This window comes from Argentina silus (genome assembly GCF_951799395.1).
Source record: "Argentina silus genome assembly, chromosome: 16".
NCBI lineage: Eukaryota > Metazoa > Chordata > Actinopteri > Argentiniformes > Argentinidae > Argentina > Argentina silus.
This window is the reverse complement of record NC_139670.1, coordinates 19,648,785-19,719,893: the sequence shown is the minus strand read 5'-3', so window position 1 is coordinate 19,719,893 and position 71,109 is coordinate 19,648,785.

Genomic DNA, 71,109 nt, shown 5'->3' with positions numbered 1-71,109 from the left:
GGATTTGTCTCTCCTGCCGCGCACACACTTCCGATAGCTTGCAAAGGCCTAAAAAACACAAGCAGCCCGTGAGTTATTATGGGAGAGACTGTTTTCATCAAGTTTGAAGCCATAGTTTTGGCGCGGCAGCCGTTTCTTTCATTTTGGGGCCTATGTGTTTTTCGACCTTGAAATCGCAAAAAAGGCGCGAAAACATGGATTTGTCTCTCCTGCCGCGCACACACTTCCGATAGCTTGCAAAGGCCTAAAAAACACAAGCAGCCCATGAGTTATTATGGGAGAGACTGTTTTCATCAAGTTTCAAGCCATAGTTTTGGCGCCCCAGCCGTTTCTTTCATTTTGGGGCCTATGTGTTTTTCGACCTTGAAATCGCAAAAAAGGCGCGAAAACATGGATTTGTCTCTCCTGCCGCGCACACACTTCCGATAGCTTGCAAAGGCCTAAAAAACACAAGCAGCCCATGAGTTATTATGGGAGAGACTGTTTTCATCAAGATTGAAGCCATAGTTTTGGCGCGGCAGCCGTTTCTTTCATTTTGGGGCCTATGTGTTTTTCGACCTTGAAATCGCAAAAAAGGCGCGAAAACATGGATTTGTCTCTCCTGCCGCGCACACACTTCCAATAGCTTGCAAAGGCCTAAAAAACACAAGCAGCCCGTGAGTTATTATGGGAGAGACTGTTTTCATCAAGTTTGAAGCCATAGTTTTGGCGCGGCAGCCGTTTCTTTCATTTTGGGGCCTATGTGTTTTTCGACCTTGAAATCGCAAAAAAGGCGCGAAAACATGGATTTGTCTCTCCTGCCGCGCACACACTTCCGATAGCTTGCGAAGGCCTAAAAAACACAAGCGGCCCTTGAGTTATTGTGGGAGAGACTGTTTTCATCAAGTTTGAAGCCTCAGTTTTGGCTGGACAGCCGTTTCTTTATTTTTGGGTTCTGTGTGTTTTTCGACCTGGAAATGGCAAAACAGGCGCGAAAACATAGATTTGTCTCTCCTGCTGCGCACACACTTCCGATAGCTTGCGAAGGCCTAAAAAACACAATCAGCCCGTGAGTTAATATGGGAGAGACTGTTTTCATCAAGTTTGAAGCCATAGTTTTGGCGCGGCAGCCGTTTCTTTCATTTTGGGGCCTATGTGTTTTTCGACCTTGAAATCGCAAAAAATGCGCGAAAACATGGATTTGTCTCTCCTGCCGCGCACACACTTCCGATAGCTTGCGAAGGCCTAAAAAACACAAGCAGCCCGTGAGTTATTATGGGAGAGACTGTTTTCATCAAGTTTGAAGCCATAGTTTTGGCGCGGCAGCCGTTTCTTTCATTTTGGGGCCTATGTGTTTTTCGACCTTGAAATCGCAAAAAAGGCGCGAAAACATGGATTTGTCTCTCCTGCCGCGCACACACTTCCGATAGCTTGCAAAGGCCTAAAAAACACAAGCAGCCCGTGAGTTATTATGGGAGAGACTGTTTTCATCAAGTTTGAAGCCATAGTTTTGGCGCGGCAGCCGTTTCTTTCATTTTGGGGCCTATGTGTTTTTCGACCTTGAAATCGCAAAAAATGCGCGAAAACATGGATTTGTCTCTCCTGCCGCGCACACACTTCCGATAGCTTGCGAAGGCCTAAAAAACACAAGCAGCCCGTGAGTTATTATGGGAGAGACTGTTTTCATCAAGTTTGAAGCCATAGTTTTGGCGCGGCAGCCGTTTCTTTCATTTTGGGGCCTATGTGTTTTTCGACCTTGAAATCGCAAAAAAGGCGCGAAAACATGGATTTGTCTCTCCTGCCGCGCACAACTTCCGATAGCTTGCAAAGGCCTAAAAAACACAAGCAGCCCTTGAGTTATTATGGGAGAGACTGTTTTCATCAAGTTTCAAGCCATAGTTTTGGCGCCCCAGCCGTTTCTTTCATTTTGGGGCCTATGTGTTTTTCGACCTTGAAATCGCAAAAAAGGCGCGAAAACATGGATTTGTCTCTCCTGCCGCGCACACACTTCCGATAGCTTGCAAAGGCCTAAAAAACACAAGCAGCCCATGAGTTATTATGGGAGAGACTGTTTTCATCAAGATTGAAGCCATAGTTTTGGCGCGGCAGCCGTTTCTTTCATTTTGGGGCCTATGTGTTTTTCGACCTTGAAATCGCAAAAAAGGCGCGAAAACATGGATTTGTCTCTCCTGCCGCGCACACACTTCCAATAGCTTGCAAAGGCCTAAAAAACACAAGCAGCCCGTGAGTTATTATGGGAGAGACTGTTTTCATCAAGTTTGAAGCCATAGTTTTGGCGCGGCAGCCGTTTCTTTCATTTTGGGGCCTATGTGTTTTTCGACCTTGAAATCGCAAAAAAGGCGCGAAAACATGGATTTGTCTCTCCTGCCGCGCACACACTTCCGATAGCTTGCAAAGGCCTAAAAAACACAAGCAGCCCGTGAGTTATTATGAGAGAGACTGTTTTCATCAAGTTTGAAGCCATAGTTTTGGCGCGGCAGCCGTTTCTTTCATTTTGGGGCCTATGTGTTTTTCGACCTTGAAATCGCAAAAAAGGCGCGAAAACATGGATTTGTCTCTCCTGCCGCGCACACACTTCCGATAGCTTGCAAAGGCCTAAAAAACACAAGCAGCCCATGAGTTATTATGGGAGAGACTGTTTTCATCAAGATTGAAGCCATAGTTTTGGCGCGGCAGCCGTTTCTTTCATTTTGGGGCCTATGTGTTTTTCGACCTTGAAATCGCAAAAAAGGCGCGAAAACATGGATTTGTCTCTCCTGCCGCGCACACACTTCCAATAGCTTGCAAAGGCCTAAAAAACACAAGCAGCCCGTGAGTTATTATGGGAGAGACTGTTTTCATCAAGTTTGAAGCCATAGTTTTGGCGCGGCAGCCGTTTCTTTCATTTTGGGGCCTATGTGTTTTTCGACCTTGAAATCGCAAAAAAGGCGCGAAAACATGGATTTGTCTCTCCTGCCGCGCACACACTTCCGATAGCTTGCGAAGGCCTAAAAAACACAAGCGGCCCTTGAGTTATTGTGGGAGAGACTGTTTTCATCAAGTTTGAAGCCTCAGTTTTGGCTGGACAGCCGTTTCTTTATTTTTGGGTTCTGTGTGTTTTTCGACCTGGAAATGGCAAAACAGGCGCGAAAACATAGATTTGTCTCTCCTGCTGCGCACACACTTCCGATAGCTTGCGAAGGCCTAAAAAACACAATCAGCCCGTGAGTTAATATGGGAGAGACTGTTTTCATCAAGTTTGAAGCCATAGTTTTGGCGCGCCAGCCGTTTCTTTCATTTTGGGGCCTATGTGTTTTTCGACCTTGAAATCGCAAAAAAGGCGCGAAAACATGGATTTGTCTCTCCTGCCGCGCACACACTTCCGATAGCTTGCAAAGGCCTAAAAAACACAAGCAGCCCGTGAGTTATTATGGGAGAGACTGTTTTCATCAAGTTTGAAGCCATAGTTTTGGCGCGGCAGCCGTTTCTTTCATTTTGGGGCCTATGTGTTTTTCGACCTTGAAATCGCAAAAAAGGCGCGAAAACATGGATTTGTCTCTCCTGCCGCGCACACACTTCCGATAGCTTGCGAAGGCCTAAAAAACACAAGCAGCCCGTGAGTTATTATGGGAGAGACTGTTTTCATCAAGTTTGAAGCCATAGTTTTGGCGCGGCAGCCGTTTCTTTCATTTTGGGGCCTATGTGTTTTTCGACCTTGAAATCGCAAAAAATGCGCGAAAACATGGATTTGTCTCTCCTGCCGCGCACACACTTCCGATAGCTTGCAAAGGCCTAAAAAACACAAGCAGCCCGTGAGTTATTATGGGAGAGACTGTTTTCATCAAGTTTGAAGCCATAGTTTTGGCGCGGCAGCCGTTTCTTTCATTTTGGGGCCTATGTGTTTTTCGACCTTGAAATCGCAAAAAATGCGCGAAAACATGGATTTGTCTCTCCTGCCGTGCACACACTTCCGATAGCTTGCGAAGGCCTAAAAAACACAAGCGGCCCTTGAGTTATTGTGGGAGAGACTGTTTTCATCAAGTTTGAAGCCTCAGTTTTGGCTGGACAGCCGTTTCTTTATTTTTGGGTTCTGTGTGTTTTTCGACCTGGAAATGGCAAAACAGGCGCGAAAACATAGATTTGTCTCTCCTGCTGCGCACACACTTCCGATAGCTTGCGAAGGCCTAAAAAACACAATCAGCCCGTGAGTTAATATGGGAGAGACTGTTTTCATCAAGTTTGAAGCCATAGTTTTGGCGCGCCAGCCGTTTCTTTCATTTTGGGGCCTATGTGTTTTTCGACCTTGAAATCGCAAAAAAGGCGCGAAAACATGGATTTGTCTCTCCTGCCGCGCACACACTTCCGATAGCTTGCAAAGGCCTAAAAAACACAAGCAGCCCGTGAGTTATTATGGGAGAGACTGTTTTCATCAAGTTTGAAGCCATAGTTTTGGCGCGCCAGCCGTTTCTTTCATTTTGGGGCCTATGTGTTTTTCGACCTTGAAATCGCAAAAAAGGCGCGACAACATGGATTTGTCTCTCCTGCCGCGCACACACTTCCGATAGCTTGCAAAGGCCTAAAAAACACAAGCAGCCCGTGAGTTATTATGGGAAAGACTGTTTTCATCAAGTTTGAAGCCATAGTTTTGGAGCGCCAGCCGTTTCTTTCATTTTGGGGCCTATGTGTTTTTCGACCTTGAAATCGCAAAAAAGGCGCGAAAACATGGATTTGTCTCTCCTGCCGCGCACAACTTCCGATAGCTTGCAAAGGCCTAAAAAACACAAGCAGCCCGTGAGTTATTATGGGAGAGACTGTTTTCATCAAGATTGAAGCCATAGTTTTGGCGCGGCAGCCGTTTCTTTCATTTTGGGGCCTATGTGTTTTTCGACCTTGAAATCGCAAAAAAGGCGCGAAAACATGGATTTGTCTCTCCTGCCGCGCACACACTTCCTATAGCTTGCAAAGGCCTAAAAAACACAAGCAGCCCGTGAGTTATTATGGGAGAGACTGTTTTCATCAAGTTTGAAGCCATAGTTTTGGCGCGGCAGCCGTTTCTTTCATTTTGGGGCCTATGTGTTTTTCGACCTTGAAATCGCAAAAAAGACGCGAAAACATGGATTTGTCTCTCCTGCCGCGCACACACTTCCAATAGCTTGCAAAGGCCTAAAAAACACAAGCAGCCCGTGAGTTATTATGGGAGAGACTGTTTTCATCAAGTTTGAAGCCATAGTTTTGGCGCGGCAGCCGTTTCTTTCATTTTGGGGCCTATGTGTTTTTCGACCTTGAAATCGCAAAAAAGGCGCGAAAACATGGATTTGTCTCTCCTGCCGCGCACACACTTCCGATAGCTTGCGAAGGCCTAAAAAACACAAGCGGCCCTTGAGTTATTGTGGGAGAGACTGTTTTCATCAAGTTTGAAGCCTCAGTTTTGGCTGGACAGCCGTTTCTTTATTTTTGGGTTCTGTGTGTTTTTCGACCTGGAAATGGCAAAACAGGCGCGAAAACATAGATTTGTCTCTCCTGCTGCGCACACACTTCCGATAGCTTGCGAAGGCCTAAAAAACACAATCAGCCCGTGAGTTAATATGGGAGAGACTGTTTTCATCAAGTTTGAAGCCATAGTTTTGGCGCGCCAGCCGTTTCTTTCATTTTGGGGCCTATGTGTTTTTCGACCTTGAAATCGCAAAAAAGGCGCGAAAACATGGATTTGTCTCTCCTGCCGCGCACACACTTCCGATAGCTTGCAAAGGCCTAAAAAACACAAGCAGCCCGTGAGTTATTATGGGAGAGACTGTTTTCATCAAGTTTGAAGCCATAGTTTTGGCGCGCCAGCCGTTTCTTTCATTTTGGGGCCTATGTGTTTTTCGACCTTGAAATCGCAAAAAAGGCGCGAAAACATGGATTTGTCTCTCCTGCCGCGCACACACTTCCGATAGCTTGCAAAGGCCTAAAAAACACAAGCAGCCCGTGAGTTATTATGGGAAAGACTGTTTTCATCAAGTTTGAAGCCATAGTTTTGGAGCGCCAGCCGTTTCTTTCATTTTGGGGCCTATGTGTTTTTCGACCTTGAAATCGCAAAAAAGGCGCGAAAACATGGATTTGTCTCTCCTGCCGCGCACAACTTCCGATAGCTTGCAAAGGCCTAAAAAACACAAGCAGCCCGTGAGTTATTATGGGAGAGACTGTTTTCATCAAGATTGAAGCCATAGTTTTGGCGCGGCAGCCGTTTCTTTCATTTTGGGGCCTATGTGTTTTTCGACCTTGAAATCGCAAAAAAGGCGCGAAAACATGGATTTGTCTCTCCTGCCGCGCACACACTTCCTATAGCTTGCAAAGGCCTAAAAAACACAAGCAGCCCGTGAGTTATTATGGGAGAGACTGTTTTCATCAAGTTTGAAGCCATAGTTTTGGCGCGGCAGCCGTTTCTTTCATTTTGGGGCCTATGTGTTTTTCGACCTTGAAATCGCAAAAAAGGCGCGAAAACATGGATTTGTCTCTCCTGCCGCGCACACACTTCCAATAGCTTGCAAAGGCCTAAAAAACACAAGCAGCCCGTGAGTTATTATGGGAGAGACTGTTTTCATCAAGTTTGAAGCCATAGTTTTGGCGCGGCAGCCGTTTCTTTCATTTTGGGGCCTATGTGTTTTTCGACCTTGAAATCGCAAAAAAGGCGCGAAAACATGGATTTGTCTCTCCTGCCGCGCACACACTTCCGATAGCTTGCGAAGGCCTAAAAAACACAAGCGGCCCTTGAGTTATTGTGGGAGAGACTGTTTTCATCAAGTTTGAAGCCTCAGTTTTGGCTGGACAGCCGTGTCTTTATTTTTGGGTTCTGTGTGTTTTTCGACCTGGAAATGGCAAAACAGGCGCGAAAACATAGATTTGTCTCTCCTGCTGAGCACACACTTCCGATAGCTTGCGAAGGCCTAAAAAACACAATCAGCCCGTGAGTTAATATGGGAGAGACTGTTTTCATCAAGTTTGAAGCCATAGTTTTGGCGCGCCAGCCGTTTCTTTCATTTTGGGGCCTATGTGTTTTTCGACCTTGAAATCGCAAAAAAGGCGCGAAAACATGGATTTGTCTCTCCTGCCGCGCACACACTTCCGATAGCTTGCGAAGGCCTAAAAAACACAAGCAGCCCGTGAGTTATTATGGGAGAGACTGTTTTCATCAAGTTTGAAGCCATAGTTTTGGCGCGCCAGCCGTTTCTTTCATTTTGGGGCCTATGTGTTTTTCGACCTTGAAATCGCAAAAAAGGCGCGAAAACATGGATTTGTCTCTCCTGCCGCGCACACACTTCCGATAGCTTGCAAAGGCCTAAAAAACACAAGCAGCCCATGAGTTATTATGGGAGAGACTGTTTTCATCAAGATTGAAGCCATAGTTTTGGCGCGGCAGCCGTTTCTTTCATTTTGGGGCCTATGTGTTTTTCGACCTTGAAATCGCAAAAAAGGCGCGAAAACATGGATTTGTCTCTCCTGCCGCGCACACACTTCCAATAGCTTGCAAAGGCCTAAAAAACACAAGCAGCCCGTGAGTTATTATGGGAGAGACTGTTTTCATCAAGTTTGAAGCCATAGTTTTGGCGCGGCAGCCGTTTCTTTCATTTTGGGGCCTATGTGTTTTTCGACCTTGAAATCGCAAAAAATGCGCGAAAACATGGATTTGTCTCTCCTGCCGCGCACACACTTCCGATAGCTTGCAAAGGCCTAAAAAACACAAGCAGCCCGTGAGTTATTATGGGAGAGACTGTTTTCATCAAGTTTGAAGCCATAGTTTTGGCGCGGCAGCCGTTTCTTTCATTTTGGGGCCTATGTGTTTTTCGACCTTGAAATCGCAAAAAATGCGCGAAAACATGGATTTGTCTCTCCTGCCGTGCACACACTTCCGATAGCTTGCGAAGGCCTAAAAAACACAAGCGGCCCTTGAGTTATTGTGGGAGAGACTGTTTTCATCAAGTTTGAAGCCTCAGTTTTGGCTGGACAGCCGTTTCTTTATTTTTGGGTTCTGTGTGTTTTTCGACCTGGAAATGGCAAAACAGGCGCGAAAACATAGATTTGTCTCTCCTGCTGCGCACACACTTCCGATAGCTTGCGAAGGCCTAAAAAACACAATCAGCCCGTGAGTTAATATGGGAGAGACTGTTTTCATCAAGTGTGAAGCCATAGTTTTGGCGCGCCAGCCGTTTCTTTCATTTTGGGGCCTATGTGTTTTTCGACCTTGAAATCGCAAAAAAGGCGCGAAAACATGGATTTGTCTCTCCTGCCGCGCACACACTTCCGATAGCTTGCAAAGGCCTAAAAAACACAAGCAGCCCGTGAGTTATTGTGGGAGAGACTGTTTTCATCAAGTTTGAAGCCATAGTTTTGGCGCGGCAGCCGTTTCTTTCATTTTGGGGCCTATGTGTTTTTCGACCTTGAAATCGCAAAAAAGGCGCGAAAACATGGATTTGTCTCTCCTGCCGCGCACAACTTCCGATAGCTTGCAAAGGCCTAAAAAACACAAGCAGCCCGTGAGTTATTATGGGAGAGACTGTTTTCATCAAGATTGAAGCCATAGTTTTGGCGCGGCAGCCGTTTCTTTCATTTTGGGGCCTATGTGTTTTTCGACCTTGAAATCGCAAAAAAGGCGCGAAAACATGGGTTTGTCTCTCCTGCCGCGCACACACTTCCTATAGCTTGCAAAGGCCTAAAAAACACAAGCAGCCCGTGAGTTATTATGGGAGAGACTGTTTTCATCAAGTTTGAAGCCATAGTTTTGGCGCGGCAGCCGTTTCTTTCATTTTGGGGCCTATGTGTTTTTCGACCTTGAAATCGCAAAAAAGGCGCGAAAACATGGATTTGTCTCTCCTGCCGCGCACACACTTCCGATAGCTTGCAAAGGCCTAAAAAACACAAGCAGCCCTTGAGTTATTATGGGAGAGACTGTTTTCATCAAGTTTCAAGCCATAGTTTTGGCGCCCCAGCCGTTTCTTTCATTTTGGGGCCTATGTGTTTTTCGACCTTGAAATCGCAAAAAATGCGCGAAAACATGGATTTGTCTCTCCTGCCGCGCACACACTTCCGATAGCTTGCGAAGGCCTAAAAAACACAAGCGGCCCTTGAGTTATTGTGGGAGAGACTGTTTTCATCAAGTTTGAAGCCTCAGTTTTGGCTGGACAGCCGTTTCTTTATTTTTGGGTTCTGTGTGTTTTTCGACCTGGAAATGGCAAAACAGGCGCGAAAACATAGATTTGTCTCTCCTGCTGAGCACACACTTCCGATAGCTTGCAAAGGCCTAAAAAACACAAGCAGCCCTTGAGTTATTATGGGAGAGACTGTTTTCATCAAGTTTCAAGCCATAGTTTTGGCGCCCCAGCCGTTTCTTTCATTTTGGGGCCTATGTGTTTTTCGACCTTGAAATCGCAAAAAAGGCGCGAAAACATGGATTTGTCTCTCCTGCCGCGCACACACTTCCGATAGCTTGCAAAGGCCTAAAAAACACAAGCAGCCCGTGAGTTATTATGGGAGAGACTGTTTTCATCAAGTTTGAAGCCATAGTTTTGGCGCGGCAGCCGTTTCTTTCATTTTGGGGCCTATGTGTTTTTCGACCTTGAAATCGCAAAAAAGGCGCGAAAACATGGATTTGTCTCTCCTGCCGCGCACACACTTCCGATAGCTTGCAAAGGCCTAAAAAACACAAGCAGCCCGTGAGTTATTATGGGAAAGACTGTTTTCATCAAGTTTGAAGCCATAGTTTTGGCGCGCCAGCCGTTTCTTTCATTTTGGGGCCTATGTGTTTTTCGACCTTGAAATCGCAAAAAAGGCGCGAAAACATGGATTTGTCTCTCCTGCCGCGCACAACTTCCGATAGCTTGCAAAGGCCTAAAAAACACAAGCAGCCCTTGAGTTATTATGGGAGAGACTGTTTTCATCAAGTTTCAAGCCATAGTTTTGGCGCGGCAGCCGTTTCTTTCATTTTGGGGCCTATGTGTTTTTCGACCTTGAAATCGCAAAAAAGGCGCGAAAACATGGATTTGTCTCTCCTGCCGCGCACACACTTCCGATAGCTTGCGAAGGCCTAAAAAACACAAGCGGCCCTTGAGTTATTGTGGGAGAGATTGTTTTAATCAAGTTTGAAGCCTCAGTTTTGGCTGGACAGCCGTTTCTTTATTTTTGGGTTCTGTGTGTTTTTCGACCTGGAAATGGCAAAACAGGCGCGAAAACATAGATTTGTCTCTCCTGCTGCGCACACACTTCCGATAGCTTGCGAAGGCCTAAAAAACACAATCAGCCCGTGAGTTAATATGGGAGAGACTGTTTTCATCAAGTTTGAAGCCATAGTTTTGGCGCGCCAGCCGTTTCTTTCATTTTGGGGCCTATGTGTTTTTCGACCTTGAAATCGCAAAAAAGGCGCGAAAACATGGATTTGTCTCTCCTGCCGCGCACACACTTCCGATAGCTTGCAAAGGCCTAAAAAACACAAGCAGCCCGTGAGTTATTATGGGAGAGACTGTTTTCATCAAGATTGAAGCCATAGTTTTGGCGCGGCAGCCGTTTCTTTCATTTTGGGGCCTATGTGTTTTTCGACCTGGAAATGGCAAAACAGGCGCGAAAACATAGATTTGTCTCTCCTGCTGAGCACACACTTCCGATAGCTTGCAAAGGCCTAAAAAACACAAGCAGCCCTTGAGTTATTATGGGAAAGACTGTTTTCATCAAGTTTCAAGCCATAGTTTTGGCGCCCCAGCCGTTTCTTTCATTTTGGGGCCTATGTGTTTTTCGACCTTGAAATCGCAAAAAAGGCGCGAAAACATGGATTTGTCTCTCCTGCCGCGCACACACTTCCGATAGCTTGCAAAGGCCTAAAAAACACAAGCAGCCCGTGAGTTATTATGGGAGAGACTGTTTTCATCAAGATTGAAGCCATAGTTTTGGCGCGGTAGCCGTTTCTTTCATTTTGGGGCCTATGTGTTTTTCGACCTTGAAATCGCAAAAAAGGCGCGAAAACATGGATTTGTCTCTCCTGCCGCGCACAACTTCCGATAGCTTGCAATGGCCTAAAAAACACAAGCAGCCCTTGAGTTATTATGGGAGAGACTGTTTTCATCAAGTTTCAAGCCATAGTTTTGGCGCCCCAGCCGTTTCTTTCATTTTGGGGCCTATGTGTTTTTTGACCTTGAAATCGCAAAAAATGCGCGAAAACATGGATTTGTCTCTCCTGCCGCGCACACACTTCCGATAGCTTGCTGAGGCCTAAAAAACACAAGCGGCCCTTGAGTTATTGTGGGAGAGACTGTTTTCATCAAGTTTGAAGCCTCAGTTTTGGCTGGACAGCCGTGTCTTTATTTTTGGGTTCTGTGTGTTTTTCGACCTGGAAATGGCAAAACAGGCGCGAAAACATAGATTTGTCTCTCCTGCTGAGCACACACTTCCGATAGCTTGCGAAGGCCTAAAAAACACAATCAGCCCGTGAGTTAATATGGGAGAGACTGTTTTCATCAAGTTTGAAGCCATAGTTTTGGCGTGCCAGCCGTTTCTTTCATTTTGGGGCCTATGTGTTTTTCGACCTTGAAATCGCAAAAAAGGCGCGAAAACATGGATTTGTCTCTCTTGCCGCGCACACACTTCCGATAGCTTGCGAAGGCCTAAAAAACACAAGCAGCCCGTGAGTTATTATGGGAGAGACTGTTTTCATCAAGTTTGAAGCCATAGTTTTGGCGCGCCAGCCGTTTCTTTCATTTTGGGGCCTATGTGTTTTTCGACCTTGAAATCGCAAAAAAGGCGCGAAAACATGGATTTGTCTCTCCTGCCGCGCACACACTTCCGATAGCTTGCAAAGGCCTAAAAAACACAAGCAGCACGTGAGTTATTATGGGAGAGACTGTTTTCATCAAGTTTGAAGACATAGTTTTGGCGCGGCAGCCGTTTCTTTCATTTTGGGGCCTATGTGTTTTTCGACCTTGAAATCGCAAAAAAGTCGCGAAAACATGGATTTGTCTCTCCTGCCGCGCACACACTTCCGATAGCTTGCAAAGGCCTAAAAAACACAAGCAGCCCGTGAGTTATTATGGGAAAGACTGTTTTCATCAAGTTTGAAGCCATAGTTTTGGCGCGCCAGCCGTTTCTTTCATTTTGGGGCCTATGTGTTTTTCGACCTTGAAATCGCAAAAAAGGCGCGAAAACATGGATTTGTCTCTCCTGCCGCGCACAACTTCCGATAGCTTGCAAAGGCCTAAAAAACACAAGCAGCCCTTGAGTTATTATGGGAGAGACTGTTTTCATCAAGTTTCAAGCCATAGTTTTGGCGCGCCAGCCGTTTCTTTCATTTTGGGGCCTATGTGTTTTTCGACCTTGAAATCGCAAAAAAGGCGCGAAAACATGGATTTGTCTCTCCTGCCGCGCACACACTTCCGATAGCTTGCAAAGGCCTAAAAAACACAAGCAGCCCGTGAGTTATTATGGGAAAGACTGTTTTCATCAAGTTTGAAGCCATAGTTTTGGAGCGCCAGCCGTTTCTTTCATTTTGGGGCCTATGTGTTTTTCGATCTTGAAATCGCAAAAAAGGCGCGAAAACATGGATTTGTCTCTCCTGCCGCGCACAACTTCCGATAGCTTGCAATGGCCTAAAAAACACAAGCAGCCCTTGAGTTATTATGGGAGAGACTGTTTTCATCAAGTTTCAAGCCATAGTTTTGGCGCCCCAGCCGTTTCTTTCATTTTGGGGCCTATGTGTTTTTTGACCTTGAAATCGCAAAAAATGCGCGAAAACATGGATTTGTCTCTCCTGCCGCGCACACACTTCCGATAGCTTGCGGAGGCCTAAAAAACACAAGCGGCCCTTGAGTTATTGTGGGAGAGACTGTTTTCATCAAGTTTGAAGCCTCAGTTTTGGCTGGACAGCCGTGTCTTTATTTTTGGGTTCTGTGTGTTTTTCGACCTGGAAATGGCAAAATAGGCGCGAAAACATAGATTTGTCTCTCCTGCTGAGCACACACTTCCGATAGCTTGCGAAGGCCTAAAAAACACAATCAGCCCGTGAGTTAATATGGGAAAGACTGTTTTCATCAAGTTTGAAGCCATAGTTTTGGCGCGCCAGTCGTTTCTTTCATTTTGGGGCCTATGTGTTTTTCGACCTTGAAATCGCAAAAAAGGCGCGAAAACATGGATTTGTCTCTCCTGCCGCGCACAACTTCCGATAGCTTGCAAAGGCCTAAAAAACACAAGCAGCCCTTGAGTTATTATGGGAGAGACTGTTTTCATCAAGTTTCAAGCCATAGTTTTGGCGCCCCAGCCGTTTCTTTCATTTTGGGGCCTATGTGTTTTTCGACCTTGAAATCGCAAAAAAGGCGCGAAAACATGGATTTGTCTCTCCTGCCGCGCACACACTTCCGATAGCTTGCAAAGGCCTAAAAAACACAAGCAGCCCGTGAGTTATTATGGGAGAGACTGTTTTCATCAAGTTTGAAGCCATAGTTTTGGCGCGGCAGCCGTTTCTTTCATTTTGGGGCCTATGTGTTTTTCGACCTTGAAATCGCAAAAAATGCGCGAAAACATGGATTTGTCTCTCCTGCCGCGCACACACTTCCGATAGCTTGCGAAGGCCTAAAAAACACAAGCGGCCCTTGAGTTATTGTGGGAGAGATTGTTTTCATCAAGTTTGAAGCCTCAGTTTTGGCTGGACAGCCGTTTCTTTATTTTTGGGTTCTGTGTGTTTTTCGACCTGGAAATGGCAAAACAGGCGCGAAAACATAGATTTGTCTCTCCTGCTGCGCACACACTTCCGATAGCTTGCGAAGGCCTAAAAAACACAATCAGCCCATGAGTTAATACGGGAGAGACTGTTTTCATCAAGTTTGAAGCCATAGTTTTGGCGCGCCAGCCGTTTCTTTCATTTTGGGGCCTATGTGTTTTTCGACCTTGAAATCGCAAAAAAGGCGCGAAAACATGGATTTGTCTCTCCTGCCGCGCACACACTTCCGATAGCTTGCAAAGGCCTAAAAAACACAAGCAGCCCGTGAGTTATTATGGGAGAGACTGTTTTCATCAAGTTTGAAGCCATAGTTTTGGCGCGGCAGCCGTTTCTTTCATTTTGGGGCCTATGTGTTTTTCGACCTTGAAATCGCAAAAAATGCGCGAAAACATGGATTTGTCTCTCCTGCCGCGCACACACTTCCGATAGCTTGCGAAGGCCTAAAAAACACAAGCAGCCCGTGAGTTATTATGGGAGAGACTGTTTTCATCAAGTTTGAAGCCATAGTTTTGGCGCGCCAGCCGTTTCTTTCATTTTGGGGCCTATGTGTTTTTCGACCTTGAAATCGCAAAAAAGGCGCGAAAACATGGATTTGTCTCTCCTGCCGCGCACACACTTCCGATAGCTTGCGAAGGCCTAAAAAACACAAGCGGCCCTTGAGTTATTGTGGGAGAGACTGTTTTCATCAAGTTTGAAGCCTCAGTTTTGGCTGGACAGCCGTGTCTTTATTTTTGGGTTCTGTGTGTTTTTCGACCTGGAAATGGCAAAACAGGCGCGAAAACATAGATTTGTCTCTCCTGCTGAGCACACACTTCCGATAGCTTGCGAAGGCCTAAAAAACACAATCAGCCCGTGAGTTAATATGGGAGAGACTGTTTTCATCAAGTTTGAAGCCATAGTTTTGGCGCGCCAGCCGTTTCTTTCATTTTGGGGCCTATGTGTTTTTCGACCTTGAAATCGCAAAAAAGGCGCGAAAACATGGATTTGTCTCTCCTGCCGCGCACACACTTCCGATAGCTTGCGAAGGCCTAAAAAACACAAGCAGCCCGTGAGTTATTATGGGAGAGACTGTTTTCATCAAGTTTGAAGCCATAGTTTTGGCGCGCCAGCCGTTTCTTTCATTTTGGGGCCTATGTGTTTTTCGACCTTGAAATCGCAAAAAAGTCGCGAAAACATGGATTTGTCTCTCCTGCCGCGCACACACTTCCGATAGCTTGCAAAGGCCTAAAAAACACAAGCAGCCCGTGAGTTATTATGGGAAAGACTGTTTTCATCAAGTTTGAAGCCATAGTTTTGGCGCGCCAGCCGTTTCTTTCATTTTGGGGCCTATGTGTTTTTCGACCTTGAAATCGCAAAAAAGGCGCGAAAACATGGATTTGTCTCTCCTGCCGCGCACACACTTCCGATAGCTTGCGAAGGCCTAAAAAACACAAGCGGCCCTTGAGTTATTGTGGGAGAGACTGTTTTCATCAAGTTTGAAGCCTCAGTTTTGGCTGGACAGCCGTGTCTTTATTTTTGGGTTCTGTGTGTTTTTCGACCTGGAAATGGCAAAACAGGCGCGAAAACATAGATTTGTCTCTCCTGCTGAGCACACACTTCCGATAGCTTGCGAAGGCCTAAAAAACACAATCAGCCCGTGAGTTAATATGGGAGAGACTGTTTTCATCAAGTTTGAAGCCATAGTTTTGGCGCGCCAGCCGTTTCTTTCATTTTGGGGCCTATGTGTTTTTCGACCTTGAAATCGCAAAAAAGGCGCGAAAACATGGATTTGTCTCTCCTGCCGCGCACACACTTCCGATAGCTTGCGAAGGCCTAAAAAACACAAGCAGCCCGTGAGTTATTATGGGAGAGACTGTTTTCATCAAGTTTGAAGCCATAGTTTTGGCGCGCCAGCCGTTTCTTTCATTTTGGGGCCTATGTGTTTTTCGACCTTGAAATCGCAAAAAAGTCGCGAAAACATGGATTTGTCTCTCCTGCCGCGCACACACTTCCGATAGCTTGCAAAGGCCTAAAAAACACAAGCAGCCCGTGAGTTATTATGGGAAAGACTGTTTTCATCAAGTTTGAAGCCATAGTTTTGGCGCGCCAGCCGTTTCTTTCATTTTGGGGCCTATGTGTTTTTCGACCTTGAAATCGCAAAAAAGGCGCGAAAACATGGATTTGTCTCTCCTGCCGCGCACAACTTCCGATAGCTTGCAAAGGCCTAAAAAACACAAGCAGCCCTTGAGTTATTATGGGAGAGACTGTTTTCATCAAGTTTCAAGCCATAGTTTTGGCGCCCCAGCCGTTTCTTTCATTTTGGGGCCTATGTGTTTTTCGACCTTGAAATCGCAAAAAAGGCGCGAAAACATGGATTTGTCTCTCCTGCCGCGCACACACTTCCGATAGCTTGCAAAGGCCTAAGAAACACAAGCAGCCCGTGAGTTATTATGGGAAAGACTGTTTTCATCAAGTTTGAAGCCATAGTTTTGGCGCGCCAGCCGTTTCTTTCATTTTGGGGCCTATGTGTTTTTCGACCTTGAAATCGCAAAAAAGGCGCGAAAACATGGATTTGTCTCTCCTGCCGCGCACAACTTCCGATAGCTTGTAAAGGCCTAAAAAAAACAAGCAGCCCTTGAGTTATTATGGGAGAGACTGTTTTCATCAAGTTTCAAGCCATAGTTTTGGCGCCCCAGCCGTTTCTTTCATTTTGGGGCCTATGTGTTTTCCGACCTTGAAATCGCAAAAAAGGCGCGAAAACATGGATTTGTCTCTCCTGCCGCGCACACACTTCCGATAGCTTGCAAAGGCCTAAAAAACACAAGCAGCCCATGAGTTATTATGGGAGAGACTGTTTTCATCAAGATTGAAGCCATAGTTTTGGCGCGGCAGCCGTTTCTTTCATTTTGGGGCCTATGTGTTTTTCGACCTTGAAATCGCAAAAAAGGCGCGAAAACATGGATTTGTCTCTCCTGCCGCGCACACACTTCCAATAGCTTGCAAAGGCCTAAAAAACACAAGCAGCCCGTGAGTTATTATGGGAGAGACTGTTTTCATCAAGTTTGAAGCCATAGTTTTGGCGCGGCAGCCGTTTCTTTCATTTTGGGGCCTATGTGTTTTTCGACCTTGAAATCGCAAAAAATGCGCGAAAACATGGATTTGTCTCTCCTGCCGCGCACACACTTCCGATAGCTTGCAAAGGCCTAAAAAACACAAGCAGCCCGTGAGTTATTATGGGAGAGACTGTTTTCATCAAGTTTGAAGCCATAGTTTTGGCGCGGCAGCCGTTTCTTTCATTTTGGGGCCTATGTGTTTTTCGACCTTGAAATCGCAAAAAATGCGCGAAAACATGGATTTGTCTCTCCTGCCGCGCACACACTTCCGATAGCTTGCAAAGGCCTAAAAAACACAAGCAGCCCGTGAGTTATTATGGGAGAGACTGTTTTCATCAAGTTTGAAGCCATAGTTTTGGCGCGGCAGCCGTTTCTTTCATTTTGGGGCCTATGTGTTTTTCGACCTTGAAATCGCAAAAAGGCGCGAAAACATGGATTTGTCTCTCCTGCCGCGCACACACTTCCAATAGCTTGCAAAGGCCTAAAAAACACAAGCAGCCCGTGAGTTATTATGGGAGAGACTGTTTTCATCAAGTTTGAAGCCATAGTTTAGGCGCGGCAGCCGTTTCTTTCATTTTGGGGCCTATGTGTTTTTCGACCTTGAAATCGCAAAAAATGCGCGAAAACATGGATTTGTCTCTCCTGCCGCGCACACACTTCCGATAGCTTGCAAAGGCCTAAAAAACACAAGCAGCCCGTGAGTTATTATGGGAGAGACTGTTTTCATCAAGTTTGAAGCCATAGTTTTGGCGCGGCAGCCGTTTCTTTCATTTTGGGGCCTATGTGTTTTTCGACCTTGAAATCGCAAAAAAGGCGCGAAAACATGGATTTGTCTCTCCTGCCGCGCACACACTTCCGATAGCTTGCAAAGGCCTAAAAAACACAAGCAGACCGTGAGTTATTATGGGAAAGACTGTTTTCATCAAGTTTGAAGCTATAGTTTTGGCGCGCCAGCCGTTTCTTTCATTTTGGGGCCTATGTGTTTTTCGACCTTGAAATCGCAAAAAAGGCGCGAAAACATGGATTTGTCTCTCCTGCCGCGCACACACTTCCGATAGCTTGCAAAGGCCTAAAAAACACAAGCAGCCCGTGAGTTATTATGGGAGAGACTGTTTTCATCAAGTTTGAAGCCATAGTTTTGGCGCGGCAGCCGTTTCTTTCATTTTGGGGCCTATGTGTTTTTCGACCTTGAAATCGCAAAAAATGCGCGAAAACATGGATTTGTCTCTCCTGCCGCGCACACACTTCCGATAGCTTGCGAAGGCCTAAAAAACACAAGCAGCCCGTGAGTTATTATGGGAGAGACTGTTTTCATCAAGTTTGAAGCCATAGTTTTGGCGCGCCAGCCGTTTCTTTCATTTTGGGGCCTATGTGTTTTTCGACCTTGAAATCGCAAAAAAGGCGCGAAAACATGGATTTGTCTCTCCTGCCGCGCACACACTTCCGATAGCTTGCAAAGGCCTAAAAAACACAAGCAGCCCGTGAGTTATTATGAGAGAGACTGTTTTCATCAAGTTTGAAGCCATAGTTTTGGCGCGGCAGCCGTTTCTTTCATTTTGGGGCCTATGTGTTTTTCGACCTTGAAATCGCAAAAAAGTCGCGAAAACATGGATTTGTCTCTCCTGCCGCGCACACACTTCCGATAGCTTGCAAAGGCCTAAAAAACACAAGCAGCCCGTGAGTTATTATGGGAAAGACTGTTTTCATCAAGTTTGAAGCCATAGTTTTGGCGCGCCAGCCGTTTCTTTCATTTTGGGGCCTATGTGTTTTTCGACCTTGAAATCGCAAAAAAGGCGCGAAAACATGGATTTGTCTCTCCTGCCGCGCACAACTTCCGATAGCTTGCAAAGGCCTAAAAAACACAAGCAGCCCTTGAGTTATTATGGGAGAGACTGTTTTCATCAAGTTTCAAGCCATAGTTTTGGCGCCCCAGCCGTTTCTTTCATTTTGGGGCCTATGTGTTTTTCGACCTTGAAATCGCAAAAAAGGCGCGAAAACATGGATTTGTCTCTCCTGCCGCGCACACACTTCCGATAGCTTGCAAAGGCCTAAAAAACACAAGCAGACCGTGAGTTATTATGGGAAAGACTGTTTTCATCAAGTTTGAAGCTATAGTTTTGGCGCGCCAGCCGTTTCTTTCATTTTGGGGCCTATGTGTTTTTCGACCTTGAAATCGCAAAAAAGGCGCGAAAACATGGATTTGTCTCTCCTACCGCGCACACACTTCCGATAGCTTGCAAAGGCCTAAAAAACACAAGCAGCCCGTGAGTTATTATGGGAGAGACTGTTTTCATCAAGTTTTAAGCCATAGTTTTGGCGCGGCAGCCGTTTCTTTCATTTTGGGGCCTATGTGTTTTTCGACCTTGAAATCGCAAAAAATGCGCGAAAACATGGATTTGTCTCTCCTGCCGCGCACACACTTCCGATAGCTTGCGAAGGCCTAAAAAACACAAGCAGCCCGTGAGTTATTATGGGAGAGACTGTTTTCATCAAGTTTGAAGCCATAGTTTTGGCGCGCCAGCCGTTTCTTTCATTTTGGGGCCTATGTGTTTTTCGACCTTGAAATCGCAAAAAAGGCGCGAAAACATGGATTTGTCTCTCCTGCCGCGCACACACTTCCGATAGCTTGCAAAGGCCTAAAAAACACAAGCAGCCCGTGAGTTATTATGGGAGAGACTGTTTTCATCAAGTTTGAAGCCATAGTTTTGGCGCGGCAGCCGTTTCTTTCATTTTGGGGCCTATGTGTTTTTCGACCTTGAAATCGCAAAAAAGTCGCGAAAACATGGATTTGTCTCTCCTGCAGCGCACACACTTCCGATAGCTTGCAAAGGCCTAAAAAACACAAGCAGCCCGTGAGTTATTATGGGAAAGACTGTTTTCATCAAGTTTGAAGCCATAGTTTTGGCGCGCCAGCCGTTTCTTTCATTTTGGGGCCTATGTGTTTTTCGACCTTGAAATCGCAAAAAAGGCGCGAAAACATGGATTTGTCTCTCCTGCCGCGCACAACTTCCGATAGCTTGCAAAGGCCTAAAAAACACAAGCAGCCCTTGAGTTATTATGGGAGAGACTGTTTTCATCAAGTTTCAAGCCATAGTTTTGGCGCCCCAGCCGTTTCTTTCATTTTGGGGCCTATGTGTTTTTCGACCTTGAAATCGCAAAAAAGGCGCGAAAACATGGATTTGTCTCTCCTGCCGCGCACACACTTCCGATAGCTTGCAAAGGCCTAAAAAACACAAGCAGCCCGTGAGTTATTATGGGAGAGACTGTTTTCATCAAGATTGAAGCCATAGTTTTGGCGCGGCAGCCGTTTCTTTCATTTTGGGGCCTATGTGTTTTTCGACCTTGAAATCGCAAAAAATGCACGAAAACATGGATTTGTCTCTCCTGCCGCGCACACACTTCCGATAGCTTGCGAAGGCCTAAAAAACACAAGCGGCCCTTGAGTTATTGTGGGAGAGACTGTTTTCATCAAGTTTGAAGCCTCAGTTTTGGCGCGGCAGCCGTTTCTTTCATTTTGGGGCCTATGTGTTTTTCGACCTTGAAATCGCAAAAAAGGCGCGAAAACATGGATTTGTCTCTCCTGCCGCGCACACACTTCCGATAGCTTGCAAAGGCCTAAAAAACACAAGCAGCCCGTGAGTTATTATGGGAGAGACTGTTTTCATCAAGTTTGAAGCCATAGTTTTGGCGCGGCAGCCGTTTCTTTCATTTTGGGGCCTATGTGTTTTTCGACCTTGAAATCGCAAAAAAGGCGCGAAAACATGGATTTGTCTCTCCTGCCGCGCACACACTTCCGATAGCTTGCAAAGGCCTAAAAACACAAGCAGCCCGTGAGTTATTATGGGAAAGACTGTTTTCATCAAGTTTGAAGCCATAGTTTTGGCGCGCCAGCCGTTTCTTTCATTTTGGGGCCTATGTGTTTTTCGACCTTGAAATCGCAAAAAAGGCGCGAAAACATGGATTTGTCTCTCCTGCCGCGCACAACTTCCGATAGCTTGCAAAGGCCTAAAAAACACAAGCAGCCCTTGAGTTATTATGGGAGAGACTGTTTTCATCAAGTTTCAAGGCATAGTTTTGGCGCCCCAGCCGTTTCTTTCATTTTGGGGACTATGTGTTTTTCGACCTTGAAATCGCAAAAAAGGCGCGAAAACATGGATTTGACTCTCCTGCCGCGCACACACTTCCGATAGCTTGCGAAGGCCTAAAAAACACAAACGGCCCTTGAGTTATTGTGGGAGAGACTGTTTTCATCAAGTTTGAAGCCTCAGTTTTGGCTGGACAGCCGTTTCTTTATTTTTGGGTTCTATGTGTTTTTCGACCTGGAAATGGCAAAAAAGGCGCGAAAACATAGATTTGTCTCTCCTGCTGCGCACACACTTCCGATAGCTTGCGAAGGCCTAAAAAACACAATCAGCCCGTGAGTTAATATGGGAGAGACTGTTTTCATCAAGTTTCAAGCCATAGTTTTGGCGCCCCAGCCGTTTCTTTCATTTTGGGGCCTATGTGTTTTTCGACCTTGAAATCGCAAAAAATGCGCGAAAACATGGATTTGTCTCTCCTGCCTCGCACACACTTCCGATAGCTTGCGAAGGCCTAAAAAACACAAGCGGCCCTTGAGTTATTGTGGGAGAGACTGTTTTCATCAAGTTTGAAGCCTCAGTTTTGGCTGGACAGCCGTTTCTTTATTTTTGGGTTCTGTGTGTTTTTCGACCTGGAAATGGCAAAACATGCGCGAAAACATGGATTTGTCTCTCCTGCCGCGCACACACTTCCGATAGCTTGCGAAGGCCTAAAAAACACAAGCAGCCCGTGAGTTATTATGGGAGAGACTGTTTTCATCAAGTTTGAAGCCATAGTTTTGGCGCGCCAGCCGTTTCTTTCATTTTGGGGCCTATGTGTTTTTCGACCTTGAAATCGCAAAAAAGGCGCGAAAACATGGATTTGTCTCTCCTGCCGCGCACACACTTCCGATAGCTTGCGAAGGCCTAAAAAACACAAGCGGCCCTTGAGTTATTGTGGGAGAGACTGTTTTCATCAAGTTTGAAGCCTCAGTTTTGGCGCGGCAGCCGTTTCTTTCATTTTGGGGCCTATGTGTTTTTCGACCTTGAAATCGCAAAAAAGGCGCGAAAACATGGATTTGTCTCTCCTGCCGCGCACACACTTCCGATAGCTTGCAAAGGCCTAAAAAACACAAGCAGCCCGTGAGTTATTATGGGAGAGACTGTTTTCATCAAGTTTGAAGCCATAGTTTTGGCGCGGCAGCCGTTTCTTTCATTTTGGGGCCTATGTGTTTTTCGACCTTGAAATCGCAAAAAAGGCGCGAAAACATGGATTTGTCTCTCCTGCCGCGCACACACTTCCGATAGCTTGCAAAGGCCTAAAAACACAAGCAGCCCGTGAGTTATTATGGGAAAGACTGTTTTCATCAAGTTTGAAGCCATAGTTTTGGCGCGCCAGCCGTTTCTTTCATTTTGGGGCCTATGTGTTTTTCGACCTTGAAATCGCAAAAAAGGCGCGAAAACATGGATTTGTCTCTCCTGCCGCGCACAACTTCCGATAGCTTGCAAAGGCCTAAAAAACACAAGCAGCCCTTGAGTTATTATGGGAGAGACTGTTTTCATCAAGTTTCAAGGCATAGTTTTGGCGCCCCAGCCGTTTCTTTCATTTTGGGGACTATGTGTTTTTCGACCTTGAAATCGCAAAAAAGGCGCGAAAACATGGATTTGACTCTCCTGCCGCGCACACACTTCCGATAGCTTGCGAAGGCCTAAAAAACACAAACGGCCCTTGAGTTATTGTGGGAGAGACTGTTTTCATCAAGTTTGAAGCCTCAGTTTTGGCTGGACAGCCGTTTCTTTATTTTTGGGTTCTATGTGTTTTTCGACCTGGAAATGGCAAAAAAGGCGCGAAAACATAGATTTGTCTCTCCTGCTGCGCACACACTTCCGATAGCTTGCGAAGGCCTAAAAAACACAATCAGCCCGTGAGTTAATATGGGAGAGACTGTTTTCATCAAGTTTCAAGCCATAGTTTTGGCGCCCCAGCCGTTTCTTTCATTTTGGGGCCTATGTGTTTTTCGACCTTGAAATCGCAAAAAATGCGCGAAAACATGGATTTGTCTCTCCTGCCTCGCACACACTTCCGATAGCTTGCGAAGGCCTAAAAAACACAAGCGGCCCTTGAGTTATTGTGGGAGAGACTGTTTTCATCAAGTTTGAAGCCTCAGTTTTGGCTGGACAGCCGTTTCTTTATTTTTGGGTTCTGTGTGTTTTTCGACCTGGAAATGGCAAAACATGCGCGAAAACATGGATTTGTCTCTCCTGCCGCGCACACACTTCCGATAGCTTGCGAAGGCCTAAAAAACACAAGCAGCCCGTGAGTTATTATGGGAGAGACTGTTTTCATCAAGTTTGAAGCCATAGTTTTGGCGCGCCAGCCGTTTCTTTCATTTTGGGGCCTATGTGTTTTTCGACCTTGAAATCGCAAAAAAGGCGCGAAAACATGGATTTGTCTCTCCTGCCGCGCACACACTTCCGATAGCTTGCAAAGGCCTAAAAAACACAAGCAGCCCGTGAGTTATTATGGGAGAGACTGTTTTCATCAAGTTTGAAGCCATAGTTTTGGCGCGGCAGCCGTTTCTTTCATTTTGGGGCCTATGTGTTTTTCGACCTGGAAATGGCAAAAAAGGCGCGAAAACATGGATTTGTCTCTCCTGCCGCGCACACACTTCCGATAGCTTGCGAAGGCCTAAAAAACACAATCAGCCCGTGAGTTAATATGGGAGAGACTGTTTTCATCAAGTTTCAAGCCATAGTTTTGGCGCCCCAGCCGTTTCTTTCATTTTGGGGCCTATGTGTTTTTCGACCTTGAAATCGCAAAAAATGCGCGAAAACATGGATTTGTCTCTCCTGCCTCGCACACACTTCCGATAGCTTGCGAAGGCCTAAAAAACACAAGCGGCCCTTGAGTTATTGTGGGAGAGACTGTTTTCATCAAGTTTGAAGCCTCAGTTTTGGCTGGACAGCCGTTTCTTTATTTTTGGGTTCTGTGTGTTTTTCGACCTGGAAATGGCAAAACATGCGCGAAAACATGGATTTGTCTCTCCTGCCGCGCACACACTTCCGATAGCTTGCGAAGGCCTAAAAAACACAAGCAGCCCGTGAGTTATTATGGGAGAGACTGTTTTCATCAAGTTTGAAGCCATAGTTTTGGCGCGCCAGCCGTTTCTTTCATTTTGGGGCCTATGTGTTTTTCGACCTTGAAATCGCAAAAAAGGCGCGAAAACATGGATTTGTCTCTCCTGCCGCGCACACACTTCCGATAGCTTGCAAAGGCCTAAAAAACACAAGCAGCCCGTGATTTATTATGGGAGAGACTGTTTTCATCAAGTTTGAAGCCATAGTTTTGGCGCGGCAGCCGTTTCTTTCATTTTGGGGCCTATGTGTTTTTCGACCTTGAAATCGCAAAAAAGGCGCGAAAACATGGATTTGTCTCTCCTGCCGCGCACACACTTCCGATAGCTTGCAAAGGCCTAAAAAACACAAGCAGCCCGTGAGTTATTATGGGAGAGACTGTTTTCATCAAGTTTGAAGCCATAGTTTTGGCGCGGCAGCCGTTTCTTTCATTTTGGGGCCTATGTGTTTTTCGACCTTGAAATCGCAAAAAATGCGCGAAAACATGGATTTGTCTCTCCTGCCGCGCACACACTTCCGATAGCTTGCAAAGGCCTAAAAAACACAAGCAGCCCGTGAGTTATTATGGGAGAGACTGTTTTCATCAAGTTTGAAGCCATAGTTTTGGCGCGGCAGCCGTTTCTTTCATTTTGGGGCCTATGTGTTTTTCGACCTTGAAATCGCAAAAAAGGCACGAAAACATGGATTTGTCTCTCCTGCCGCGCACACACTTCCGATAGCTTGCAAAGGCCTAAAAAACACAAGCAGCCCGTGAGTTATTATGGGAAAGACTGTTTTCATCAAGTTTGAAGCCATAGTTTTGGCGCGCCAGCCGTTTCTTTCATTTTGGGGCCTATGTGTTTTTCGACCTTGAAATCGCAAAAAAGGCGCGAAAACATGGATTTGTCTCTCCTGCCGCGCACAACTTCCGATAGCTTGCAAAGGCCTAAAAAACACAAGCAGCCCTTGAGTTATTATGGGAGAGACTGTTTTCATCAAGTTTCAAGGCATAGTTTTGGCGCCCCAGCCGTTTCTTTCATTTTGGGGACTATGTGTTTTTCGACCTTGAAATCGCAAAAAAGGCGCGAAAACATGGATTTGTCTCTCCTGCCGCACACACACTTCCGATAGCTTGCGAAGGCGTAAAAAACACAAGCGGCCCTTGAGTTATTGTGGGAGAGACTGTTTTCATCAAGTTTGAAGCCTCAGTTTTGGCTGGACAGCCGTTTCTTTATTTTTGGGTTCTGTGTGTTTTTCGACCTGGAAATGGCAAAACATGCGCGAAAACATGGATTTGTCTCTCCTGCCGCGCACACACTTCCGATAGCTTGCGAAGGCCTAAAAAACACAAGCAGCCCGTGATTTATTATGGGAGAGACTGTTTTCATCAAGTTTGAAGCCATCGTTTTGGCGCGGCAGCCGTTTCTTTCATTTTGGGGCCTATGTGTTTTTCGACCTTGAAATCGCAAAAAATGCGCGAAAACATGGATTTGTCTCTCCTGCCGCGCACACACTTCCGATAGCTTGCAAAGGCCTAAAAAACACAAGCAGCCCGTGAGTTATTATGGGAGAGACTGTTTTCATCAAGTTTCAAGGCATAGTTTTGGCGCCCCAGCCGTTTCTTTCATTTTGGGGACTATGTGTTTTTCGACCTTGAAATCGCAAAAAAGGCGCGAAAACATGGATTTGTCTCTCCTGCCGCGCACACACTTCCGATAGCTTGCAAAGGCCTAAAAAACACAAGCAGACCGTGAGTTATTATGGGAAAGACTGTTTTCATCAAGTTTGAAGCCATAGTTTTGGCGCGCCAGCCGTTTCTTTCATTTTGGGGCCTATGTGTTTTTCGACCTTGAAATCGCAAAAAAGGCGCGAAAACATGGATTTGTCTCTCCTGCCGCGCACAACTTCCGATAGCTTGCAAAGGCCTAAAAAACACAAGCAGCCCGTGAGTTATTATGGGAGAGACTGTTTTCATCAAGTTTGAAGGCTCAGTTTTGGCGCGGCAGCCGTTTCTTTATTTTTGGGTTCTATGTGTTTTTCGACCTGGAAATGGCAAAAAAAGCGCGAAAACATAGATTTGTCTCTCCTGCTGCGCACACACTTCCGATAGCTTGCGAAGGCCTAAAAAACACAATCAGCCCGTGAGTTAATATGGGAGAGACTGTTTTCATCAAGTTTCAAGCCATAGTTTTGGCGCCCCAGCCGTTTCTTTCATTTTGGGGCCTATGTGTTTTTCGACCTTGAAATCGCAAAAAATGCGCGAAAACATGGATTTGTCTCTCCTGCCTCGCACACACTTCCGATAGCTTGCGAAGGCCTAAAAAACACAAGCGGCCCTTGAGTTATTGTGGGAGAGACTGTTTTCATCAAGTTTGAAGCCTCAGTTTTGGCTGGACAGCCGTTTCTTTATTTTTGGGTTCTGTGTGTTTTTCGACCTGGAAATGGCAAAACATGCGCGAAAACATGGATTTGTCTCTCCTGCCGCGCACACACTTCCGATAGCTTGCAAAGGCCTAAAAAACACAAGCAGCCCGTGAGTTATTATGGGAGAGACTGTTTTCATCAAGTTTGAAGCCATAGTTTTGGCGCGGCAGCCGTTTCTTTCATTTTGGGGACTATGTGTTTTTCGACCTTGAAATCGCAAAAAAGGCGCGAAAACATGGATTTGTCTCTCCTGCCGCGCACACACTTCCGATAGCTTGCAAAGGCCTAAAAAACACAAGCAGCCCGTGAGTTATTATGGGAGAGACTGTTTTCATCAAGTTTGAAGCCATCGTTTTGGCGCGGCAGCCGTTTCTTTCATTTTGGGGCCTATGTGTTTTTCGACCTTGAAATCGCAATAAATGCGCGAAAACATGGATTTGTCTCTCCTGCCGCGCACACACTTCCGATAGCTTGCAAAGGCCTAAAAAACACAAGCAGCCCGTGAGTTATTATGGGAGAGACTGTTTTCATCAAGTTTGAAGCCATAGTTTTGGCGCGGCAGCCGTTTCTTTCATTTTGGGGCCTATGTGTTTTTCGACCTTGAAATCGCAAAAAAGGCGCGAAAACATGGATTTGTCTCTCCTGCCGCGCACACACTTCCGATAGCTTGCAAAGGCCTAAAAAACACAAGCAGCCCGTGAGTTATTATGGGAAAGACTGTTTTCATCAAGTTTGAAGCCTCAGTTTTGGCTGGACAGCCGTTTCTTTATTTTTGGGGTCTGTGTGTTTTTCGACCTGGAAATGGCAAAACAGGCGCGAAAACATAGATTTGTCTCTCCTGCTGTGCACACACTTCCGATAGCTTGCGAAGGCCTAAAAAACACAATCAGCCCGTGAGTTAATATGGGAGAGACTGTTTTCATCAAGTTTGAAGCCATAGTTTTGGCGCGGCAGCCGTTTCTTTCATTTTGGGGCCTATGTGTTTTTCGACCTTGAAATCGCAAAAAAGGCGCGAAAACATGGAATTGTCTCTCCTGCCGCGCACACACTTCCGATAGCTTGCAAAGGCCTAAAAAACACAAGCAGCCCGTGAGTTATTATGGGAGAGACTGTTTTCATCAAGTTTGAAGCCATAGTTTTGGCGCGCCAGCCGTTTCTTTCATTTTGGGGCCTATGTGTTTTTCGACCTTGAAATCGCAAAAAATGCGCGAAAACATGGATTTGTCTCTCCTGCCGCGCACACACTTCCGATAGCTTGCAAAGGCCTAAAAAACACAAGCAGCCCGTGAGTTATTATGGGAGAGACTGTTTTCATCAAGTTTGAAGCCATAGTTTTGGCGCGGCAGCCGTTTCTTTCATTTTGGGGCCTATGTGTTTTTCGACCTTGAAATCGCAAAAAAGGCGCGAAAACATGGATTTGTCTCTCCTGCCGCGCACACACTTCCGATAGCTTGCAAAGGCCTAAAAAACACAAGCGGCCCTTGAGTTATTGTGGGAGAGACTGTTTTCATCAAGTTTGAAGCCTCAGTTTTGGCTGGACAGCCGTTTCTTTATTTTTGGGGTCTGTGTGTTTTTCGACCTGGAAATGGCAAAACAGGCGCGAAAACATAGATTTGTCTCTCCTGCTGTGCACACACTTCCGATAGCTTGCGAAGGCCTAAAAAACACAATCAGCCCGTGAGTTAATATGGGAGAGACTGTTTTCATCAAGTTTGAAGCCATAGTTTTGGTGCGGCAGCCGTTTCTTTCATTTTGGGGCCTATGTGTTTTTCGACCTTGAAATCGCAAAAAAGGCGCGAAAACATGGATTTGTCTCTCCTGCCGCGCACACACTTCCGATAGCTTGCAAAGGCCTAAAAAACACAAGCAGCCCGTGAGTTATTATGGGAGAGACTGTTTTCATCAAGTTTGAAGCCATAGTTTTGGCGCGCCAGCCGTTTCTTTCATTTTGGGGCCTATGTGTTTTTCGACCTTGAAATCGCAAAAAAGGCGCGAAAACATGGATTTGTCTCTCCTGCCGCGCACACACTTCCGATAGCTTGCGAAGGCCTAAAAAACACAAGCGGCCCTTGAGTTATTGTGGGAGAGACTTTTTTCATCCAGTTTGAAGCCTCAGTTTTGGCTGGACAGCCGTTTCTTTATTTTTGGGTTCTGTGTGTTTTTCGAACTGGAAATGGCAAAAAAGGCGCGAAAACATAGATTTGTCTCTCCTGCTGCGCACACACTTCCGATAGCTTGCGAAGGCCTAAAAAACACAATCAGCCCGTGAGTTATTATGGGAGAGACTGTTTTCATCAAGTTTGAAGCCATAGTTTTGGCGCGGCAGCCGTTTCTTTCATTTTGGGGCCTATGTGTTTTTCGACCTTGAAATCGCAAAAAAGGCGCGAAAACATGGATTTGTCTCTCCTGCCGCGCACACACTTCCGATAGCTTGCAAAGGCCTAAAAAACACAAGCAGCCCGTGAGTTATTATGGGAAAGACCGTTTTCATCAAGTTTGAAGCCATAGTTTTGGCGCGCCAGCCGTTTCTTTCATTTTGGGGCCTATGTGTTTTTCGACCTTGAAATCGCAAAAAAGGCGCGAAAACATGGATTTGTCTCTCCTGCCGCGCACAACTTCCGATAGCTTGCAAAGGCCTAAAAAACACAAGCAGCCCTTGAGTTATTATGGGAGAGACTGTTTTCATCAAGTTTCAAGCCATAGTTTTGGCGCCCCAGCCGTTTCTTTCATTTTGGGGCCTATGTGTTTTTCGACCTTGAAATCGCAAAAAAGGCGCGAAAACATGGATTTGTCTCTCCTGCCGCGCACACACTTCCGATAGCTTGCAAAGGCCTAAAAAACACAAGCAGGCCGTGAGTTATTATGGGAGAGACTGTTTTCATCAAGTTTGAAGCCATAGTTTTGGTGCGCCACACGTTTCTTTCATTTTGGGGCCTATGTGTTTTTCGACCTTGAAATCGCAAAAAAGGCGCGAAAACATGGATTTGTCTCTCCTGCCGCGCACACATTTCCGATAGCTTGCAAAGGCCTAAAAAACACAAGCAGCCCGTGAGTTATTATGGGAGAGACTGTTTTCATCAAGTTTGAAGCCATAGTTTTGGCGCGCCAGCAGTTTCTTTCATTTTGGGGCCTATGTGTTTTTCGACCTTGAAATCGCAAAAAAGGCGCGAAAACATTGATTTGTCTCTCCTGCCGCGCACACACTTCCGATAGCTTGCAAAGGCCTAAAAAACACAAGCGGCCCTTGAGTTATTGTGGGAGAGACTGTTTTCATCAAGTTTGAAGCCTCAGTTTTGGCTGGACAGCCGTTTCTTTATTTTTGGGGTCTGTGTGTTTTTCGACCTGGAAATGGCAAAACAGGCGCGAAAACATAGATTTGTCTCTCCTGCTGTGCACACACTTCCGATAGCTTGCGAAGGCCTAAAAAACACAATCAGCCCGTGAGTTAATATGGGAGAGACTGTTTTCATCAAGTTTGAAGCCATAGTTTTGGCGTGGCAGCCGTTTCTTTCATTTTGGGGCCTATGTGTTTTTCGACCTTGAAATCGCAAAAAAGGCGCGAAAACATGGATTTGTCTCTCCTGCCGCGCACACACTTCCGATAGCTTGCGAAGGCCTAAAAAACACAAGCGGCCCTTGAGTTATTGTGGGAGAGACTGTTTTCATCAAGTTTGAAGCCATAGTTTTGGTGCGCCACACGTTTCTTTCATTTTGGGGCCTATGTGTTTTTCGACCTTGAAATCGCAAAAAAGGCGCGAAAACATGGATTTGTCTCTCCTGCCGCGCACACATTTCCGATAGCTTGCAAAGGCCTAAAAAACACAAGCAGCCCGTGAGTTATTATGGGAGAGACTGTTTTCATCAAGTTTGAAGCCATAGTTTTGGCGCGCCAGCAGTTTCTTTCATTTTGGGGCCTATGTGTTTTTCGACCTTGAAATCGCAAAAAAGGCGCGAAAACATTGATTTGTCTCTCCTGCCGCGCACACACTTCCGATAGCTTGCAAAGGCCTAAAAAACACAAGCGGCCCTTGAGTTATTGTGGGAGAGACTGTTTTCATCAAGTTTGAAGCCATAGTTTTGGCGCGGCAGCCGTTTCTTTCATTTTGGGGCCTATGTGTTTTTCGACCTTGAAATCGCAAAAAAGGCGCGAAAACATGGATTTGTCTCTCCTGCCGCGCACACACTTCCGATAGCTTGCGAAGGCCTAAAAAACACAAGCGGCCCTTGAGTTATTGTGGGAGAGACTGTTTTCATCAAGTTTGAAGCCTCAGTTTTGGCTGGACAGCCGTTTCTTTATTTTTGGGTTCTGTGTGTTTTTCGACCTGGAAATGAAAAAAAGGCGCGAAAACATAGATTTGTCTCTCCTGCTGCGCACACACTTCCGATAGCTTGCGAAGGCCTAAAAAACACAATCAGCCCGTGAGTTAATATGGGAGAGACTGTTTTCATCAAGTTTGAAGCCATAGTTTTGGCGCGCCAGCCGTTTCTTTCATTTTGGGGCCTATGTGTTTTTCGACCTTGAAATCGCAAAAAAGGCGCGAAAACATGGATTTGTCTCTCCTGCCGCGCACACACTTCCGATAGCTTGCAAAGGCCTAAAAAACACAAGCAGCCCGTGAGTTATTATGGGAGAGACTGTTTTCATCAAGTTTGAAGCCTCAGTTTTGGCTGGACAGCCGTTTCTTTATTTTTGGGGTCTGTGTGTTTTTCGACCTGGAAATGGCAAAACAGGCGCGAAAACATAGATTTGTCTCTCCTGCCGCGCACACACTTCCGATATCTTGCAAAAGCCTAAAAAACACAAGCAGCCCGTGAGTTATTATGGGAGAGACTGTTTTCATCAAGTTTGAAGCCATAGTTTTGGCGCGGCAGCCGTTTCTTTCATTTTGGGGCCTATGTGTTTTTCGACCTTGAAATCGCAAAAAAGGCGCGAAAACATGGATTTGTCTCTCCTGCCGCGCACACACTTCCGATAGCTTGCAAAGGCCTAAAAAACACAAGCAGCCCGTGAGTTATTATGGGAGATACTGTTTTCATCAAGTTTGAAGCCATAGTTTTGGCGCGCCAGCCGTTTCTTTCATTTTGGGGCCTATGTGTTTTTCGACCTTGAAATCGCAAAAAAGGCGCGAAAACATGGATTTGTCTCTCCTGCCGCGCACACACTTCCGATAGCTTGCAAAGGCCTAAAAAACACAAGCAGCCCGTGAGTTATTATGGGAGAGACTGTTTTCATCAAGTTTGAAGCCATAGTTTTGGCGCGCCAGCCGTTTCTTTCATTTTGGGGCCTATGTGTTTTTCGACCTTGAAATCGCAAAAAAGGCGCGAAAACATGGATTTGTCTCTCCTGCCGCGCACACACTTCCGATAGCTTGCAAAGGCCTAAAAAACACAAGCAGCCCGTGAGTTATTATGGGAGAGACTGTTTTCATCAAGTTTGAAGCCATAGTTTTGGCGCGCCAGCCGTTTCTTTCATTTTGGGGCCTATGTGTTTTTCGACCTTGAAATCGCAAAAAAGGCGCGAAAACATGGATTTGTCTATCCTGCCGCGCACACACTTCCGATAGCTTGCAAAGGCCTAAAAAACACAAGCAGCCCGTGAGTTATTATGGGAGAGACTGTTTTCATCAAGTTTGAAGCCATAGTTTTGGCGCGGCAGCCGTTTCTTTCATTTTGGGGCCTATGTGTTTTTCGACCTTGAAATCGCAAAAAATGCGCGAAAACATGGATTTGTCTCTACTGCCGCGCACACACTTCCGATAGCTTGCGAAGGCCTAAAAAACACAAGCGGCCCTTGAGTTATTTTGGGAGAGACTGTTTTCATCAAGTTTGAAGCCTCAGTTTTGGCTGGACAGCCGTTTCTTTATTTTTGGGGTCTGTGTGTTTTTCGACCTGGAAATGGCAAAAAAGGCGCGAAAACATGGATTTGTCTCTCCTGCCGCGCACACACTTCCGATAGCTTGCAAAGGCCTAAAAAACACAAGCAGCCCGTGAGTTATTATGGGAGAGACTGTTTTCATCAAGTTTGAAGCCATAGTTTTGGCGCGGCAGCCGTTTCTTTCATTTTGGGGCCTATGTGTTTTTCGACCTTGAAATCGCAAAAAATGCGCGAAAACATGGATTTGTCTCTACTGCCGCGCACACACTTCCGATAGCTTGCGAAGGCCTAAAAAACACAAGCGGCCCTTGAGTTATTTTGGGAGAGACTGTTTTCATCAAGTTTGAAGCCTCAGTTTTGGCTGGACAGCCGTTTCTTTATTTTTGGGGTCTGTGTGTTTTTCGACCTGGAAATGGCAAAAAAGGCGCGAAAACATAGATTTGTCTCTCCTGCTGCGCACACACTTCCGATAGCTTGCGAAGGCCTAAAAAACACAATCAGCCCGTGAGTTAATATGGGAGAGACTGTTTTCATCAAGTTTGAAGCCATAGTTTTGGCGCGGCAGCCGTTTCTTTCATTTTGGGGCCTATGTGTTTTTCGACCTTGAAATCGCAAAAAAGGTGCGAAAACATGGATTTGTATCTCCTGCCGCGCACACACTTCCGATAGCTTGCAAAGGCCTAAAAAACACAAGCAGCCCGTGAGTTAATATGGGAGAGACTGTTTTCATCAAGTTTGAAGCCATAGTTTTGGCGCGCCAGCCGTTTCTTTCATTTTGGTGCCTATGTGTTTTTCGACCTTGAAATCGCAAAAAAGGCGCGAAAACATGGATTTGTCTCTCCTGCCGCGCACACACTTCCGATAGCTTGCAAAGGCCTAAAAAACACAAGCAGCCTGTGAGTTATTATGGGAGAGACTGTTTTCATCAAGTTTGAAGCCATAGTTTTGGCGCGGCAGCCGTTTCTTTCATTTTGGGGCCTATGTGTTTTTCGACCTTGAAATCGCAAAAAATGCGCAAAAACATGGATTTGTCTCTCCTGCCGCGCACACACTTCCGATAGCTTGCGAAGGCCTAAAAAACACAAGCGGCCCTTGAGTTATTGTGGGAGAGACTGTTTTCATCAAGTTTGAAGCCTCAGTTTTGGCTGGACAGCCGTTTCTTTATTTTTGGGGTCTGTGTGTTTTTCGACCTGGAAATGGCAAAACAGGCGCGAAAACATAGATTTGTCTCTCCTGCTGCGCACACACTTCCGATAGCTTGCGAAGGCCTAAAAAACACAATCAGCCCGTGAGTTAATATGGGAGAGACTGTTTTCATCAAGTTTGAAGCCATAGTTTTGGCGCGCCAGCCGTTTCTTTCATTTTGGGGCCTATGTGTTTTTCGACCTTGAAATCGCAAAAAAGGCGCGAAAACATGGATTTGTCTCTCCTGCCGCGCACACACTTCCGATAGCTTGCAAAGGCCTAAAAAACACAAGCAGCCCGTGAGTTATTATGGGAGAGACTGTTTTCATCAAGTTTGAAGCCATAGTTTTGGCGCGGCAGCCGTTTCTTTCATTTTGGGGCCTATGTGTTTTTCGACCTTGAAATCGCAAAAAATGCGCGAAAACATGGATTTGTCTCTCCTGCCGCGCACACACTTCCGATAGCTTGCAAAGGCCTAAAAAACACAAGCAGCCCGTGAGTTATTATGGGAGAGACTGTTTTCATCAAGTTTGAAGCCATAGTTTTGGCGCGGCAGCCGTTTCTTTCATTTTGGGGCCTATGTGTTTTTCGACCTTGAAATCGCAAAAAAGGCGCGAAAACATGGATTTGTCTCTCCTGCCGCGCACACACTTCCGATAGCGTGCAAAGGCCTAAAAAACACAAGCAGCCCGTGAGTTATTATGGGAAAGACTGTTTTCATCAAGTTTGAAGCCTCAGTTTTGGCTGGACAGCCGTTTCTTTATTTTTGGGGTCTGTGTGTTTTTCGACCTGGAAATGGCAAAACAGGCGCGAAAACATAGATTTGTCTCTCCTGCTGCGCACACACTTCCGATAGCTTGCGAAGGCCTAAAAAACACAATCAGCCCGTGAGTTAATATGGGAGAGACTGTTTTCATCAAGTTTGAAGCCATAGTTTTGGCGCGGCAGCCGTTTCTTTCATTTTGGGGCCTATGTGTTTTTCGACCTTGAAATCGCAAAAAATGCGCGAAAACATGGATTTGTCTCTCCTGCCGCGCACACACTTCCGATAGCTTGCGAAGGCCTAAAAAACACAAGCGGCCATTGAGTTATTGTGGGAGAGACTGTTTTCATCAAGTTTGAAGCCTCAGTTTTGGCTGGACAGCCGTTTCTTTATTTTTGGGGTCTGTGTGTTTTTCGACCTGGAAATCGCAAAAAAGGCGCGAAAACATGGATTTGTCTCTCCTGCCGCGCACACACTTCCGATAGCTTGCAAAGGCCTAAAAAACACAAGCAGCCCGTGAGTTATTATGGGAGAGACTGTTTTCATCAAGTTTGAAGCCATAGTTTTGGCGCGGCAGCCGTTTCTTTCATTTTGGGGCCTATGTGTTTTTCGACCTTGAAATCGCAAAAAAGGTGCGAAAACATGGATTTGTATCTCCTGCCGCGCACACACTTCCGATAGCTTGCAAAGGCCTAAAAAACACAAGCAGCCCGTGAGTTAATATGGGAGAGACTGTTTTCATCAAGTTTGAAGCCATAGTTTTGGCGCGCCAGCCGTTTCTTTCATTTTGGTGCCTATGTGTTTTTCGACCTTGAAATCGCAAAAAAGGCGCGAAAACATGGATTTGTCTCTCCTGCCGCGCACACACTTCCGATAGCTTGCAAAGGCCTAAAAAACACAAGCAGCCTGTGAGTTATTATGGGAGAGATTGTTTTCATCAAGTTTGAAGCCATAGTTTTGGCGCAGCAGCCGTTTCTTTCATTTTGGGGCCTATGTGTTTTTCGACCTTGAAATCGCAAAAAATGCGCAAAAACATGGATTTGTCTCTCCTGCCGCGAACACACTTCCGATAGCTTGCGAAGGCCTAAAAAACACAAGCGGCCCTTGAGTTATTGTGGGAGAGACTGTTTTCATCAAGTTTGAAGCCTCAGTTTTGGCTGGACAGCCGTTTCTTTATTTTTGGGGTCTGTGTGTTTTTCGACCTGGAAATGGCAAAACAGGCGCGAAAACATAGATTTGTCTCTCCTGCTGCGCACACACTTCCGATAGCTTGCGAAGGCCTAAAAAACACAATCAGCCCGTGAGTTAATATGGGAGAGACTGTTTTCATCAAGTTTGAAGCCATAGTTTTGGCACGGCAGCCGTTTCTTTCATTTTGGGGCCTATGTGTTTTTCGACCTTGAAATCGCAAAAAATGCGCGAAAACATGGATTTGTCTCTCCTGCCGCGCACACACTTCCGATAGCTTGCGAAGGCCTAAAAAACACAAGCGGCCATTGAGTTATTGTGGGAGAGACTGTTTTCATCAAGTTTGAAGCCTCAGTTTTGGCTGGACAGCCGTTTCTTTATTTTTGGGGTCTGTGTGTTTTTCGACCTGGAAATCGCAAAAAAGGCGCGAAAACATGGATTTGTCTCTCCTGCCGCGCACACACTTCCGATAGCTTGCAAAGGCCTAAAAAACACAAGCAGCCCGTGAGTTATTATGGGAGAGACTGTTTTCATCAAGTTTGAAGCCATAGTTTTGGCGCGGCAGCCGTTTCTTTCATTTTGGGGCCTATGTGTTTTTCGACCTTGAAATCGCAAAAAATGCGCGAAAACATGGATTTGTCTCTCCTGCCGCGCACACACTTCCGATAGCTTGCAAAGGCCTAAAAAACACAAGCAGCCCGTGAGTTATTATGGGAGAGACTGTTTTCATCAAGTTTGAAGCCATAGTTTTGGCGCGGCAGCCGTTTCTTTCATTATGGGGCCTATGTGTTTTTCGACCTTGAAATCGCAAAAAAGGCGCGAAAACATGGATTTGTCTCTCCTGCCGCGCACACACTTCCGATAGCTTGCAAAGGCCTAAAAAACACAAGCGGCCCTTGAGTTATTGTGGGAGAGACTGTTTTCATCAAGTTTGAAGCCTCAGTTTTGGCTGGACAGCCGTTGCTTTATTTTTGGGTTCTGTGTGTTTTTCGACCTGGAAATGGCAAAAAAGGCGCGAAAACATAGATTTGTCTCTCCTGCTGCGCACACACTTCCGATAGCTTGCGAAGGCCTAAAAAACACAATCAGCCCGTGAGTTAATATGGGAGAGACTGTTTTCATCAAGTTTGAAGCCATAGTTTTGGCGCGCCAGCCGTTTCTTTCATTTTGGGGCCTATGTGTTTTTCGACCTTGAAATCGCAAAAAATGCGCAAAAACATGGATTTGTCTCTCCTGCCGCGCACACACTTCTGATAGCTTGCGAAGGCCTAAAAAACACAAGCGGCCCTTGAGTTATTGTGGGAGAGACTGTTTTCATCAAGTTTGAAGCCTCAGTTTTGGCTGGACAGCCGTTTCTTTATTTTTGGGTTCTGTGTGTTTTTCGACCTGGAAATGGCAAAAAAGGCGCGAAAACATAGATTTGTCTCTCCTGCTGCGCACACACTTCCGATAGCTTGCGAAGGCCTAAAAAACACAATCAGCCCGTGAGTTAATATGGGAGAGACTGTTTTCATCAAGTTTGAAGCCGTAGTTTTGGCGCGCCAGCCGTTTCTTTCATTTTGGGGCCTATGTGTTTTTCGACCTTGAAATCGCAAAAAAGGCGCGAAAACATGGATTTGTCTCTCCTGCCGCGCACACACTTCCGATAGCTTGCAAAGGCCTAAAAAACACAAGCAGCCCGTGAGTTATTATGGGAGAGACTGTTTTCATCAAGTTTGAAGCCATAGTTTTGGCGCGGCAGCCGTTTCTTTCATTTTGGGGCCTATGTGTTTTTCGACCTTGAAATCGCAAAAAATTCGCGAAAACATGGATTTGTCTCTCCTGCCGCGCACACACTTCCGATAGCTTGCGAAGGCCTAAAAAACACAAGCGGCCCTTGAGTTATTGTGGGAGAGACTGTTTTCATCAAGTTTGAAGCCTCAGTTTTGGCTGGACAGCCGTTTCTTTATTTTTGGGGTCTGTGTGTTTTTCGACCTGGAAATGGCAAAACAGGCGCGAAAACATAGATTTGTCTCTCCTGCTGCGCACACACTTCCGATAGCTTGCGAAGGCCTAAAAAACACAATCAGCCCGTGAGTTAATATGGGAGAGACTGTTTTCATCAAGTTTGAAGCCATAGTTTTGGCGCGGCAGCCGTTTCTTTCATTTTGGGGCCTATGTGTTTTTCGACCTTGAAATCGCAAAAAATGCGCGAAAACATGGATTTGTCTCTCCTGCCGCGCACACACTTCCGATAGCTTGCAAAGGCCTAAAAAACACAAGCAGCCCGTGAGTTATTATGGGAGAGACTGTTTTCATCAAGTTTGAAGCCATAGTTTTGGCGCGCCAGCCGTTTCTTTCATTTTGGGGCCTATGTGTTTTTCGACCTTGAAATCGCAAAAAAGGCTCGAAAACATGGATTTGTCTCTCCTGCCGCGCACACACTTCCGATAGCTTGCAAAGGCCTAAAAAACACAAGCGGCCCTTGAGTTATTGTGGGAGAGACTGTTTTCATCATGTTTGAAGCCTCAGTTTTGGCTGGACAGCCGTTTCTTTCATTTTGGGGCCTATGTGTTTTTCGACCTTGAAATCGCAAAAAATGCGCGAAAACATGGATTTGTCTCTCCTGCCGCGCACACACTTCCGATAGCTTGTAAAGGCCTAAAAAACACAAGCAGCCCGTGAGTTATTATGGGAGAGACTGTTTTCATCAAGTTTGAAGCCATAGTTTTGGCGCGGCAGCCGTTTCTTTCATTTTGGGGCCTATGTGTTTTTCGACCTTGAAATCGCAAAAAAGGCGCGAAAACATGGATTTGTCTCTCCTGCCGCGCACACACTTCCGATAGCTTGCAAAGGCCTAAAAAACACAAGCAGCCAGTGAGTTATTATGGGAAAGACTGTTTTCATCAAGTTTGAAGCCATAGTTTTGGCGCGCCAGCCGTTTCTTTCATTTTGGGGCCTATGTGTTTTTCGACCTTGAAATCGCAAAAAATGCGCAAAAACATGGATTTGTCTCTCCTGCCGCGCGCACACTTCTGATAGCTTGCGAAGGCCTAAAAAACACAAGCGGCCCTTGAGTTATTGTGGGAGAGACTGTTTTCATCAAGTTTGAAGCCATAGTTTTGGCGCGGCAGCCGTTTCTTTCATTTTGGGGCCTATGTGTTTTTCGACCTTGAAATCGCAAAAAATGCGCGAAAACATGGATTTGTCTCTCCTGCCGCGCACACACTTCCGATAGCTTGCAAAGGCCTAAAAAACACAAGCAGCCCGTGAGTTATTATGGGAGAGACTGTTTTCATCAAGTTTGAAGCCATAGTTTTGGCGCGGCAGCCGTTTCTTTCATTTTGGGGCCTATGTGTTTTTCGACCTTGAAATCGCAAAAAAGGCGCGAAAACATGGATTTGTCTCTCCTGCCGCGCACACACTTCCGATAGCTTGCAAAGGCCTAAAAAACACAAGCGGCCCTTGAGTTATTGTGGGAGAGACTGTTTTCATCAAGTTTGAAGCCTCAGTTTTGGCTGGACAGCCGTTGCTTTATTTTTGGGTTCTGTGTGTTTTTCGACCTGGAAATGGCAAAAAAGGCGCGAAAACATAGATTTGTCTCTCCTGCTGCGCACACACTTCCGATAGCTTGCGAAGGCCTAAAAAACACAATCAGCCCGTGAGTTAATATGGGAGAGACTGTTTTCATCAAGTTTGAAGCCATAGTTTTGGCGCGCCAGCCGTTTCTTTCATTTTGGGGCCTATGTGTTTTTCGACCTTGAAATCGCAAAAAATGCGCAAAAACATGGATTTGTCTCTCCTGCCGCGCACACACTTCTGATAGCTTGCGAAGGCCTAAAAAACACAAGCGGCCCTTGAGTTATTGTGGGAGAGACTGTTTTCATCAAGTTTGAAGCCTCAGTTTTGGCTGGACAGCCGTTTCTTTATTTTTGGGTTCTGTGTGTTTTTCGACCTGGAAATGGCAAAAAAGGCGCGAAAACATAGATTTGTCTCTCCTGCTGCGCACACACTTCCGATAGCTTGCGAAGGCCTAAAAAACACAATCAGCCCGTGAGTTAATATGGGAGAGACTGTTTTCATCAAGTTTGAAGCCGTAGTTTTGGCGCGCCAGCCGTTTCTTTCATTTTGGGGCCTATGTGTTTTTCGACCTTGAAATCGCAAAAAAGGCGCGAAAACATGGATTTGTCTCTCCTGCCGCGCACACACTTCCGATAGCTTGCAAAGGCCTAAAAAACACAAGCAGCCCGTGAGTTATTATGGGAGAGACTGTTTTCATCAAGTTTGAAGCCATAGTTTTGGCGCGGCAGCCGTTTCTTTCATTTTGGGGCCTATGTGTTTTTCGACCTTGAAATCGCAAAAAATTCGCGAAAACATGGATTTGTCTCTCCTGCCGCGCACACACTTCCGATAGCTTGCGAAGGCCTAAAAAACACAAGCGGCCCTTGAGTTATTGTGGGAGAGACTGTTTTCATCAAGTTTGAAGCCTCAGTTTTGGCTGGACAGCCGTTTCTTTATTTTTGGGGTCTGTGTGTTTTTCGACCTGGAAATGGCAAAACAGGCGCGAAAACATAGATTTGTCTCTCCTGCTGCGCACACACTTCCGATAGCTTGCGAAGGCCTAAAAAACACAATCAGCCCGTGAGTTAATATGGGAGAGACTGTTTTCATCAAGTTTGAAGCCATAGTTTTGGCGCGGCAGCCGTTTCTTTCATTTTGGGGCCTATGTGTTTTTCGACCTTGAAATCGCAAAAAATGCGCGAAAACATGGATTTGTCTCTCCTGCCGCGCACACACTTCCGATAGCTTGCAAAGGCCTAAAAAACACAAGCAGCCCGTGAGTTATTATGGGAGAGACTGTTTTCATCAAGTTTGAAGCCATAGTTTTGGCGCGCCAGCCGTTTCTTTCATTTTGGGGCCTATGTGTTTTTCGACCTTGAAATCGCAAAAAAGGCTCGAAAACATGGATTTGTCTCTCCTGCCGCGCACACACTTCCGATAGCTTGCAAAGGCCTAAAAAACACAAGCGGCCCTTGAGTTATTGTGGGAGAGACTGTTTTCATCATGTTTGAAGCCTCAGTTTTGGCTGGACAGCCGTTTCTTTCATTTTGGGGCCTATGTGTTTTTCGACCTTGAAATCGCAAAAAATGCGCGAAAACATGGATTTGTCTCTCCTGCCGCGCACACACTTCCGATAGCTTGTAAAGGCCTAAAAAACACAAGCAGCCCGTGAGTTATTATGGGAGAGACTGTTTTCATCAAGTTTGAAGCCATAGTTTTGGCGCGGCAGCCGTTTCTTTCATTTTGGGGCCTATGTGTTTTTCGACCTTGAAATCGCAAAAAAGGCGCGAAAACATGGATTTGTCTCTCCTGCCGCGCACACACTTCCGATAGCTTGCAAAGGCCTAAAAAACACAAGCAGCCAGTGAGTTATTATGGGAAAGACTGTTTTCATCAAGTTTGAAGCCATAGTTTTGGCGCGCCAGCCGTTTCTTTCATTTTGGGGCCTATGTGTTTTTCGACCTTGAAATCGCAAAAAATGCGCAAAAACATGGATTTGTCTCTCCTGCCGCGCGCACACTTCTGATAGCTTGCGAAGGCCTAAAAAACACAAGCGGCCCTTGAGTTATTGTGGGAGAGACTGTTTTCATCAAGTTTGAAGCCTCAGTTTTGGCTGGACAGCCGTTTCTTTATTTTTGGGTTCTGTGTGTTTTTCGACCTGGAAATGGCAAAAAAGGCGCGAAAACATAGATTTGTCTCTCCTGCTGCGCACACACTTCTGATAGCTTGCGAAGGCCTAAAAAACACAAGCGGCCCTTGAGTTATTGTGGGAGAGACTGTTTTCATCAAGTTTGAAGCCTCAGTTTTGGCTGGACAGCCGTTTCTTTATTTTTGGGTTCTGTGTGTTTTTCGACCTGGAAATGGCAAAAAAGGCGCGAAAACATAGATTTGTCTCTCCTGCTGCGCACACACTTCCGATAGCTTGCGAAGGCCTAAAAAACACAATCAGCCCGTGAGTTAATATGGGAGAGACTGTTTTCATCAAGTTTGAAGCCATAGTTTTGGCGCGCCAGCCGTTTCTTTCATTTTGGGGCCTATGTGTTTTTCGACCTTGAAATCGCAAAAAAGGCGCGAAAACATGGATTTGTCTCTCCTGCCGCGCACACACTTCCGATAGCTTGCAAAGGCCTAAAAAACACAAGCAGCCCGTGAGTTATTATGGGAGAGACTGTTTTCATCAAGTTTGAAGCCATAGTTTTGGCGAGGCAGCCGTTTCTTTCATTTTGGGGTCTGTGTGTTTTTCGACCTGGAAATCGCAAAAAAGGCGCGAAAACATGGATTTGTCTCTCCTGCCGCGCACACACTTCCGATAGCTTGCAAAGGCCTAAAAAACACAAGCAGCCCGTGAGTTAATATGGGAGAGACTGTTTTCATCAAGTTTGAAGCCATAGTTTTGGCGCGCCAGCCGTTTCTTTCATTTTGGGGCCTATGTGTTTTTCGACCTTGAAATCGCAAAAAAGGCGCGAAAACATGGATTTGTCTCTCCTGCCGCGCACACACTTCCGATAGCTTGCAAAGGCCTAAAAAACACAAGCAGCCTGTGAGTTATTATGGGAGAGACTGTTTTCATCAAGTTTGAAGCCATAGTTTTGGCGCGGCAGCCGTTTCTTTCATTTTGGGGCCTATGTGTTTTTCGACCTTGAAATCGCAAAAAATGCGCGAAAACATGGATTTGTCTCTCCTGCCGCGCACACACTTCCGATAGCTTGCGAAGGCCTAAAAAACACAAGCGGCCCTTGAGTTATTGTGGGAGAGACTGTTTTCATCAAGTTTGAAGCCTCAGTTTTGGCTGGACAGCCGTTTCTTTATTTTTGGGGTCTGTGTGTTTTTCGACCTGGAAATGGCAAAACAGGCGCGAAAACATAGATTTGTCTCTCCTGCTGCGCACACACTTCCGATAGCTTGCGAAGGCCTAAAAAACACAATCAGCCCGTGAGTTAATATGGGAGAGACTGTTTTCATCAAGTTTGAAGCCATAGTTTTGGCACGGCAGCCGTTTCTTTCATTTTGGGGCCTATGTGTTTTTCGACCTTGAAATCGCAAAAAATGCGCGAAAACATGGATTTGTCTCTCCTGCCGCGCACACACTTCCGATAGCTTGCGAAGGCCTAAAAAACACAAGCGGCCATTGAGTTATTGTGGGAGAGACTGTTTTCATCAAGTTTGAAGCCTCAGTTTTGGCTGGACAGCCGTTTCTTTATTTTTGGGGTCTGTGTGTTTTTCGACCTGGAAATCGCAAAAAAGGCGCGAAAACATGGATTTGTCTCTCCTGCCGCGCACACACTTCCGATAGCTTGCAAAGGCCTAAAAAACACAAGCAGCCCGTGAGTTATTATGGGAGAGACTGTTTTCATCAAGTTTGAAGCCATAGTTTTGGCGCGGCAGCCGTTTCTTTCATTTTGGGGCCTATGTGTTTTTCGACCTTGAAATCGCAAAAAATGCGCGAAAACATGGATTTGTCTCTCCTGCCGCGCACACACTTCCGATAGCTTGCAAAGGCCTAAAAAACACAAGCAGCCCGTGAGTTATTATGGGAGAGACTGTTTTCATCAAGTTTGAAGCCATAGTTTTGGCGCGGCAGCCGTTTCTTTCATTTTGGGGCCTATGTGTTTTTCGACCTTGAAATCGCAAAAAAGGCGCGAAAACATGGATTTGTCTCTCCTGCCGCGCACACACTTCCGATAGCTTGCAAAGGCCTAAAAAACACAAGCGGCCCTTGAGTTATTGTGGGAGAGACTGTTTTCATCAAGTTTGAAGCCTCAGTTTTGGCTGGACAGCCGTTGCTTTATTTTTGGGTTCTGTGTGTTTTTCGACCTGGAAATGGCAAAAAAGGCGCGAAAACATAGATTTGTCTCTCCTGCTGCGCACACACTTCCGATAGCTTGCGAAGGCCTAAAAAACACAAGCAGCCCGTGAGTTATTATGGGAGAGACTGTTTTCATCAAGTTTGAAGCCATAGTTTTGGCGCGGCAGCCGTTTCTTTCATTTTGGGGCCTATGTGTTTTTCGACCTTGAAATCGCAAAAAATTCGCGAAAACATGGATTTGTCTCTCCTGCCGCGCACACACTTCCGATAGCTTGCGAAGGCCTAAAAAACACAAGCGGCCCTTGAGTTATTGTGGGAGAGACTGTTTTCATCAAGTTTGAAGCCTCAGTTTTGGCTGGACAGCCGTTTCTTTATTTTTGGGGTCTGTGTGTTTTTCGACCTGGAAATGGCAAAACAGGCGCGAAAACATAGATTTGTCTCTCCTGCTGCGCACACACTTCCGATAGCTTGCGAAGGCCTAAAAAACACAATCAGCCCGTGAGTTAATATGGGAGAGACTGTTTTCATCAAGTTTGAAGCCATAGTTTTGGCGCGGCAGCCGTTTCTTTCATTTTGGGGCCTATGTGTTTTTCGACCTTGAAATCGCAAAAAATGCGCGAAAACATGGATTTGTCTCTCCTGCCGCGCACACACTTCCGATAGCTTGCAAAGGCCTAAAAAACACAAGCAGCCCGTGAGTTATTATGGGAGAGACTGTTTTCATCAAGTTTGAAGCCATAGTTTTGGCGCGCCAGCCGTTTCTTTCATTTTGGGGCCTATGTGTTTTTCGACCTTGAAATCGCAAAAAAGGCGCGAAAACATGGATTTGTCTCTCCTGCCGCGCACACACTTCCGATAGCTTGCAAAGGCCTAAAAAACACAAGCGGCCCTTGAGTTATTGTGGGAGAGACTGTTTTCATCATGTTTGAAGCCTCAGTTTTGGCTGGACAGCCGTTTCTTTCATTTTGGGGCCTATGTGTTTTTCGACCTTGAAATCGCAAAAAATGCGCGAAAACATGGATTTGTCTCTCCTGCCGCGCACACACTTCCGATAGCTTGTAAAGGCCTAAAAAACACAAGCAGCCCGTGAGTTATTATGGGAGAGACTGTTTTCATCAAGTTTGAAGCCATAGTTTTGGCGCGGCAGCCGTTTCTTTCATTTTGGGGCCTATGTGTTTTTCGACCTTGAAATCGCAAAAAAGGCGCGAAAACATGGATTTGTCTCTCCTGCCGCGCACACACTTCCGATAGCTTGCAAAGGCCTAAAAAACACAAGCAGCCAGTGAGTTATTATGGGAAAGACTGTTTTCATCAAGTTTGAAGCCATAGTTTTGGCGCGCCAGCCGTTTCTTTCATTTTGGGGCCTATGTGTTTTTCGACCTTGAAATCGCAAAAAAGGCGCGAAAACATAGATTTGTCTCTCCTGCTGCGCACACACTTCCGATAGCTTGCGAAGGCCTAAAAAACACAATCAGCCCGTGAGTTAATATGGGAGAGACTGTTTTCATCAAGTTTGAAGCCATAGTTTTGGCGCGCCAGCCGTTTCTTTCATTTTGGGGCCTATGTGTTTTTCGACCTTGAAATCGCAAAAAAGGCGCGAAAACATGGATTTGTCTCTCCTGCCGCGCACACACTTCCGATAGCTTGCAAAGGCCTAAAAAACACAAGCAGCCCGTGAGTTATTATGGGAGAGACTGTTTTCATCAAGTTTGAAGCCATAGTTTTGGCGAGGCAGCCGTTTCTTTCATTTTGGGGCCTATGTGTTTTTCGACCTTGAAATCGCAAAAAATTCGCGAAAACATGGATTTGTCTCTCCTGCCGCGCACACACTTCCGATAGCTTGCGAAGGCCTAAAAAACACAAGCGGCCATTGAGTTATTGTGGGAGAGACTGTTTTCATCAAGTTTGAAGACTCAGTTTTGGCTGGACAGCCGTTTCTTTATTTTTGGGGTCTGTGTGTTTTTCGACCTGGAAATCGCAAAAAAGGCGCGAAAACATGGATTTGTCTCTCCTGCCGCGCACACACTTCCGATAGCTTGCAAAGGCCTAAAAAACACAAGCAGCCCGTGAGTTAATATGGGAGAGACTGTTTTCATCAAGTTTGAAGCCATAGTTTTGGCGCGCCAGCCGTTTCTTTCATTTTGGGGCCTATGTGTTTTTCGACCTTGAAATCGCAAAAAATGCACGAAAACATGGATTTGTCTCTCCTGCCGCGCACACACTTCCGATAGCTTGCGAAGGCCTAAAAAACACAAGCGGCCCTTGAGTTATTGTGGGAGAGACTGTTTTCATCAAGTTTGAAGCCTCAGTTTTGGCTGGACAGCCGTTTCTTTATTTTTGGGGTCTGTGTGTTTTTCGACCTGGAAATGGCAAAACAGGCGCGAAAACAAAGATTTGTCTCTCCTGCTGCGCACACACTTCCGATAGCTTGCGAAGGCCTAAAAAACACAATCAGCCCGTGAGTTAATATGGGAGAGACTGTTTTCATCAAGTTTGAAGCCATAGTTTTGGCGCGGCAGCCGTTTCTTTCATTTTGGGGCCTATGTGTTTTTCGACCTTGAAATCGCAAAAAATACGCGAAAACATGGATTTGTCTCTCCTGCCGCGCACACACTTCCGATAGCTTGCAAAGGCCTAAAAAACACAAGCAGCCCGTGAGTTATTATGGGAGAGACTGTTTTCATCAAGTTTGAAGCCATAGTTTTGGCGCGCCAGCCGTTTCTTTCATTTTGGGGCCTATGTGTTTTTCGACCTTGAAATCGCAAAAAAGGCGCGAAAACATGGATTTGTCTCTCCTGCCGCGCACACACTTCCGATAGCTTGCAAAGGCCTAAAAAACACAAGCGGCCCTTGAGTTATTGTGGGAGAGACTGTTTTCATCATGTTTGAAGCCTCAGTTTTGGCTGGACAGCCGTTTCTTTCATTTTGGGGCCTATGTGTTTTTCGACCTTGAAATCGCAAAAAATGCGCGAAAACATGGATTTGTCTCTCCTGCCGCGCACACACTTCCGATAGCTTGTAAAGGCCTAAAAAACACAAGCAGCCCGTGAGTTATTATGGGAGAGACTGTTTTCATCAAGTTTGAAGCCATAGTTTTGGCGCGGCAGCCGTTTCTTTCATTTTGGGGCCTATGTGTTTTTCGACCTTGAAATCGCAAAAAAGGCGCGAAAACATGGATTTGTCTCTCCTGCCGCGCACACACTTCCGATAGCTTGCAAAGGCCTAAAAAACACAAGCGGCCCTTGAGTTATTGTGGGAGAGACTGTTTTCATCAAGTTTGAAGCCATAGTTTTGGCGCGGCAGCCGTTTCTTTCATTTTGGGGCCTATGTGTTTTTCGACCTTGAAATCGCAAAAAATTCGCGAAAACATGGATTTGTCTCTCCTGCCGCGCACACACTTCTGATAGCTTGCGAAGGCCTAAAAAACACAAGCGGCCCTTGAGTTATTGTGGGAGAGACTGTTTTCATCAAGTTTGAAGTCTCAGTTTTGGCTGGACAGCCGTTTCTTTATTTTTGGGTTCTGTGTGTTTTTCGACCTGGAAATGGCAAAAAAGGCGCGAAAACATAGATTTGTCTCTCCTGCTGCGCACACACTTCCGATAGCTTGCGAAGGCCTAAAAAACACAATCAGCCCGTGAGTTAATATGGGAGAGACTGTTTTCATCAAGTTTGAAGCCATAGTTTTGGCGCGCCAGCCGTTTCTTTCATTTTGGGGCCTATGTGTTTTTCGACCTTGAAATCGCAAAAAAGGCGCGAAAACATGGATTTGTCTCTCCTGCCGCGCACACACTTCCGATAGCTTGCAAAGGCCTAAAAAACACAAGCAGCCCGTGAGTTAATATGGGAGAGACTGTTTTCATCAAGTTTGAAGCCATAGTTTTGGCGCGGCAGCCGTTTCTTTCATTTTGGGGCCTATGTGTTTTTCGACCTTGAAATCGCAAAAAATGCGCGAAAACATGGATTTGTCTCTCCTGCCGCGCACACACTTCCGATAGCTTGCGAAGACCTAAAAAACACAAGCGGCCCTCGAGTTATTGTGGGAGAGACTGTTTTCATCAAGTTTGAAGCCTCAGTTTTGGCTGGACAGCCGTTTCTTTATTTTTGGGGTCTGTGTGTTTTTCGACCTGGAAATCGCAAAAAAGGCGCGAAAACATGGATTTGTCTCTCCTGCCGCGCACACACTTCCGATAGCTTGCAAAGGCCTAAAAAACACAAGCAGCCCGTGAGTTAATATGGGAGAGACTGTTTTCATCAAGTTTGAAGCCATAGTTTTGGCGCGCCAGCCGTTTCTTTCATTTTGGGGCCTATGTGTTTTTCGACCTTGAAATCGCAAAAAATGCGCGAAAACATGGATTTGTCTCTCCTGCCGCGCACACACTTCCGATAGCTTGCGAAGGCCTAAAAAACACAAGCGGCCCTTTAGTTATTGTGGGAGAGACTGTTTTCATCAAGTTTGAAGCCTCAGTTTTGGCTGGACAGCCGTTTCTTTATTTTTGGGGTCTGTGTGTTTTTCGACCTGGAAATCGCAAAAAAGGCGCGAAAACATGGATTTGTCTCTCCTGCCGCGCACACACTTCCGATAGCTTGCAAAGGCCTAAAAAACACAAGCAGTCCGTGAGTTATTATGGGAGAGACTGTTTTCATCAAGTTTGAAGCCATAGTTTTGGCGTGCCAGCCGTTTCTTTCATTTTGGGGCCTATGTGTTTTTCGACCTTGAAATCGCAAAAAAGGCGCGAAAACATGGATTTGTCTCTCCTGCCGCGCACACACTTCCGATAGCTTGCAAAGGCCTAAAAAACACAAGCAGCCTGTGAGTTATTATGGGAGAGACTGTTTTCATCAAGTTTGAAGCCTCAGTTTTGGCTGGACAGCCGTTTCTTTATTTTTGGGGTCTGTGTGTTTTTCGACCTGGAAATCGCAAAAAAGGCGCGAAAACATGGATTTGTCTCTCCTGCCGCGCACACACTTCCGATAGCTTGCAAAAGCCTAAAAAACACAAGCAGTCCGTGAGTTATTATGGGAGAGACTGTTTTCATCAAGTTTGAAGCCATAGTTTTGGCGTGCCAGCCGTTTCTTTCATTTTGGGGCCTATGTGTTTTTCGACCTTGAAATCGCAAAAAAGGCGCGAAAACATGGATTTGTCTCTCCTGCCGCGCACACACTTCCGATAGCTTGCAAAGGCCTAAAAAACACAAGCAGCCCGTGAGTTATTATGGGAGAGACTGTTTTCATCAAGTTTGAAGCCATAGTTTTGGCGCGCCAGCCGTTTCTTTCATTTTGGGGCCTATGTGTTTTTCGACCTTGAAATCGCAAAAAAGGCGCGAAAACATGGATTTGTCTCTCCTGCCGCGCACACACTTCCGATAGCTTGCAAAGGCCTAAAAAACACAAGCAGTCCGTGAGTTATTATGGGAGAGACTGTTTTCATCAAGTTTGAAGCCATAGTTTTGGCGTGCCAGCCGTTTCTTTCATTTTGGGGCCTATGTGTTTTTCGACCTTGAAATCGCAAAAAAGGCGCGAAAACATGGATTTGTCTCTCCTGCCGCGCACACACTTCCGATAGCTTGCAAAGGCCTAAAAAACACAAGCAGCCTGTGAGTTATTATGGGAGAGACTGTTTTCATCAAGTTTGAAGCCATAGTTTTGGCGCGGCAGCCGTTTCTTTCATTTTGGGGCCTATGTGTTTTTCGACCTTGAAATCGCAAAAAATGCGCGAAAACATGGATTTGTCTCTCCTGCCGCGCACACACTTCCGATAGCTTGCGAAGGCCTAAAAAACACAAGCGGCCCTTGAGTTATTGTGGGAGAGACTGTTTTCATCAAGTTTGAAGCCTCAGTTTTGGCTGGACAGCCGTTTCTTTATTTTTGGGGTCTGTGTGTTTTTCGACCTGGAAATCGCAAAAAAGGCGCGAAAACATGGATTTGTCTCTCCTGCCGCGCACACACTTCCGATAGCTTGCAAAGGCCTAAAAAACACAAGCAGCTTGTGAGTTATTATGGGAGAGACTGTTTTCATCAAGTTTGAAGCCATAGTTTTGGCGCGGCAGCCGTTTCTTTCATTTTGGGGCCTATGTGTTTTTCGACCTTGAAATCGCAAAAAATGCGCGAAAACATGGATTTGTCTCTCCTGCCGCGCACACACTTCCGATAGCTTGCGAAGGCCTAAAAAACACAAGCGGCCCTTGAGTTATTGTGGGAGAGACTGTTTTCATCAAGTTTGAAGCCTCAGTTTTGGCTGGACAGCCGTTTCTTTATTTTTGGGGTCTGTGTGTTTTTCGACCTGGAAATCGCAAAAAAGGCGCGAAAACATGGATTTGTCTCTCCTGCCGCGCACACACTTCCGATAGCTTGCAAAGGCCTAAAAAACACAAGCAGTCCGTGAGTTATTATGGGAGAGACTGTTTTCATCAAGTTTGAAGCCATAGTTTTGGCGTGCCAGCCGTTTCTTTCATTTTGGGGCCTATGTGTTTTTCGACCTTGAAATCGCAAAAAAGGCGCGAAAACATGGATTTGTCTCTCCTGCCGCGCACACACTTCCGATAGCTTGCAAAGGCCTAAAAAACACAAGCGGCCCTTGAGTTATTGTGGGAGAGACTGTTTTCATCAAGTTTGAAGCCTCAGTTTTGGCTGGACAGCCGTTTGTTTATTTTTGGGGTCTGTGTGTTTTTCGACCTGGAAATGGCAAAACAGGCGCGAAAACATAGATTTGTCTCTCCTGCTGCGCACACACTTCCGATAGCTTGCGAAGGCCTAAAAACCACAATCAGCCCGTGAGTTAATATGGGAGAGACTGTTTTCATCAAGTTTGAAGCCATAGTTTTGGCGCGGCAGCCGTTTCTTTCATTTTGGGGCCTATGTGTTTTTCGACCTTGAAATCGCAAAAAATGCGCGAAAACATGGATTTGTCTCTCCTGCCACGCACACACTTCCGATAGCTTGCGAAGGCCTAAAAAACACAAGCGGCCATTGAGTTATTGTGGGAGAGACTGTTTTCATTAAGTTTGAAGCCTCAGTTTTGGCTGGACAGCCGTTTCTTTATTTTTGGGGTCTGTGTGTTTTTCGACCTGGAAATGGCAAAACAGGCGCGAAAACATAGATTTGTCTCTCCTGCTGCGCACACACTTCCGATAGCTTGCGAAGGCCTAAAAAACACAATCAGCCCGTGAGTTAATATGGGAGAGACTGTTTTCATCAAGTTTGAAGCCATAGTTTTGGCGCGCCAGCCGTTTCTTTCATTTTGGGGCCTATGTGTTTTTCGACCTTGAAATCGCAAAAAATGCGCAAAAACATGGATTTGTCTCTCCTGCCGCGCACACACTTCTGATAGCTTGCGAAGGCCTAAAAAACACAAGCGGCCCTTGAGTTATTGTGGGAGAGACTGTTTTCATCAAGTTTGAAGCCATAGTTTTGGCGCGGCAGCCGTTTCTTTCATTTTGGGGCCTATGTGTTTTTCGACCTTGAAATCGAAAAAAATGCGCGAAAACATGGATTTGTCTCTCCTGCCGCGCACACACTTCCGATAGCTTGCGAAGGCCTAAAAAACACAAGCGGCCATTGAGTTATTGTGGGAGAGACTGTTTTCATCAAGTTTGAAGCTTCAGTTTTGGCGCGCCAGCCGTTTCTTTCATTTTGGGGCCTATGTGTTTTTCGACCTTGAAATCGCAAAAAAGGCGCGAAAACATGGATTTGTCTCTCCTGCCGCGCACACACTTCCGATAGCTTGCAAAGGCCTAAAAAACAAAAGCGGCCCTTGAGTTATTGTGGGAGAGACTGTTTTCATCAAGTTTGAAGCCTCAGTTTTGGCTGGACAGCCGTTTCTTTATTTTTGGGGTCTGTGTGTTTTTCGACCTGGAAATGGCAAAACAGGCGCGAAAACATAGATTTGTCTCTCCTGCTGCGCACACACTTCCGATAGCTTGCGAAGGCCTAAAAAACACAATCAGCCCGTGAGTTAATATGGGAGAGACTGTTTTCATCAAGTTTGAACCCATAGTTTTGGCGCGCCAGCCGTTTCTTTCATTTTGGGGCCTATGTGTTTTTCGACCTTGAAATCGCAAAAAAGGCGCGAAAACATGGATTTGTCTCTCCTGCCGCGCACACACTTCCGATAGCTTGCAAAGGCCTAAAAAACACAAGCAGCCCGTGAGTTAATATGGGAGAGACTGTTTTCATCAAGTTTGAAGCCATAGTTTTGGCGCGGCAGCCGTTTCTTTCATTTTGGGGCCTATGTGTTTTTCGACCTTGAAATCGCAAAAAATGCGCGAAAACATGGATTTGTCTCTCCTGCCGCGCACACACTTCCGATAGCTTGCGAAGGCCTAAAAAACACAAGCGGCCCTTGAGTTATTGTGGGAGAGACTGTTTTCATCAAGTTTGAAGCCTCAGTTTTGGCTGGACAGCCGTTTCTTTATTTTTGGGGTCTGTGTGTTTTTCGACCTGGAAATCGCAAAAAAGGCGCGAAAACATGGATTTGTCTCTCCTGCCGCGCACACACTTCCGATAGCTTGCAAAGGCCTAAAAAACACAAGCAGCCTGTGAGTTATTATGGGAGAGACTGTTTTCATCAAGTTTGAAGCCATAGTTTTGGCGCGGCAGCCGTTTCTTTCATTTTGGGGCCTATGTGTTTTTCGACCTTGAAATCGCAAAAAATGCGCGAAAACATGGATTTGTCTCTCCTGCCGCGCACACACTTCCGATAGCTTGCGAAGGCCTAAAAAACACAAGCGGCCCTTGAGTTATTGTGGGAGAGACTGTTTTCATCAAGTTTGAAGCCTCAGTTTTGGCTGGACAGCCGTTTCTTTATTTTTGGGGTCTGTGTGTTTTTAGACCTGGAAATCGCAAAAAAGGCGCGAAAACATGGATTTGTCTCTCCTGCCGCGCACACACTTCCGATAGCTTGCAAAGGCCTAAAAAACACAAGCAGTCCGTGAGTTATTATGGGAGAGACTGTTTTCATCAAGTTTGAAGCCATAGTTTTGGCGTGCCAGCCGTTTCTTTCATTTTGGGGCCTATGTGTTTTTCGACCTTGAAATCGCAAAAAAGGCGCGAAAACATGGATTTGTCTCTCCTGCCGCGCACACACTTCCGATAGCTTGCAAAGGCCTAAAAAACACAAGCAGCCCGTGAGTTATTATGGGAGAGACTGTTTTCATCAAGTTTGAAGCCATAGTTTTGGCGCGCCAGCCGTTTCTTTCATTTTGGGGCCTATGTGTTTTTCGACCTTGAAATCGCAAAAAAGGCGCGAAAACATGGATTTGTCTCTCCTGCCGCGCACACACTTCCGATAGCTTGCAAAGGCCTAAAAAACACAAGCAGCCCGTGAGTTATTATGGGAGAGACTGTTTTCATCAAGTTTGAAGCCATAGTTTTGGCGCGCCAGCCGTTTCTTTCATTTTGGGGCCTATGTGTTTTTCGACCTTGAAATCGCAAAAAAGGCGCGAAAACATGGATTTGTCTCTCCTGCCGCGCACACACTTCCGATAGCTTGCAAAGGCCTAAAAAACACAAGCGGCCCTTGAGTTATTGTGGGAGAGACTGTTTTCATCAAGTTTGAAGCCTCAGTTTTGGCTGGACAGCCGTTTGTTTATTTTTGGGTTCTGTGTGTTTTTCGACCTGGAAATGGCAAAAAAGGCGCGAAAACATAGATTTGTCTCTCCTGCTGCGCACACACTTCCGATAGCTTGCGAAGGCCTAAAAAACACAATCAGCCCGTGAGTTAATATGGGAGAGACTGTTTTCATCAAGTTTGAAGCCATAGTTTTGGCGCGCCAGCCGTTTCTTTCATTTTGGGGCCTATGTGTTTTTCGACCTTGAAATCGCAAAAAAGGCGCGAAAACATGGATTTGTCTCTCCTGCCGCGCACACACTTCCGATAGCTTGCAAAGGCCTAAAAAACACAAGCGGCCCTTGAGTTATTGTGGGAGAGACTGTTTTCATCAAGTTTGAAGCCTCAGTTTTGGCTGGACAGCCGTTTGTTTATTTTTGGGTTCTGTGTGTTTTTCGACCTGGAAATGGCAAAAAAGGCGCGAAAACATAGATTTGTCTCTCCTGCTGCGCACACACTTCCGATAGCTTGCGAAGGCCTAAAAAACACAATCAGCCCGTGAGTTAATATGGGAGAGACTGTTTTCATCAAGTTTGAAGCCATAGTTTTGGCGCGCCAGCCGTTTCTTTCATTTTGGGGCCTATGTGTTTTTCGACCTTGAAATCGCAAAAAAGGCGCGAAAACATGGATTTGTCTCTCCTGCCGCGCACACACTTCCGATAGCTTGCAAAGGCCTAAAAAACACAAGCAGCCCGTGAGTTATTATGGGAGAGACTGTTTTCATCAAGTTTGAAGCCATAGTTTTGGCGCGGCAGCCGTTTCTTTCATTTTGGGGCCTATGTGTTTTTCTACCTTGAAATCGCAAAAAAGGCGCGAAAACATGGATTTGTCTCTCCTGCCGCGCACACACTTCCGATAGCTTGCAAAGGCCTAAAAAACACAAGCAGCCCGTAAGTTATTATGGGAGAGACTGTTTTCATCAAGTTTGAAGCCATAGTTTTGGCGCGGCAGCCGTTTCTTTCATTTTGGGGCCTATGTGTTTTTTTCGACCTTGAAATCGCAAAAAATGCGCGAAAACATGGATTTGTCTCTACTGCCGCGCACACACTTCCGATAGCTTGTGAAGGCCTAAAAAACACAAGCGGCCCTTGAGTTATTTTGGGAGAGACTGTTTTCATCAAGTTTGAAGCCTCAGTTTTGGCTGGACAGCCGTTTCTTTATTTTTGGGGTCTGTGTGTTTTTCGACCTGGAAATGGCAAAAAAGGCGCGAAAACATAGATTTGTCTCTCCTGCTGCGCACACACTTCCGATAGCTTGCGAAGGCCTAAAAAACACAATCAGCCCGTGAGTTAATATGGGAGAGACTGTTTTCATCAAGTTTGAAGCCATAGTTTTGGCGCGGCAGCCGTTTCTTTCATTTTGGGGCCTATGTGTTTTTCGACCTTGAAATCGCAAAAAAGGTGCGAAAACATGGATTTGTCTCTCCTGCCGCGCACACACTTCCGATAGCTTGCAAAGGCCTAAAAAACACAAGCAGCCCGTGAGTTATTATGGGAGAGACTGTTTTCATCAAGTTTGAAGCCATAGTTTTGGCGCGGCAGCCGTTTCTTTCATTTTGGGGCCTATGTGTTTTTCGACCTTGAAATCGCAAAAAAGGTGCGAAAACATGGATTTGTCTCTCCTGCCGCGCACACACTTCCGATAGCTTGCAAAGGCCTAAAAAACACAAGCAGCCCGTGAGTTATTATGGGAGAGACTGTTTTCATCAAGTTTGAAGCCATAGTTTTGGCGCGGCAGCCGTTTCTTTCATTTTGGGGCCTATGTGTTTTTCGACCTTGAAATCGCAAAAAAGGCGCGAAAACATGGATTTGTCTCTCCTGCCGCGCACACACTTCCGATAGCTTGCAAAGGCCTAAAAAACACAAGCAGCCCGTGAGTTATTATGGGAGAGACTGTTTTCATCAAGTTTGAAGCCATAGTTTTGGCGCGGCAGCCGTTTCTTTCATTTTGGGGCCTATGTGTTTTTTTCGACCTTGAAATCGCAAAAAATGCGCAAAAACATGGATTTGTCTCTACTGCCGCGCACACACTTCCGATAGCTTGTGAAGGCCTAAAAAACACAAGCGGCCCTTGAGTTATTTTGGGAGAGACTGTTTTCATCAAGTTTGAAGCCTCAGTTTTGGCTGGACAGCCGTTTCTTTATTTTTGGGGTCTGTGTGTTTTTCGACCTGGAAATGGCAAAAAAGGCGCGAAAACATAGATTTGTCTCTCCTGCTGCGCACACACTTCCGATAGCTTGCGAAGGCCTAAAAAACACAATCAGCCCGTGAGTTAATATGGGAGAGACTGTTTTCATCAAGTTTGAAGCCATAGTTTTGGCGCGGCAGCCGTTTCTTTCATTTTGGGGCCTATGTGTTTTTCGACCTTGAAATCGCAAAAAAGGTGCGAAAACATGGATTTGTCTCTCCTGCCGCGCACACACTTCCGATAGCTTGCAAAGGCCTAAAAAACACAAGCAGCCCGTGAGTTATTATGGGAGAGACTGTTTTCATCAAGTTTGAAGCCATAGTTTTGGCGCGGCAGCCGTTTCTTTCATTTTGGGGCCTATGTGTTTTTCGACCTTGAAATCGCAAAAAAGGTGCGAAAACATGGATTTGTCTCTCCTGCCGCGCACACACTTCCGATAGCTTGCAAAGGCCTAAAAAACACAAGCAGCCCGTGAGTTATTATGGGAGAGACTGTTTTCATCAAGTTTGAAGCCATAGTTTTGGCGCGGCAGCCGTTTCTTTCATTTTGGGGCCTATGTGTTTTTTTCGACCTTGAAATCGCAAAAAATGCGCGAAAACATGGATTTGTCTCTACTGCCGCGCACACACTTCCGATAGCTTGCAAAGGCCTAAAAAACACAAGCAGCCCGTGAGTTATTATGGGAGAGACTGTTTTCATCAAGTTTGAAGCCATAGTTTTGGCGCGGCAGCCGTTTCTTTCATTTTGGGGCCTATGTGTTTTTCGACCTTGAAATCGCAAAAAAGGCGCGAAAACATGGATTTGTCTCTCCTGCCGCGCACACACTTCCGATATCTTGCGAAGGCCTAAAAAACACAAGCAGCCCTTGAGTTATTGTGGGAGAGACTGTTTTCATCAAGTTTGAAGCCTCAGTTTTGGTTGGACAGCCGTTTCTTTATTTTTGGGGCCTTTGTGTTTTTCGACCTGGAAATGGCAAAAAAGGCGTGAAAACATGGATTTGTCTCTCCTGCCGCGCACACACTTCCGATAGCGTGCAAAGACCTAAAAAACACAAGCGGCCCTTGAGTTATTGTGGGAGAGACTGTTTTCATCAAGTTTGAAGCCTCAGTTTTGGCTGGACAGCCGTTTCTTTATTTTTGGGGTCTGTGTGTTTTTCGACCTGGAAATCGCAAAAAAGGCGCGAAAACATGGATTTGTCTCTCCTGCCGCGCACACACTTCCGATAGCTTGCAAAGGCCTAAAAAACACAAGCAGTCCGTGAGTTATTATGGGAGAGACTGTTTTCATCAAGTTTGAAGCCATAGTTTTGGCGTGCCAGCCGTTTCTTTCATTTTGGGGCCTATGTGTTTTTCGACCTTGAAATCGCAAAAAAGGCGCGAAAACATGGATTTGTCTCTCCTGCCGCGCACACACTTCCGATAGCTTGCAAAGGCCTAAAAAACACAAGCAGCCCGTGAGTTATTATGGGAGAGACTGTTTTCATCAAGTTTGAAGCCATAGTTTTGGCGCGGCAGCCGTTTCTTTCATTTTGGGGCCTATGTGTTTTTCGACCTTGAAATCGCAAAAAAGGCGCGAAAACATGGATTTGTCTCTCCTGCCGCGCACACACTTCCGATAGCTTGCAAAGGCCTAAAAAACACAAGCAGCCCGTGAGTTATTATGGGAGAGACTGTTTTCATCAAGTTTGAAGCCATAGTTTTGGCGCGGCAGCCGTTTCTTTCATTTTGGGGCCTATGTGTTTTTTTCGACCTTGAAATCGCAAAAAATGCGCGAAAACATGGATTTGTCTCTACTGCCGCGCACACACTTCCGATTGCTTGCAAAGGCCTAAAAAACACAAGCAGCCCGTGAGTTATTATGGGAGAGACTGTTTTCATCAAGTTTGAAGCCATAGTTTTGGCGCGGCAGCCGTTTCTTTCATTTTGGGGCCTATGTGTTTTTCGACCTTGAAATCGCAAAAAAGGTGCGAAAACATGGATTTGTCTCTCCTGCCGCGCACACACTTCCGATAGCTTGCAAAGGCCTAAAAAACACAAGCAGCCCGTGAGTTATTATGGGAGAGACTGTTTTCATCAAGTTTGAAGCCATAGTTTTGGCGCGGCAGCCGTTTCTTTCATTTTGGGGCCTATGTGTTTTTCCACCTTGAAATCGCAAAAAAGGCGCGAAAACATGGATTTGTCTCTCCTGCCGCGCACACACTTCCGATAGCTTGCAAAGGCCTAAAAAACACAAGCAGCCCGTGAGTTATTATGGGAGAGACTGTTTTCATCAAGTTTGAAGCCATAGTTTTGGCGCGGCAGCCGTTTCTTTCATTTTGGGGCCTATGTGTTTTTTTCGACCTTGAAATCGCAAAAAATGCGCGAAAACATGGATTTGTCTCTACTGCCGCGCACACACTTCCGATAGCTTGCGAAGGCCTAAAAAACACAAGCGGCCCTTGAGTTATTTTGGGAGAGACTGTTTTCATCAAGTTTGAAGCCTCAGTTTTGGCTGGACAGCCGTTTCTTTATTTTTGGGGTCTGTGTGTTTTTCGACCTGGAAATGGCAAAAAAGGCGCGAAAACATAGATTTGTCTCTCCTGCTGCGCACACACTTCCGATAGCTTGCGAAGGCCTAAAAAACACAATCAGCCAGTGAGTTAATATGGGAGAGACTGTTTTCATCAAGTTTGAAGCCATAGTTTTGGCGCGGCAGCCGTTTCTTTCATTTTGGGGCCTATGTGTTTTTCGACCTTGAAATCGCAAAAAAGGTGCGAAAAAATGGATTTGTCTCTCCTGCCGCGCACACACTTCCGAAAGCGTGCAAAGGTCTAAAAAACACAAGCAGCCCGTGAGTTATTATGGGAGAGACTGTTTTCATCAAGTTTGAAGTCATAGTTTTGGCGCAGCAGCCGTTTCTTTCATTTTGGGGCCTTTGTGTTTTTCGACCTGGAAATGGCAAAAAAGGCGCGAAAACATGGATTTGTCTCTCCTGCCGCGCACACACTTCCGATAGCTTGCGAAGGCCTAAAAAACACAAGCGGCCCTTGAGTTATTGTCTGAGAGACTGTTTTCATCAAGTTTGAAGCCTCAGTTTTGGCTGGACAGCCGTTTCTTTATTTTTGGGGTCTGTGTGTTTTTCGACCTGGAAATCGCAAAAAAGGCGCGAAAACATGGATTTGTCTCTCCTGCCGCGCACACACTTCCGATAGCTTGCAAAGGCCTAAAAAACACAAGCAGTCCGTGAGTTATTATGGGAGAGACTGTTTTCATCAAGTTTGAAGCCATAGTTTTGGCTTGCCAGCCGTTTCTTTCATTTTGGGGCCTATGTGTTTTTCGACCTTGAAATCGCAAAAAAGGCGCGAAAACATGGATTTGTCTCTCCTGCCGCGCACACACTTCCGATAGCTTGCGAAGGCCTAAAAAACACAAGCGGCCCTTGAGTTATTGTGGGAGAGACTGTTTTCATCAAGTTTGAAGCCTCAGTTTTGGCTGGACAGCCGTTTCTTTATTTTTGGGGTCTATGTGTTTTTCGACCTGGAAATGGCAAAACAGGCGCGAAAACATAGATTTGTCTCTCCTGCTGCGCACACACTTCCGATAGCTTGCGAAGGCCTAAAAAACACAAGCGGCCCTTGAGTTATTGTCTGAGAGACTGTTTTCATCAAGTTTGAAGCCTCAGTTTTGGCTGGACAGCCGTTTCTTTATTTTTGGGGCCTTTGTGTTTTTCGACCTGGAAATGGCAAAAAAGGCGCGAAAACATGGATTTGTCTCTCCTGCCGCGCACACACTTCCGATAGCGTGCAAAGGCCTAAAAAACACAAGCGGCCCTTGAGTTATTGTGGGAGAGACTGTTTTCATCAAGTTTGAAGCCTCAGTTTTGGCTGGACAGCCGTTTCTTTATTTTTGGGGTCTGTGTGTTTTTCGACCTGGAAATCGCAAAAAAGGCGCGAAAACATGGATTTGTCTCTCCTGCCGCGCACACACTTCCGATAGCTTGCAAAGGCCTAAAAAACACAAGCAGTCCGTGAGTTATTATGGGAGAGACTGTTTTCATCAAGTTTGAAGCCATAGTTTTGGCGTGCCAGCCGTTTCTTTCATTTTGGGGCCTATGTGTTTTTCGACCTTGAAATCGCAAAAAAGGCGCGAAAACATGGATTTGTCTCTCCTGCCGCGCACACACTTCCGATAGCTTGCAAAGGCCTAAAAAACACAAGCAGCCCGTGAGTTATTATGGGAGAGACTGTTTTCATCAAGTTTGAAGCCATAGTTTTGGCGCGCCAGCCGTTTCTTTCATTTTGGGGCCTATGTGTTTTTCGACCTTGAAATCGCAAAAAAGGCATGAAAACATGGATTTGTCTCTCCTGCCGCGCACACACTTCCGATAGCTTGCAAAGGCCTAAAAAACACAAGCGGCCCTTGAGTTATTGTGGGAGAGACTGTTTTCATCAAGTTTGTAGCCTCAGTTTTGGCTGGACAGCCGTTTCTTTATTTTTGGGGTCTGTGTGTTTTTCGACCTGGAAATGGCAAAACAGGCGCGAAAACATAGATTTGTCTCTCCTGCTGCGCACACACTTCCGATAGCTTGCGAAGGCCTAAAAAACACAATCAGCCCGCGAGTTAATATGGGAGAGACTGTTTTCATCAAGTTTGAAGCCATAGTTTTGGCGCGCCAGCCGTTTCTTTCATTTTGGGGCCTATGTGTTTTTCGACCTTGAAATCGCAAAAAAGGCGCGAAAACATGGATTTGTCTCTCCTGCCGCGCACACACTTCCGATAGCTTGCAAAGGCCTAAAAAACACAAGCAGACCGTGAGTTATTATGGGAGAGACTGTTTTCATCAAGTTTGAAGCCATAGTTTTGGCGCGGCAGCCGTTTCTTTCATTTTGGGGCCTATGTGTTTTTCGACCTTGAAATCGCAAAAAAGGCGCGAAAACATGGATTTGTCTCTCCTGCCGTGCACACACTTCCGATAGCTTGCAAAGGCCTAAAAAACACAAGCAGCCCGTGAGTTATTATGGGAGAGACTGTTTTCATCAAGTTTTAAGCCATAGTTTTGGCGCGCCAGCCGTTTCTTTCATTTTGGGGCCTATGTGTTTTTCGACCTTGAAATCGCAAAAAAGGCGCGAAAACATGAATTTGTCTCTCCTGCCGCGCACACACTTCCGATAGCTTGCGAAGGCCTAAAAAACACAAGCGGCCCTTGAGTTATTGTGGGAGAGACTGTTTTCATCAAGTTTGAAGCCTCAGTTTTGGCTGGACAGCCGTTTCTTTATTTTTGGGTTCTGTGTGTTTTTCGACCTGGAAATGGCAAAAAAGGCGCGAAAACATAGATTTGTCTCTCCTGCTGCGCACACACTTCCGATAGCTTGAGAAGGCCTAAAAAACACAATCAGCCCGTGAGTTAATATGGGAGAGACTGTTTTCATCCAGTTTGAAGCCATAGTTTTGGCGCGCCAGCCGTTTCTTTCATTTTGGGGCCTATGTGTTTTTCGACCTTGAAATCGCAAAAAAGGCGCGAAAACATGGATTTGTCTCTCCTGCCGCGCACACACTTCCGATAGCTTGCAAAGGCCTAAAAAACACAAGCAGCCCGTGAGTTATTATGGGAGAGACTGTTTTCATCAAGTTTGAAGCCATAGTTTTGGCGCGGCAGCCGTTTCTTTCATTTTGGGGCCTATGTGTTTTTCGACCTTGAAATCGCAAAAAAGGCGCGAAAACATGGATTTGTCTCTCCTGCCGCGCACACACTTCCGATAGCTTGCAAAGGCCTAAAAAACACAAGCAGCCCGTGAGTTATTATGGGAGAGACTGTTTTCATCAAGTTTGAAGCCATAGTTTTGGCGCGGCAGCCGTTTCTTTCATTTTGGGGCCTATGTGTTTTTCGACCTTGAAATCGCAAAAAAGGCGCGAAAACATGGATTTGTCTCTCCTGCCGCGCACACACTTCCGATAGCTTGCAAAAGCCTAAAAAACACAAGCAGCCCGTGAGTTATTATGGGAGAGACTGTTTTCATCAAGTTTGAAGCCATAGTTTTGGCGCGGCAGCCGTTTCTTTCATTTTGGGGCCTATGTGTTTTTTTCGACCTTGAAATCGCAAAAAATGTGCGAAAACATGGATTTGTCTCTCCTGCCGCGCACACACTTCCGATAGCTTGCGAAGGCCTAAAAAACACAAGCGGCCCTTGAGTTATTGTGGGAGAGACTGTTTTCATCAAGTTTGAAGCCTCAGTTTTGGCTGGACAGCCGTTGCTTTATTTTTGGGTTCTGTGTGTTTTTCGACCTGGAAATGGCAAAAAAGGCGCGAAAACATAGATTTGTCTCTCCTGCTGCGCACACACTTCCGATAGCTTGCGAAGGCCTAAAAAACACAATCAGCCCGTGAGTTAATATGGGAGAGACTGTTTTCATCAAGTTTGAAGCCATAGTTTTGGCGCGGCAGCCGTTTCTTTCATTTTGGGGCCTATGTGTTTTTCGACCTTGAAATCGCAAAAAATGCGCAAAAACATGGATTTGTCTCTCCTGCCGCGCACACACTTCCGATAGCTTGCGAAGGCCTAAAAAACACAAGCGGCCCTTGAGTTATTGTGGGAGAGACTGTTTTCATCAAGTTTGAAGCCTCAGTTTTGGCTGGACAGCCGTTTCTTTATTTTTGGGTTCTGTGTGTTTTTCGACCTGGAAATGGCAAAAAAGGCGCGAAAACATAGATTTGTCTCTCCTGCTGCGCACACACTTCCGATAGCTTGAGAAGGCCTAAAAAACACAATCAGCCCGTGAGTTAATATGGGAGAGACTGTTTTCATCCAGTTTGAAGCCATAGTTTTGGCGCGCCAGCCGTTTCTTTCATTTTGGGGCCTATGTGTTTTTCGACCTTGAAATCGCAAAAAAGGCGCGAAAACATGGATTTGTCTCTCCTGCCGTGCACACACTTCCGATAGCTTGCAAAGGCCTAAAAAACACAAGCAGCCCGTGAGTTATTATGGGAGAGACTGTTTTCATCAAGTTTGAAGCCATAGTTTTGGCGCGGCAGCCGTTTCTTTCATTTTGGGGCCTATGTGTTTTTCGACCTTGAAATCGCAAAAAAGGCGCGAAAACATGGATTTGTCTCTCCTGCCGCGCACACACTTCCGATAGCTTGCAAAGGCCTAAAAAACACAAGCAGCCCGTGAGTTATTATGGGAGAGACTGTTTTCATCAAGTTTGAAGCCATAGTTTTGGCGCGGCAGCCGTTTCTTTCATTTTGGGGCCTATGTGTTTTTCGACCTTGAAATCGCAAAAAAGGCGCGAAAACATGGATTTGTCTCTCCTGCCGCGCACACACTTCCGATAGCTTGCAAAAGCCTAAAAAACACAAGCAGCCCGTGAGTTATTATGGGAGAGACTGTTTTCATCAAGTTTGAAGCCATAGTTTTGGCGCGGCAGCCGTTTCTTTCATTTTGGGGCCTATGTGTTTTTTTCGACCTTGAAATCGCAAAAAATGTGCGAAAACATGGATTTGTCTCTCCTGCCGCGCACACACTTCCGATAGCTTGCGAAGGCCTAAAAAACACAAGCGGCCCTTGAGTTATTGTGGGAGAGACTGTTTTCATCAAGTTTGAAGCCTCAGTTTTGGCTGGACAGCCGTTGCTTTATTTTTGGGTTCTGTGTGTTTTTCGACCTGGAAATGGCAAAAAAGGCGCGAAAACATAGATTTGTCTCTCCTGCTGCGCACACACTTCCGATAGCTTGCGAAGGCCTAAAAAACACAATCAGCCCGTGAGTTAATATGGGAGAGACTGTTTTCATCAAGTTTGAAGCCATAGTTTTGGCGCGGCAGCCGTTTCTTTCATTTTGGGGCCTATGTGTTTTTCGACCTTGAAATCGCAAAAAATGCGCAAAAACATGGATTTGTCTCTCCTGCCGCGCACACACTTCTGATAGCTTGCGAAGGCCTAAAAAACACAAGCGGCCCTTGAGTTATTGTGGGAGAGACTGTTTTCATCAAGTTTGAAGCCTCAGTTTTGGCTGGACAGCCGTTTCTTTATTTTTGGGTTCTGTGTGTTTTTCGACCTGGAAATGGCAAAAAAGGCGCGAAAACATAGATTTGTCTCTCCTGCTGCGCACACACTTCCGATAGCTTGCGAAGGCCTAAAAAACACAATCAGCCCGTGAGTTAATATGGGAGAGACTGTTTTCATCAAGTTTGAAGCCATAGTTTTGGCGCGCCAGCCGTTTCTTTCATTTTGGGGCCTATGTGTTTTTCGACCTTGAAATCGCAAAAAAGACGCGAAAACATGGATTTGTCTCTCCTGCTGCGCACACACTTCCGATAGCTTGCAAAGGCCTAAAAAACACAAGCAGCCCGTGAGTTATTATGGGAGAGACTGTTTTCATCAAGTTTGAAGCCATAGTTTTGGCGCGGCAGCCGTTTCTTTCATTTTGGGGCCTATGTGTTTTTCGACCTTGAAATCGCAAAAAAGGCGCGAAAACATGGATTTGTCTCTCCTGCCGCGCACACACTTCCGATAGCTTGCAAAGGCCTAAAAAACACAAGCAGCCCGTGAGTTATTTTGGGAGAGACTGTTTTCATCAAGTTTGAAGCCTCAGTTTTGGCTGGACAGCCGTTTCTTTATTTTTGGGGTCTGTGTGTTTTTCGACCTGGAAATGGCAAAACAGGCGCGAAAACATAGATTTGTCTCTCCTGCTGCGCACACACTTCCGATAGCTTGCGAAGGCCTAAAAAACACAATCAGCCCGTGAGTTAATATGGGAGAGACTGTTTTCATCAAGTTTGAAGCCATAGTTTTGGCGCGGCAGCCGTTTCTTTCATTTTGGGGCCTATGTGTTTTTCGACCTTGAAATCGCAAAAAATGCGCAAAAACATGGATTTGTCTCTCCTGCCGCGCACACACTTCTGATAGCTTGCGAAGGCCTAAAAAACACAAGCGGCCCTTGAGTTATTGTGGGAGAGACTGTTTTCATCAAGTTTGAAGCCTCAGTTTTGGCTGGACAGCCGTTTCTTTATTTTTGGGTTCTTTGTGTTTTTCGACCTGGAAATGGCAAAAAAGGCGCGAAAACATAGATTTGTCTCTCCTGCTGCGCACACACTTCCGATAGCTTGCGAAGGCCTAAAAAACACAATCAGCCCGTGAGTTAATATGGGAGAGACTGTTTTCATCAAGTTTGAAGCCATAGTTTTGGCGCGCCAGCCGTTTCTTTCATTTTGTGGCCTATGTGTTTTTCGACCTTGAAATCGCAAAAAAGGCGCGAAAACATGGATTTGTCTCTCCTGCCGCGCACACACTTCCGATAGCTTGCAAAGGCCTAAAAAACACAAGCAGCCCGTGAGTTATTATGGGAGAGACTGTTTTCATCAAGTTTGAAGCCATAGTTTTGGCGCGGCAGCCGTTTCTTTCATTTTGGGGCCTATGTGTTTTTCGACCTTGAAATCGCAAAAAATGCGCAAAAACATGGATTTGTCTCTCCTGCCGCGCACACACTTCTGATAGCTTGCGAAGGCCTAAAAAACACAAGCGGCCCTTGAGTTATTGTGGGAGAGACTGTTTTCATCAAGTTTGAAGCCATAGTTTTGGCGCGGCAACTGTTTCTTTCATTTTGGGGCCTATGTGTTTTTCGACCTTGAAATCGCAAAAAAGGTGCGAAAACATGGATTTGTCTCTCCTGCCGCGCACACACTTCCGAAAGCGTGCAAAGGTCTAAAAAACACAAGCAGCCCGTGAGTTATTATTGGAGAGACTGTTTTCATCAAGTTTGAAGCCATAGTTTTGGCGCGCCAGCCGTTTCTTTCATTTTGGGGCCAATGTGTTTTTCGACCTTGAAATCGCAAAAAAGTCGTGAAAACATTGATTTGTCTCTCCTGCCGCGCACACACGTCCGATATCTTGCGAAGGCCTAAAAAACACAAGCAGCCCTTGAGTTATTGTGGGAGAGACTGTTTTCATCAAGTTTGAAGTCATAGTTTTGGCGCAGCAGCCGTTTCTTTCATTTTGGGGCCTTTGTGTTTTTCGACCTGGAAATGGCAAAAAAGGCGCGAAAACATGGATTTGTCTCTCCTGCCGCGCACACACTTCCGATAGCTTGCGAAGGCCTAAAAAACACAAGCGGCCCTTGAGTTATTGTGGTAGAGACTGTTTTCATCAAGTTTGAAGCCTCAGTTTTGGCTGGACAGCCGTTTCTTTCATTTTGGGGCCTATGTGTTTTTCGACCTTGAAATCGCAAAAAAGGCGCGAAAACATGGATTTGTCTCTCCTGCCGCGCACACACTTCCGATAGCTTGCAAAGGCCTAAAAAACACAAGCAGCCCGTGAGTTATTATGGGAGAGACTGTTTTCATCAAGTTTGAAGCCATAGTTTTGGCTGGACAGCCGTTTCTTTATTTTTGGGGTCTGTGTGTTTTTCGACCTGGAAATGGCAAAACAGGCGCGAAAACATAGATTTGTCTCTCCTGCTGTGCACACACTTCCGATAGCTTGCGAAGGCCTAAAAAACACAATCAGCCCGTGAGTTAATATGGGAGAGACTGTTTTCATCAAGTTTGAAGCCATAGTTTTGGCGCGGCAGCCGTTTCTTTCATTTTGGGGCCTATGTGTTTTTCGACCTTGAAATCGCAAAAAATGCGCGAAAACATGGATTTGTCTCTCCTGCCGCGCACACACTTCCGATAGCTTGCGAAGGCCTAAAAAACACAAGCGGCCATTGAGTTATTGTGGGAGAGACTGTTTTCATCAAGTTTGAAGCCTCAGTTTTGGCTGGACAGCCGTTTCTTTATTTTTGGGGTCTGTGTGTTTTTCGACCTTGAAATCGCAAAAAAGGCGCGAAAACATGGATTTGTCTCTCCTGCCGCGCACACACTTCCGATAGCTTGCAAAGGCCTAAAAAACACAAGCAGCCCGTGAGTTAATATGGGAGAGACTGTTTTCATCAAGTTTGAAGCCATAGTTTTGGCGCGCCAGCCGTTTCTTTCATTTTGGGGCCTATGTGTTTTTCGACCTTGAAATCGCAAAAAAGGCGCGAAAACATGGATTTGTCTCTCCTGCCGCGCACACACTTCCGATAGCTTGCAAAGGCCTAAAAAACACAAGCGGCCCTTGAGTTATTGTGGGAGAGACTGTTTTCATCAAGTTTGAAGCCTCAGTTTTGGCTGGACAGCCGTTTCTTTATTTTTGGGGTCTGTGTGTTTTTCGACCTGGAAATCGCAAAAAAGGCGCGAAAACATGGATTTGTCTCTCCTGCCGCGCACACACTTCCGATAGCTTGCAAAGGCCTAAAAAACACAAGCAGTCCGTGAGTTATTATGGGAGAGACTGTTTTCATCAAGTTTGAAGCCATAGTTTTGGCGTGCCAGCCGTTTCTTTCATTTTGGGGCCTATGTGTTTTTCGACCTTGAAATCGCAAAAAAGGCGCGAAAACATGGATTTGTCTCTCCTGCCGCGCACACACTTCCGATAGCTTGCAAAGGCCTAAAAAACACAAGCAGCCTGTGAGTTATTATGGGAGAGACTGTTTTCATCAAGTTTGAAGCCATAGTTTTGGCGCGCCAGCCGTTTCTTTCATTTTGGGGCCTATGTGTTTTTCGACCTTGAAATCGCAAAAAAGGCGCGAAAACATGGATTTGTCTCTCCTGCCGCGCACACACTTCCGATAGCTTGCAAAGGCCTAAAAAACACAAGCAGCCCGTGAGTTATTATGGGAGAGACTGTTTTCATCAAGTTTGAAGCCATAGTTTTGGCGCGCCAGCCGTTTCTTTCATTTTGGGGCCTATGTGTTTTTCGACCTTGAAATCGCAAAAAAGGCGCGAAAACATGGATTTGTCTCTCCTGCCGCGCACACACTTCCGATAGCTTGCAAAGGCCTAAAAAACACAAGCAGCCCGTGAGTTATTATGGGAGAGACTGTTTTCATCAAGTTTGAAGCCATAGTTTTGGCGCGCCAGCCGTTTCTTTCATTTTGGGGCCTATGTGTTTTTCGACCTTGAAATCGCAAAAAATGCGCGAAAACATGGATTTGTCTCTACTGCCGCGCACACACTTCCGATAGCTTGCGAAGGCCTAAAAAACACAAGCGGCCCTTGAGTTATTTTGGGAGAGACTGTTTTCATCAAGTTTGAAGCCTCAGTTTTGGCTGGACAGCCGTTTCTTTATTTTTGGGGTCTGTGTGTTTTTCGACCTGGAAATGGCAAAACAGGCGCGAAAACATAGATTTGTCTCTCCTGCTGCGCACACACTTCCGATAGCTTGCGAAGGCCTAAAAAACACAATCAGCCCGTGAGTTAATATGGGAGAGACTGTTTTCATCAAGTTTGAAGCCATAGTTTTGGCGCGCCAGTCGTTTCTTTATTTTTGGGGTCTGTGTGTTTTTCGACCTGGAAATGGCAAAACAGGCGCGAAAACATAGATTTGTCTCTCCTGCTGCGCACACACTTCCGATAGCTTGCGAAGGCCTAAAAAACACAATCAGCCCGTGAGTTAATATGGGAGAGACTGTTTTCATCAAGTTTGAAGCCATAGTTTTGGCGCGCCAGCCGTTTCTTTCATTTTGGGGCCTATGTGTTTTTCGACCTTGAAATCGCAAAAAAGGCGCGAAAACATGGATTTGTCTCTCCTGCCGCGCACACACTTCCGATAGCTTGCAAAGGCCTAAAAAACACAAGCAGCCTGTGAGTTATTATGGGAGAGACTGTTTTCATCAAGTTTGAAGCCATAGTTTTGGCGCGGCAGCCGTTTCTTTCATTTTGGGGCCTATGTGTTTTTCGACCTTGAAATCGCAAAAAATGCGCGAAAACATGGATTTGTCTCTCCTGCCGCGCACACACTTCCGATAGCTTGCGAAGGCCTAAAAAACACAAGCGGCCCTTGAGTTATTGTGGGAGAGACTGTTTTCATCAAGTTTGAAGCCTCAGTTTTGGCTGGACAGCCGTTGCTTTATTTTTGGGTTCTGTGTGTTTTTCGACCTGGAAATGGCAAAAAAGGCGCGAAAACATAGATTTGTCTCTCCTGCTGCGCACACACTTCCGATAGCTTGCGAAGGCCTAGAAAACACAATCAGCCCGTGAGTTAATATGGGAGAGACTGTTTTCATCAAGTTTGAAGCCATAGTTTTGGCGCGGCAGCCGTTTCTTTCATTTTGGGGCCTATGTGTTTTTCGACCTTGAAATCGCAAAAAATGCGCAAAAACATGGATTTGTCTCTCCTGCCGCGCACACACTTCTGATAGCTTGCGAAGGCCTAAAAAACACAAGCGGCCCTTGAGTTATTTTGGGAGAGACTGTTTTCATCAAGTTTGAAGCCTCAGTTTTGGCTGGACAGCCGTTTCTTTATTTTTGGGGTCTGTGTGTTTTTCGACCTGGAAATGGCAAAACAGGCGCGAAAACATAGATTTGTCTCTCCTGCTGCGCACACACTTCCGATAGCTTGCGAAGGCCTAAAAAACACAATCAGCCCGTGAGTTAATATGGGAGAGACTGTTTTCATCAAGTTTGAAGCCATAGTTTTGGCGCGCCAGTCGTTTCTTTATTTTTGGGGTCTGTGTGTTTTTCGACCTGGAAATGGCAAAACAGGCGCGAAAACATAGATTTGTCTCTCCTGCTGCGCACACACTTCCGATAGCTTGCGAAGGCCTAAAAAACACAATCAGCCCGTGAGTTAATATGGGAGAGACTGTTTTCATCAAGTTTGAAGCCATAGTTTTGGCGCGCCAGCCGTTTCTTTCATTTTGGGGCCTATGTGTTTTTCGACCTTGAAATCGCAAAAAAGGCGCGAAAACATGGATTTGTCTCTCCTGCCGCGCACACACTTCCGATAGCTTGCAAAGGCCTAAAAAACACAAGCAGCCTGTGAGTTATTATGGGAGAGACTGTTTTCATCAAGTTTGAAGCCATAGTTTTGGCGCGGCAGCCGTTTCTTTCATTTTGGGGCCTATGTGTTTTTCGACCTTGAAATCGCAAAAAATGCGCGAAAACATGGATTTGTCTCTCCTGCCGCGCACACACTTCCGATAGCTTGCGAAGGCCTAAAAAACACAAGCGGCCCTTGAGTTATTGTGGGAGAGACTGTTTTCATCAAGTTTGAAGCCTCAGTTTTGGCTGGACAGCCGTTGCTTTATTTTTGGGTTCTGTGTGTTTTTCGACCTGGAAATGGCAAAAAAGGCGCGAAAACATAGATTTGTCTCTCCTGCTGCGCACACACTTCCGATAGCTTGCGAAGGCCTAGAAAACACAATCAGCCCGTGAGTTAATATGGGAGAGACTGTTTTCATCAAGTTTGAAGCCATAGTTTTGGCGCGGCAGCCGTTTCTTTCATTTTGGGGCCTATGTGTTTTTCGACCTTGAAATCGCAAAAAATGCGCAAAAACATGGATTTGTCTCTCCTGCCGCGCACACACTTCTGATAGCTTGCGAAGGCCTAAAAAACACAAGCGGCCCTTGAGTTATTGTGGGAGAGACTGTTTTCATCAAGTTTGAAGCCTCAGTTTTGGCTGGACAGCCGTTTCTTTATTTTTGGGTTCTGTGTGTTTTTCGACCTGGAAATGGCAAAAAAGGCGCGAAAACATAGATTTGTCTCTCCTGCTGCGCACACACTTCCGATAGCTTGCGAAGGCCTAAAAAACACAATCAGCCCGTGAGTTAATATGGGAGAGACTGTTTTCATCAAGTTTGAAGCCATAGTTTTGGCGCGGCAGCCGTTTCTTTCATTTTGGGGCCTATGTGTTTTTCGACCTTGAAATCGCAAAAAAGGCGCGAAAACATGGATTTGTCTCTCCTGCCGCGCACACACTTCCGATAGCTTGCAAAGGCCTAAAAAACACAAGCAGCCCGTGAGTTATTATGGGAGAGACTGTTTTCATCAAGTTTGAAGCTATAGTTTTGGCGCGCCAGCCGTTTCTTTCATTTTGGGGCCAATGTGTTTTTCGACCTTGAAATCGCAAAAAAGTCGTGAAAACATTGATTTGTCTCTCCTGCCGCGCACACACTTCCGATATCTTGCGAAGGCCTAAAAAACACAAGCAGCCCTTGAGTTATTGTGGGAGAGACTGTTTTCATCAAGTTTGAAGTCATAGTTTTGGCGCAGCAGCCGTTTCTTTCATTTTGGGGCCTTTGTGTTTTTCGACCTGGAAATGGCAAAAAAGGCGCGAAAACATGGATTTGTCTCTCCTGCCGCGCACACACTTCCGATAGCTTGCGAAGGCCTAAAAAACACAAGCGGCCCTTGAGTTATTGTCTGAGAGACTGTTTTCATGAAGTTTGAAGCCTCAGTTTTGGTTGGACAGCCGTTTCTTTATTTTTGGGGCCTTTGTGTTTTTCGACCTGGAAATGGCAAAAAAGGCGCGAAAACATGGATTTGTCTCTCCTGCCGCGCACACACTTCCGATAGCGTGCAAAGGCCTAAAAAACGCAAGCGGCCCTTGAGTTATTGTGGGAGAGACTGTTTTCATCAAGTTTGAAGCCTCAGTTTTGGCTGGACAGCCGTTTCTTTATTTTTGGGGTCTGTGTGTTTTTCGACCTGGAAATGGCAAAAAAGGCGCGAAAACATGGATTTGTCTCTCCTGCCGCGCACACACTTCCGATAGCGTGCAAAGGCCTAAAAAACACAAGCGGCCCTTGAGTTATTGTGGGAGAGACTGTTTTCATCAAGTTTGAAGCCTCAGTTTTGGCTGGACAGCCGTTTCTTTATTTTTGGGGTCTGTGTGTTTTTCGACCTGGAAATCGCAAAAAAGGCGCGAAAACATGGATTTGTCTCTCCTGCCGCGCACACACTTCCGATAGCTTGCAAAGGCCTAAAAAACACAAGCAGTCCGTGAGTTATTATGGGAGAGACTGTTTTCATCAAGTTTGAAGCCATAGTTTTGGCGTGCCAGCCGTTTCTTTAATTTTGGGGCCTATGTGTTTTTCGACCTTGAAATCGCAAAAAAGGCGCGAAAACATGGATTTGTCTCTCCTGCCGCGCACACACTTCCGATAGCTTGCGAAGGCCTAAAAAACACAATCAGCCCGTGAGTTATTATGGGAGAGACTGTTTTCATCAAGTTTGAAGCCATAGTTTTGGCGCGCCAGCCGTTTCTTTCATTTTGGGGCCTATGTGTTTTTCGA